This window comes from Mustela nigripes, chromosome 7 (genome assembly GCF_022355385.1).
Source record: "Mustela nigripes isolate SB6536 chromosome 7, MUSNIG.SB6536, whole genome shotgun sequence".
Classification (NCBI taxonomy): Eukaryota; Metazoa; Chordata; class Mammalia; order Carnivora; family Mustelidae; genus Mustela; species Mustela nigripes.
The window spans coordinates 120,240,915-120,312,083 of record NC_081563.1 but is presented as its reverse complement, the minus strand read 5'-3'; the positions used below and the strand labels follow the sequence as shown (position 1 = coordinate 120,312,083).

The window sequence follows — 71,169 nt, the reverse complement described above, 5'->3', positions numbered from 1 at the left end:
ACACAGTGGGAGCCCCATAGAGGTGTGGAGGGAGCCCTGGATGTTTTCAGCTAGCAGGTGAGCTCAGTCCTGCGACACTGGGAGTTTCAGGGTGACTAGAAGAGGGGACAGATGGGTTTTCAAGTTTATATTCAGTTTACAGAGAACCCTCGGAATCCACTGAATGGCGGTCAAGCTGGGCAGAATGTTGGAATCACGGAGGGGGCTTCGGCAAAGGCTGATGCTCAGGCCCTACCCCAGGCCCTTTGAATCAGATTCTGGAGGTGGGGCTCCTACCTTTAGACACATGCATGTCCACACAGATCACAAAAACTCCCCAGCTAAGTTGAAAATGCAATATGCAGCCAGGCTAAGGATGGCTACCTAAGTCCATGTTTGGGAAGCACCGAATTACCCAGGGGAAGGGGAGGAAGAGAGTGTTAAAATGCTGCTTCCCAGACCTGTCCTTTGCACTCCTTCCTCATTCTTAGGTGTGGTAGGGGGCCTCGGGATATGCATTATAACCAATTCTAGGGAATAATGAATGGGTCTTAGTTAATGCCTCCAGTTGCCAGAACACTGACCTCTCCTTCTCCTGTATCCCTCACCTTGACTTAATAAGCGGAGTTTTCCAAATTTCCTGAGTAATCAGGATCACCTGGGTTACTGTGTAGTCACCCATGTCATAACAATCATAACAATTGAAGAGGCAAGGGTCATCAACAGATACCAGAGGCACGGAGTAAAAAGCTGCTGGATAACAGAATATTCACGTGGTTCAAATGATCACTGTCCCAGGGAGGGAAATGTACCTTTACAACAGAGAGATCCAGAAGTCCCCACCCGGGGCCACATGATCAAACCCAACATCGCCAAGAATGGGACAACGCGACATTGTATGCGTGCCCTGATGTGATGTAATGTGATGTACGCGACATCGGCTATGTCATATTCTTGCCAAAAATACTTAACCTCATTTTAAGCATGAGGACAATTTAGACAAATCTAGAATGTGGGGCATTCCACAAGCCTAGACTCTCTTTTGAAAAGTTCATTTTTTTTTTTAAAGATGGGGAGTTATTCTACATTAGAAGAAATTAAAGGGACATAACAAAAACAAATATATATATATATATATAGATATAGATATAGTGTGGATGTTGATTGGATCCTGGATCGGAAAAGTAAAGAGATATAAAAGATATTCTGCAGACCGTTGAAAATTTAACTCTGGTTTTTGTATTAGATGCCATTACTGAATCCACGTTAGTACTCTGAGCTATGATTACGTTATTGTGGTTATGAAGGTTATGTGGTTATGCTCATTCTTAGGGGATGCCTGCCAAGGAGAGGGTGAATGAGGAAGAAAGAAAAGCAGAAATGTGCCAAAATATTCACCGTTGAACGTTGGATAGGCGAAGGCTATCCAAGTGTTCCGTGTAATTTGCTTTCAATTTCTCTGCAAGTTTGATCTTTTTGAAAATCACAAAATCTGGACAGCGGGAAGGAATGCAGGTTCCTGAGCCCCCTCCCTTGGAGAATCCAGATTCAGGGGGCCTGGAGGGAGGCCCAGGATCTGTGTTTTTAAGGGGTGCCCTGGTGACTTTTACCTGATGCCGGGCTTCACTGTCGCTGGGGGCATCCCCCTCCAACAACCGGGCTGCCGTTCAGTTTCTCCAGTGCTCTACAGAGAACTGCCTGGGTCTCTTGACGCATTCTCTTCCCTCTGCTTGACCTGTTGTTCCCTCATTCCCTGGTGAACTCCCACCCTTCTGTCCCGTCTCAGCCCAAATGTCACTTCCTCAGTGAAGGCTTCCTAGAAGCCTCTCAGTCAAACCCCCCGGGGAACAGAGCTATAATTTGACCTATCTTTGTAACCGCTGGATTAATGTCTGCCTCTCCCATGAGAGAGTGTTATGGGCTGAATTGTGTTCTCAGTCCACCTCCATTTATATGTTGCCGTCCTCACTCTCGGGATCTCAGAATGTGACTACCTTTGCAGATAGGACCTTGAAAAAGGCGATGAAGGTAAATGAGGTCATACGGGCGGGCCCTCCTCCCATATGGCAGGTGCCCTTGGACATTAAAGATAGAGAAAACACTGTGAAGACACAGCAAGGGGTGCCAGGTTGGCTCAGTCAGTTAAGCATCTGCCCTTGGCTCAGGTCATGATCCCAGGGTCCTGGGATCGAGCCCAGGTCAGGCTCCCCGCTCAGTCAGGAGCCTGCTTCTCCCTCTCCCTTGGCTCCTGCATTCCCTCTCTCTCTTTCTCAAATAAATAAATAAAGATTTTTAAAAGAAAAAAAAAAAAAAAAGACAAAGGGAGAAGACAGCCAGCTACAAGTCCAAGAGACCTCAGAAGAACCTTGATCTTGAACTTCCATCCCTCAGAACCATGACAAAAAGAGCTTCTGTTGTTTCAGCAGCCCCCCCCCGCCCCCCACATCTTGTCATGGCAGGCCTAACAAGTGATGTAGATGGTGAGTACCGCAGACCAGGGTCCAAGTCTGCTCTGTCTGCCGCCACCAAATTCCCAGGGCCTAACAAAGCCCAGGAGCTTTGTTGGGAGTAGAGGGAGCACAGGAAGGATCTGTGGCATGGAGGAAGTAACCCTGCTTTACAAGATGTTGGAGGGGTTTGCAGAGACCATATCACAGGTCCCACCATGCCCGAGGGTTCAATAAACAGCTCTGGGAAATACAGCAGTATTTTGGAAAGTGAACAGGTTTAGGTTTTCTTCCCCATGATTTTTGTTTTGTTGTTGCTACCATTGGTGCGCTCAGCTCTGTGCCCATCTGGCTGCTGTCACTCTTTGCCTCTGGGGAAGGACAGATACCACGTAGAGCAAACAAAGTGGTTGTCCCCAGTGGTGACACCCACAGCCCGGGTCGCACTTTTCATGTGTTACTGCCTCGGACAAGAGAGGAAAGGGCTTTTGGAATTCTAGAAACCCAGGTTTGGAAGATGAAGAGGCACAGCCTGAGTGAGAAGGCAAAATGCTTATCCCCATATAAGAGATTGGCTGGAGGGATGCCTGGGTGCCTCAGCTGCCTTTGGCTCAGGTCATGATCCCAGCGTCCTGGGATCGAGTCCCCACATCGGGCTCCTTGCTTGGTAGGGAGCCTGCTTCTCCCTCAGCTTCTGCCTGCTACTCTGTCTGTCTGTGCTCACTCTCTCTCTGACAAATAAATAAATAAAATCTTAAAAAAAAAAAGGAGATTGGCTAGAGAGGTGCTCAGCTTCGGAATTCTTGGGGAAATGCAAGTAAAACACCCAGGAGAGAAAAGTTTAACAAAGGCAAAGAAAGTCCCTTCAAATGAAGGACAGGCCAGGGATGTGACAGGAATCCCTTGGAGTGGGCGGAACCAAACACTGTCACAACCACTTCGAAGTTTAGCATCATTTGGAAAAGTTGGATGTGCATGTCCATGTCCTGGGCCCCAGCAACTCCACTTTTAGGAGCACCTGGCCTGCAGACAGACTTCCGTCTGTGTAGGAAAAATAAGTCCAAGGCTATTTATTGTAGTTTTATTTGTAATAGCAAAAGGTGGACAACATTCTAACTCTCCACCGAGAGGGGAATTGATACCAATAAGTGAAAGGCTATTTGAATATGATGGAATGCTAAACAGCAGAGAAAATGAACTAAAATAAAGCTACCTGTATCAATATAGATAAATCTGGAAAACAAAATGGGAGTAAGGAGAAAAAAAAAGCAAGTTGCAAATAGATACTTACAATGTGACACTTCCGTATTTAAAAACACAGTAGCATCCGGTTAGGATACAGACCCATGCGACAGAAATATGAACCGTGGCCCCTATTCTCCATCTTTCGCCCTGCTCTGCATCACTGCAGGTTAAGCTATAGGGATTCCCTTGTCCTCTGGCTTCTTGTAGAGTTTAGCCAAAGGGAGGTACCAGCAGGATTCAGAGTGCTGAAGAAACAAGGCCATGTGGGTTGGCTGTGTCCCTCTATTGGAGGCCACAGCTCCTGTTGGTGGCCCTCTCTATACTTTGGTAGTTGCTCACTCCCCTGGTATCAGTTTTCCCATTCATAAGATGGGGATGGTAAAAATGTCCACTTTCCAAGTTCACTGTGTGGACTTGGTGAACATAGGTACTTGGCACAGTGCCTGGGTAGGTTATAAACACTCAGGAGACGGGACGCCTGGGTGGCTCAGTCGGTTAAGCATCTGCCTTGGGCTCAGGTCATGATCCTGGAGTCCCAGGATTGAGTCCTGCATTGGGTTCCCTGCTCTCCCTCTGCCTGCTGTTCCCTCTGCCTATGCTCTCTCTCTCTCTCTCTCTCTCTCTCTCTGACAAATAAATAAATAAAATGTTTTTTTTAATTTTTTTTTAAAAAACACTGAAGAGAAGTTAGCTTTTATCATTATTACTCACCCTTTCTCAGTGCCTACAAGGAACCTCTGCCCTCTTTCTTTCTTCTTTCATTTAAGATTTTATTTATTTATTTATTTATTTGAGAGAAAGAGAGAGTACGAGCAAGGCAGGGAGGAGCAGAGGGAGAGGAAGAAGCAGACTCCCCACTGAGCAGGGAGACTGACGTGAGGCTCAATCCCAGGACCTGGAGATCATGACCTGAGCTGAGGGCAGACACTCAGCCTTCACCGACTGAGCCACCCAGGTGTCTCCCCACTGCCCTCTTAAACGTAGAAATCTCATGGCTTCCTCTAATGTGACCTCAAATTTCAAAATACGGGTCTGCAAGGAATCTCTTATCTGAAACCATGGGGACCAAATGCGCTTTGGAATTCAGGCTTTTGGGTTTTATAAATGCAGTGTGATGCACAGACTTTAGATCAGTGATTCTCAAACTTAAAGAAGAACCAGAATCACCATTAGGGGTCATTAAAGCACAGATGGTTAGACCCCAACCCACAGTTTTTGTTTCAGTAGGTCTGGGATGGGGCCCAAGAACTTCCATGTTTAACAAGTTCCTGGTGAACACTGATGCTGCTGGTCTGGGGACCACACTTTGAGAACTAGTGCTCTCTATTATATAACACCCCTAGAGGAGTCTAGGGTATCAGTCCATATTCAAACATGAATATATCTGCTGTGAAATGTTAATGAGAGAGGAGACATAGACTCATGTTAGTTCATATTAGGCCTAGCGAATGAGCAAGCTTTTATACCATGAAAACCTTTCAGTTTTCAGAGACTTTGGGATTCTAGAAGAAAGTTTAAGGGACTGAGGACCTGGAATTGAAATCATGCTTTTTATTAAAACTATATTTTATCCAGCACCATCAGGGATTGTGAATGTCTGTGGAATGAGAGAATGTGGGAGAATAAGCTTCTCTTAAAAAGAAAGGGAGCATTATGAACAATAGCCAAATTCTGGAGAGAGCCCAAATATCCATCGACTAATGAATGCATACAGAAGTCGTGTTGCATATACACAATGGAATATTACTCAGCCATCAAAAAGAATGAAATCCTGGGACATGGGTGGCTCAGTGGGTTAGAGCCTCTGCCTTTGGCTCAGGTCATGGTCCTGGGATCGAGCCCCGCATCGGGCTCTCTGCTCAGCGGGAAGCTGCTTCCCTTCCTCTCTCTCTCTCTCTGCCTGCCTCTCTGCCTACTTGTGATTTCTGTCAAATAAATGAAATCTTAAAAAAAAAAAAAAAGAATGAAATCTTGTTCTTTGCAATGACGTGGCTGAGACTAGAGAGTACTATGCTAAGTGAAATAAGTCAGTCAGAGAAAGACAAATACCATATGATCTCACTCATACGTGGAATTTAATCAAGAAAACAGATGAACATATGGGAAGGAAAAAGAAATAAAGGAGAGAGGAAAATAAGCCATAAAAGACTTTTTTTAAAAGTAGGCTCCACACCCAGCATGGAGCCCAATGTGGGGCCTGAACTCACCACCCAAGACTAAGACCTGCATTGAAATCAAGAGTCAGACGCTTAACCAACTGAGCCACCCAGGCGCCCAAGAGACTCTTAATGACAGAGAACAAACTGAGGGTGTTGGAGGGAGCCGGGTGGGAGATGGGCTAGATGGCTGATGGGTATTAAAGAGGACATTTGTTGTGATGAACACTGGGTGCTGTATGTAAGTGATGAATCACTGGATTCTACTCCAGAAACCAATATTGCACTGTACATTAATTAAGTAAAATTTAAAATGCATACATACATACATACATACATACATACATAAAAACAAACAAAAAGGGGAGAACAGTGGGTCTTGCGTTCTTCCCATTGGCCACCAGGTGGCAGTAACAGCTCTGCATCAAGGCTGGGGCGTGCACTGGATAGAGAGAGGGGGGTCCTTGCTTTCATGGGAGAGAGTGAGGCCCCTGGTAGCTGATCTAGAAGAGCCTTTGGGAACTCATGGTGCTGTGTAACAAACTACCTAAAGACTTAATGAGGTAAACAACAATTTTATTATGCTCATATATTCTGTAGGTCCCAAATTTGGAAAGAGCACAGTAGGGACAGCTTGTCTCTGTTCCACCTATCAGCTGGGGCATCAGCTGGGAAGACTCAGGGTTGGGGTGACTCAACAGCTGGGAGCTGGGATCATCCGGAAGCGTCTTCACTCACATGTGTGCTGACTGGTGCTGGCTGTCAGCTGGGACCTCAGTGAGGTCATCAACAGAACATCTACATAGGGTCTCTCCATGTGGTCCCTCCATGTGGGCTTCCTGCCAGCATGGCAGCTTGGCTCAAGTGTGAATGTTCCCACCCAGCTTCAAGGGGAGAGAACATGGACCTCCACTATGGAAGGAATGTCAAGGTCATTATAGTAACTGACTAAGGCTGCCACAATAATATACCACAGACTGAGTGGCTTAAACAATAAAAATGTATTTCCTATAGTTCTGGAGACTAAAAGTCCAAGTTCAAGGTGTCAGAAGGTTTGGTTTCTCCTAGGGCTTCTCCTTTTAGTTTGCAGATGGTGGCCCTTTTGCTCTTTTATCACATGGTCTCCTGTCTGTGTGCCCACCCCTGGTCTCTGTGTGTCCAAATTTCCTCTTATCAGCACACCAGTGGTCCATGGATTAAGGTCCATGCTAACATGCTCATTTTAATTTAATCACTTTTAAAAAAATATTTTATTTATTAATTTGACAGAGAGATCACAAGTAGGCAGAGAGGCAGGCAGAGAGAGGGGGAAGCAGGCTCCCAGCTGAGCAGAGAGCCCGATGTGGGGCTTGATTCCAGGACCCCAAGATCATGACCTAAGCCAAAGGCAGAGGTTTAACCCACTGAGCCACCCAGGAGCCCCTAATCACCTTTTTAAAGACCTTCTCTCCACATTCCAAAGTATTAGGGTTAGGGCTTCTACATATGAACAGGGAGGGGGGTGGGACCTCAATTCAGCCCATAACAGCCACACTGTCAGAAGAGCGTGTGGGATGGGAGAGAGTCCTATGGTCATCTTGGGAAAACAGAGTCTGCATGTCTCCTGCCTCCAGTTGCTCCAACAGCATCCCAGTTTGTTAAGTCCATCAGACTCCCCCTATCCCCATGACTTGGAACAGGCTGTTTCATTTGCCTGGCATGCCCTCACCTGTCCTGCTCTAGTAGGCCACTCTCATTCACCCATCCAGAGCCCACTGTTCAACCAGACCATTCCAGACCATTCCTCTGTCCCCAGTCATCACTGACCACCATTCTATTCACAGCCACTCTTTCCACACTGACCACAAATCACTCCTGTTCATCGACCACTCCTTTGCGCCAAGCTAAGTTCTACTGATCTCATTTAACCCTTATAACAGCCTGTGAGGTCAGTTTTACAGATGAAGAGGCCAAGATGGGGAAGGTCCTAGCCCAGAGCTATGAACGAATAAATGGCAAAGTCAAGACCTGAACTCAGGTCTGCCTGTTCTAGAACCTGTGTTTGTCACCTCTTGCCCTACTGGACCTCTGATGGCCTCCTCTGGGCTGCCCTGCCCCTGGTTCAACCTTCCTATCAAAGCAATTGTCCCCTGCAATAATTCGGACTGCACCAGCGGTGGCCCCATCTGCCGGTCCCACCTGCTTGTGCTCTGGTGGCTCCAGGGAGGGTCTCAGCTGGGCTTGTGAGAAGGGGCTGAGGGCCAAGCATGTTTTGCACATGACGTTGTCCATTCCATTGTAATGTTATCACATTAAGGGTCCCCCATGAACCACACCTCTCGAAATCCATGTTTTTGTGCGGCCCCCTCCCACACAGAATTGTGACTCATCTGAGTGACTTGCCGTGGCCAGTGGGACATCAGCAAACGTGATGCAAGCAGGAGCTCCAAAGGCAGTGTGCACAAGCCTGGCTCTCTTGGAACACTGCCACCTGGTGCACAAAACCGGAGCCGAGCCAAGGATGAGACCAGGGTCAGAGAAGGACCCGGCCACCAGACTTGTCTCAGAGGTCCCATAAGCCAGTGGTCGGTGGTCATAAGCCAGTGCGCACGTTTGTGTCCCACATTTGCCTTCTTCGCTGACCTCTCAATCTCAGGGACTGCCTTTCTTGGCCCAAGTTCACACAGCTTGTGAGTAGAGGACCCAGAATCCCAGCCCAGGCCTGTCCATCTAAAAAGCTACAACAGCAACACCACAATAATAATTAATAAATAAATATAATAATAATAATAAAATAAATTTAAAATATAATTAATAAATATATGATTTTATTTTACTTTTTTGGCTATAATCCTCTACTTAATATCAAGGACTTTATAGATTTTTAACTTTATTTGATGTACATTTATTGCCATAGTCATTATTTTTTCAGGACAGAACACTATTCTTTAATTAGTGATGCTGCTTCTTTGGGGTCCAGTTGTTTATTCTATTATATTAATAGGGTTTTCCTGTTTTCTTTCTTCTTTAGTCCCTTCGCTCCCAGCATGCAGTCTCATGCTTGGTCTGTGCATGGCTGCAGCAGGAACAAGCCAGGATCCCAGGCGTCCAGTTCCATCATGCTGCTGTAGTCATGCAAGCACAGTACGGTCCCCCAAGAACCGTTACACAGAATCCCACTCTTATTTTTCAAACTCCATGAAGGGGATATAGGTACGCAGTTCCCATGAACACCTACTCAAACCCTGGTTTCTCCACCAACTGCTTCCTGTGCAAATCCGTGCGCGCGCACGCACACACATGCACACACACACCCGTCAGGCTTCCTGGTCTGCCCAGCCCTTCAGTCTCTCTCGACCGTCTCTTTCCTGTCCTCCTTCCTCACTCTCCTCCAGCCTCTGCAGGGCTGTCTCCCTCTCCCCACTTCTGGATTCTACATCTGCTTTAATTACCTGTTGACCATATGACCCTAAAAAATGTTTATGATTTTCTGCATTTAAAAATCCAACATATCCTGGTGGGAATGCAAGCTGGTGCAGCCACTCTGGAAAACAGCATGGAGGTTCCTCAAAAAGTTGAAAATAGAGCTACACTATGACCCAGCAATTGCACTACTGGGCATTTACCCTAAAGATACAAACGTAGTGATCCGAAGGGGCAGGTGCACCCGAATGTTTATAGCAGCAATGTCCACAATAGCCAAACCATGGAAAGAACCTGGATGTCCATCAGCAGATGAATGGATAAAGAAGATGTGGTGTGTATATATATATATACAACGAAATATTATGCAACCATCAAAAGAAATGAAATCTTGTCATCTGCAATGGCGTGGATGGAACTAGAGGGTATTAAGCTTAGCGAAATAAGTTAATCGGAGAAAGACAATTATCATATGATCTCCCTGATATAAGGAAGTTGATATGCAATGTGGGGGGTGGTTTGAGGGGTAGGAAAAGAATAAATGAAACAAGATGGGATCAGGAGGGAGACAAACCATAAGAGATTCTTAATCTCACAAAACAAACTGAGGGCTGCTTGGGGGAGGGCGGTCGGGAGAGAGTGGTGGGGTGATGGACTTTGGGGAGGGTATGTGCTATGGTGGGTGCTGTGAAGTGTGTAAACCTGGCAATTCACAGACGTGTACTCTTGGGGATAATAATACATATGTTTATTTAAAAATTTAAAAATTTTTAAAAATCCAACAGATCCTCATTCAGGTCATGAGCATTAATAAGAGAGCTCTTGGGGGCTGTGAGATCTGAGCTCTTTGGGGCAGCATCGCTGAACAAACATCATTGATACAAATCAGTGCTGTCGCTTTATACCAGCAACAAGTAGAAAATATCCTCTTAAAAAAAAAAAAAGATGCCATTTACAACAGCAAAAAAAGCTAAGAGGCTTCTCAGAACAATAAACTTGCATAAGATCTTTATGGAGAAAATTAGAAAACTAGAACACCAGACGCTGAAGAAGAACTAAATGTTTCATACTTTAATAAAGTATAAGGTATGCACATGAAATAAAGAGCATATACAAAACCTACATGAAAAAGATGTATATCCCACATCAAACTAGGTAAAGGATGTGAGTGGAAAAGGCTCAGAAGAAACACAAATGACAAGAAATCAAAGAAGTATTCACTAAAACCACAGGGAGATATAATTTACTGAGCATTAGGAAAAGATTTTGAAGTTGTAAATATGCAGGATCTATCCAAGTGTGGAAAATGGGTGGGTAACTATAGAAAGAGTATAAGTTGGCATCGTTTTGGACTGTTGAAGTCTACTGTGTGATGTGAGACCTGAATAAAGGAAAAGTGCGCTTCTCCATGTGGCGATAGAAGATTCAATAAAGGAAAGATCCCATCTTTCATCGTTTAATCCATAACTTTAATGGGATGCAAACAAATATTCCGACAGGATTACTCTGGAACTTCCCTAACTGATTCCAAGGATCATGCAGGAATATAGAAATAAGCCCTTAAAAAAGAGAGAGACCGAATCCTGGGGAGGCAGACTCTGCTGCATTTTAAAGTGTGCAACAAAGTGAGAGTAATAGTTCATTATGAATTCAGGAATAGACAGAGAGATGAATAGAGCAGATGAGTGAGTCTGGAACCAGGCCAAAAAAATACGGTCATTTAATAAATAATAAAGGTGGCATTTAAATCAGTGGAGAAGAGATGGATTACTTAATAAATACTGCTGGTACAATGGGCTAGTTGTCTGAAAAGTAATTCAGCTGGAGCTCTACCATAAACCTACACCAACATAAATCCCAACTAGATAAACAATCACGGCACACACGGCAGTAAAATACTACGGAGCAACGGGCATGAATACAGATCCACACGTAACAGGGACAGAGCTTAGAGACCATGTTTAGGGATGTAGAATTCTGCAATAAAACTCTAAAGAGCACTGGAAGGAATACTCTAGAAGTCGGTACAGTGGCTTCTTACCAGGGGAAAGGAGCAGATTTCGATCAGGGAATATTATGCGGGGGTTCCCGGGGAGGGGGCTCAGAGTAGCAACGTTCAGTTTCTCAACCACCATGATGACGCAGGTGCTCATTTTATAAAATATTACATTGTGCACTTCTATTTTATGCCATCATTTATATTATTTTTTTAAGATTTTATTTATTTATTTGACAGACAGATCACAAGTAGGCAGAGAGGCAGGCAGAGAGAGAGAAGGAAGCAGGCTCTTGCCGAGCAGAGAGCCCCATGCGGGGCTCGATTCCAGAATCCTGGGATCATGACCTGAGCTAAAGGCAGAGGCTTTAACCCACTGAGCCACCCAGGTGCATATTATTATTATTATTATTATTATTATTATCATATTACATAAAAAGGTTTTAAAGAGGCACCTGGGTGGCTCAGTGGGTTAACCATCCGGCTCTTGGTTTCAGCTCAGGTCATGATCTCACGGTCATGGGATCGAACCCTGAATACAGCCCCATGTCAGGCTCTGCACTCAGTGAAGTCTGCTTCAGATTCTCTCTCCCTCTCCCTCCCACCCACTCTCTTTCTCAAATAACTAAATCTTTTTTTTTTTTTAAGGTTTAAAAGAATTAAGTATGTGGAAAGAAAAACGTAAGATTTCTTTTTCATTATCTCAGAGTAAGGCTTTGCTAAGTAGGAGAGAAAACCCAAAAGCAATTTTTAAAAATTGCTTGATTTGAGATCCTAAGGAATTCTGCACAGAAAAACAACCAACAAAGTCCAATGACAAACACCCATGACAGGAAACCAGTTGCAATTGTTACCACGTTTCTCGGTAGGAAAGAGCAAGGGACTGGAGGGTGGTTTTCAGAATCTTGTGAATGCACCTTCTGTTAAACGTAAGAACAAAGGAAAAAAAGAGAGTGTGGACACCCTCTTTGTATTGGTGCACTGTCACCGCCAAGATATACTGTTGTACAGTGTATCATCTGCTCTACTTGTAGGAAAAGCGTCTATCTATGGCTTGGATATGCAGATCACAGTCTCGTGGCGTTGTTGATCACGTCTGCGGCACATACACACGCACATATGCTTTTCAAAGATGGGAGAGAAGCCGCCCCATATGCAGTGATGCTGTGTCATATCCGATAACTACTGCAGCACGACAAACACAGTCAGGCCAAAGGGGAGCACGAGTACTATACTTCTTTAAATGGGAAACTTCAAACACATGCAAAAGTAGAGACAGAGTGATAACGAGCTGCGGTGTGCCTCTTCCCCCCAACAGATGGCCACTTTCCCTCTGTACCCACCCGCCACGCCCCTCCACCCCACTTGATTACTCTGGAGCAAATCCCAGACACATTATGTCACCTGCAGATATTTCCGTAGGTCTCCCAGTAAGCCTCCCCACCCCTCCCTCAGCACAGCAAGCACATCGGAAAATAAAAACATCACGAGAATTCTTTCATGTCATCGACTATCCAGTGTGCACGTTTCTCACAATTTTTTCCAGAAGTTTAACAGTTTTGTTTCAACAGTTGATTCATTACAGTCAGGATCCCAACAAGGTCCAAACTTTGTATTTGTGTTCAGTTTCACGTGCCTTTTAATTTACAGGCCTTCCTCCTTCCTTTTATCCCCTTTGCAGTTGATTTGTTGGGGGCGGGGGGGAAGGTTAATTTATAGGTTTCCCCACTGGGCCTCTTTTTTCCCCCTTCTTTGCAATTTATTTGTTGGAAGAAAAAAAGAAGAAGAAGAAGAAGGAGAAGAAGATGATGATGCTACTTTGTTCTGGAGAGTTCTCTGCATTCTGAATTTTGCTGATTGCCTCCCCATGGGGTTAGCATGTTTGTGACCGATTTTGTTCACCTGTCCCACTCAGGCCTTCCTTTCACCCTTCTCCATGCTGGTCTTTGCCCCGGAAGGCTGACTTTCACAGACGACATCCACCAGGCTCGCTCCTCCTCTGGCTCCAGGGTTTGGCCAATAGGGAGCCCTGGTGGGAATGGGAGGGAAGGAGAAGAGTGAGGTCGGAGGGTTCATTTCCTTGGGCCCCTCCCTGCAAGGCCACTTTAAGTTGGCTGTGAGTCTTGACTGAAGGTAACTGTTCCTCTCAAGACCTAGCTCCCCCACTTTCTAGGCTCTAGCAATTTTTCTTTCTACTGGTGAAGGCTTCTCTGCCCTGCATCCCACTAATTCTTTCTATGCTGCCTTCCCCTGGATAAATAACCTCTCTTGGAATTTTCCTAATCGGAGTTCACCATCTGCTTCCTGCTGGGACCCTAATTTATACAATGTTCCTCTGCTCCCAGTATTTCCAGGAAACTGGCAGTTAAATCTGGAGGCCTGATCAGATTCAAAGTTTTTTGTAAGAGTATTTCACAAATGGTGTTCAATATGTTACACTGCATCGCATCAGAAGACACATAATATCCGTCCATTATAAAAACACCTTCAGATTTTCACCTGATGGTTTCTAGCAGGGGTTGATGATCATGGCCCATTGCGGCTATCAGGAGTTAGACAGTGGTGGTATTCTATCATTCTTTCTTTCTTTCTTTTTTTTTTTTTAAAGATTTTATTTATTTGACAGGCAGAGATTACAAGTAGGCAGAGAGGCAGGCAGAGAGAGAGAGGAGGAAGCAGGCTCCCTGCTGAGCAGAGAGCCCAATGCCGGGCTCGATCCCAGGACTCTGGGACCATGACCTGAGCCGAAGGCAGAGGCTTTAACCCACTGAGCCACCCGGGCGCCCCTCATTCTTTCTTCATATATTAGCTGGAAATCCTCTAGAAAGAAAAATTTCTTTATCATCTACTTGTTTACTGTAGGATACAGTTGGTACAGAAAAGGCCGGATGGATGCAGGCTTCTTCCACTTTATATCATTTGCAGAATTATGGGCTGGTTCCTCCAAAGGTAACCAATGAAGATTTTGTGGATTTTAATATCTGATGTGTTTGAACCCTTCATTTTTATTCTGTCTGATGCTCTAATGATCTCACTTCTCAGCCAGTGGGATCCACTTCAAGTCGGCTCCAGAGTTCTTTCAGTATGATCCTAGAAGTCTTTGGGAGTCTTTGCTGATTTCCTTGCTTTCTGATGCAACAAGATAATTCAGGTTCATTTTGTCTATTTCCTGCCCCAGAACTGACACAGCCATTTCTCCAAGGAGCCCTGGTTCCTTTGAATGAGAATCTGTTCCTTTTAATGAGCCCTGGTTCCTTTAAATGAGAAGGGGCATCCTTGATACTGGGCTGTTCCTTATTATTTTTTTTTTTTAAGATTTTACTTATTTATTTGACAGACAGAGGTCACAAGTAGGCAGAGCAGCAGGCAGAGAGAGGGGAGAGGAAGCAAACTCCCTGCGGAGCAGAGAGCCGGACGTGGGACTCGATCCCAGGACCTTGGGACCATGACCCGAGCCAAAGGCAGAGGTTTTAACCCACTGAGCCACCCAGGCGCCCCATATGTATATTTTTTACTTAGAGAGAGAGCATATGCACAGTGGAGGAGGGGATCTTAAGAAGAGAGAGGGAATCTTAAGTAGGCTCCACACCCCAGCACAGAGCCTGATGCAGGGCTCGATCTCGCGACCTTGAGATCATGACCTGAGCCAAAATCAAGACTTGGACATGTAACCAACTGAGCCACTCAGGTGCCCTCTGATTTTGTATTTTTAGATCTTGTCTCTTATGCTGGAAATCCTGGTTTCTAACAACAGTAACATAACTGCTTACATATATATATACATATATATTTATATCTTCAGAATAGCCATACCAATGCCATTACTGACAACATAATGGCTGAAAACAGCAGGATTTCTTTACAGTCCTTTTTTGTTCTTAGGCTATATCCCACGAAAGATGTACATTCAACTACTGGTTTCTTTCCTCACTACTATGAAAAAAGTCACTTGAAATAAAATCACCTCATTACAGTCAACTCATTCAAGACATAAAATAAGACCTCCCTGTGCAAGTAAGCTACCAAACTGATAATTAGGTTCACTTGTTTCACTGTGCCTTTGATTTTTAAGGGCTGTGCTCTTATTTTGAATAAAATCTTGTTTTATAATTGCATATAACATATATACAATTCCAAAGCCCAATATACAATATTTGTACATTGTGTTGTATACTGTTCATTTAAAGTCACAGTCATAGGAGAAAGAAGAAGAGGGAAATTGCAAAGCTCCTCTGGCCAATACAGACAACATAAAAAGAGTTAGTTGAACCTTCATTTTTAAAACAGAAATGTCAAAGGAAATATTATTACTTAGGCAATACACAATTAAGCAAAGCTATGGATTAGTATTTTTTATTTTAGAGATGCCATCTTTTTTAAAGATTTTTTTTTTTTTTACAGCATATGATTGCATCTCTCTGAAACCCAGAGGATAAAGAGTCCTTTGTTTCAAGTAACATTTGCAGCCAAAATCAGAGCAGGAGGAGTCCCACATTTTCTCCGAACAGGCTCTTGGAAAGGGCTTTCTGCTATTCTCCGGAGAGTGTCTGCTTTTCCAAACTTTCAGGGCAAGAGGGAACACCTCCTTCTTTTCTGAGGTTCTTTTCACTAGAAATTGTCAGTAAGGAGGCTCTCCATGCTCAAGGCCAAGCCCTGGAATCCCATCAGACAGCAGAAGAGTGAGAACAGCAGGCCTGGGAATGACATGTGCAAAGGAAAAGAGGATTGAGAACTTTTCCCATTCTGTTCCCAGAGCTTACAAGTGGCCAAGGCCAGGGTACTTCACCTTCCCCAGCTGACCGCCCTGCTTGTATCTTCATCACTCAAGCACACTCCTTTGGAAGCACTTTTGATTTTGGTCCTTCTCCAAAATCAGCCCTGAATTCAGAAAAGAAATTGTGGAGTGTTTTGCATTCATGTCTTCTTTGGTGCACCCCCAAAGTGGGGGGCCATGACTTTGAGGCACCAAAGGGTCTGTTCACTCATCCTGTTTCCAGAACTCATGCTTGGCACACACAGAAGGGATGCCAGGATTCACTGGGTGTAGTTGGCAGGTCCCCAAATTTCCCAGTGTACCTCAATAATCCTGTAAGAGCTCCCCTACTGTCAGACCCAGAATGTGGGAAAATCTGTCAAGGAGAAGAGAGCAGATCTTCCTCCTCCTTGGGGGCCTTTGCATATATTCTGGTCAATTTTATTCAGATTCTTATTTGTGTATTTTAGCAATCAGGTATATTTCTTCACAATGGCTAAAGGCAGACAAAGGTAAACAGAATCACTATCAACAAAAGGATTTCCTTAGTTCATACTCTTGGAATGTCCTCTACTATGAATAGTGACCAGGGCATGGATATTGCTGGCCCAATTATAAAGCCTTCTAGATTTAACAATACTTATATGAAACCCAGTCCAAAGTATTGCTGGTGTCCCAAGCTGGAGAATGATTAGCAGGTCAACTCCTCCTCCCACAGCTAAAGTTAAAAAATTTCAAGAAGTTCCTCTAGACTAAGGAATGCCCATCAATTTGACTCCCAGGCAATACCCAGATAGGTTGCCCAGGCTGGGAAAGGGCAGGCAGGATCCAATACTGCCCACTCCCAGCCAGGTGGTCATCAAAATGTGACGCAGGCTGGAAAGAGCCAAGCAGGTGAATTCATCTTCCAGACAATTCTTGTTGTTCAGGTTGAAGAATGGCTGCAGGGAGAATCCCACTGCATTTCCTTTGGAAGGTGTCCAAAAGGCTGTTTAGCTAGGCACCAGCCAGAGGGAAGCCCCTCCCCCATCCTGTTAGCATTCCTGAGAAGAATGTGCAAGCACTAATGCCAAGAAAATGTCCTCCCTCCCCCACCTTCTTGAACGGAAAGAGTCAACGTGTAGGTAAAAGATGATCTTTTTAGATTTCTCCAAAGACTACTGAGTAGTCCATGGGGAGTCTGCGTGTCCCTCTCTCTCTGTCTCTCTCCCCAGCTCATGTTCTCTCTCTCAAATAAATAAAATCTTAAAAAACAATAAAAATTTTATTTATTTATTAGAGAGAGAGAGCACACAAGTGGGAGGAGGCGAAGGAGAAGCAGACCCCCTGCTGATCAGAGAACCCAAAGTGGGGCTTATCCCAGGACCTGATCATGACCTGAGCAGAAGGCAGCCGCCCAACACACTGAGCCACCCAGGCGCCCCTAGTGGGTTCTGTTTGTAAATAATTGACTTGTGTTTACTTTACTGATATTTTTAAGTAAGAGTGGGCTAGCTATAGTTTTGTGTGCCTATGCACAATTGATCAGATTTTTGATAGCAGTTATGCATAAGAATAGAAGATTTCTTTTGTTTTCTGTGCTCTGAAAAAGTTTAAGGGACATTGGAAACATCCGGTCTTTATTTATTTATTTTTTAAGATAGTCATTTATTTATTTATTTATTTGACACAGAGAGAGATCAGAAGTAGGCAGAGAGGCAGGCAGAGAGAGAGGAGGAAGCAGGCTCCCTGCTGAGCAGAGAGCCCGATGCGGGGCTTGATCCCAGGACCCTGGGATCATGACCTGAGGTGAAGGCAGAGGCTTTAACCCACTGAGCCACCCAGGCGCCCCAAGATCTTCATTTATTTATTTGATGGAGAGAGACAAGAGAGGGAATACAAGTGGGGGAGTGGGAGAGGAAGAAGCAGGCTTCCCGTTGAGCAGGGAGATGGATGCAGGGCTCAATCCCATGACCTTGGAATCACGACCTGAGCCCACGGCAGACACTTAATGGCTGAGCCACGCAGGTGTCCATGAAGTATGGTCTTTAAAGGCTAATAGAATTCTGTGCACTTCAAGGGACCTGGAGTTTTTTTGAGGGGCAGCTCTGTGACAATGGTCTTTAGTTTCTGTATGGAAATGGGTCTGTTTAGACTATATGTATCCCTATTGGGGTCAGTTCTGGTAAATTCCATTTTCCTAAAAAAATGATGATTTTTACCTATATTTTCAAATGTATATGCAAAGAGTTGTACAGGGTAGCTATGATTTTTCTCATTTTAATAATTATTTCCTTATTATTTAGTGTATTCTTTCTCTATCCTACTTTCCAGTAGTTTTAAATTGTTGTTGGTCTTTTTCTAGCAGGTTTTCTAGTATTTCTTTCTTAAATTTTTTTTCAAATAAGCTCATTTTATCATTTTTGGGTTTTTATTATTCAGTATCTTTGGTCAACTTTCTGGTAATAAATTACAAAGAGTGTTGTTAGAAAGTCTGATGACATCTAATTTTCTTGATAGTGCAAGCCATTGTGTCTTTTTGCCTTGAGGCCCAGAGGATTTATTTGCCTAGGATTTTCTTAGAGTTGACTCTTCCAAGTCCTTACCAAAGGCACACACAGTTTGTCTTTATGGTACTTGTATTCTAGCACTTTCTCTTTAGGAGAAAATATTATCCAATTACCATTTTAAATATGGATTTTTGCTCCATTGTTTTTCTTCTTTATTTACAATATAAAATTCAGTATGTCCATTTTCTTCAACTACATTCAGCTTGATTAGATTTCCTTTGCCTCTTTTCCTTATCTGTAACTTTCTTTTATTTTCTTTCATTTGGTTTTCCCTTTTTTTCTTTCCAGTGGAATATCTCTCCCCTTTGTGCATCTTGGATTTAGGTTTCTGAGATCATTTTTCTTTTACATTCAGTTTCTTTCCTGGGTCCTGTCAGTGCCCATTTCTCATCCGCTTGGTCCTTTGTACTCAAAGCTTCTCATTTGTTTTGTGGTGTCGTGACAACTGCATTTGCTTGTCTAATTATTTTAATTCCTGTTGGAATGCTGCATTACAATTTTCTTCTGGCTCTTTCTCCCCTGTGTTTTCTCTGCTCACAAGTTTGATTTTGAATTTTCTGGTTTTGGTCTTTTCTCGCAGTATCCCCATTTGGGCTCTGGTTTTATTAATGTTCAGATTTGGGCACGTTAGATTGACCTGAGCAACTGTTGGCAGGAAGGTGAGGAGCAGGGCAGGAAGAGGGTTTCGGTGGGTCTCCAAGTCTCTCTGGGGCTCCCCCTCCTGGTGCTGCAGTGAGGCCGATTCTCCAGTATTTGGCACCCTTGCGCATCAAGCTTCCTCTTCCTCTGTTGCTATAATGAGTCTCCAGGTTCCAGGACCTTCCACACTTCCCCTATACCACCTCAGGCTGCCTGGAGGCCTCCCTCATTGCCGGAAGGGGAGCCTTTACAGGACTGTCAGCTCTGGTCCTGTGCACTTTCCAAACCCCTCCTCCCTGCTCCTTCATTGCCAGAGCCACCTTATCCGGGGATAAGCCTTTGTTATCTGGGTCCTGCTAAGGCTAGGACTCCTTGATCTTGTGGGCAAGTTATCTGCTTCCTAATGGCTTAAAAGCTTCTCACCCATACCCAGATTCCTTCCCAGACTTAACCTGGGCATCGGTGTCTGTAACAAATGACCGCAAACATGGTACCTAATCCAAGAGAAATGTATTCTCTCCAAGTTCTGGATACCAAAATCAAGGTGTCATTGGGCCATCCTCCCTATGACAGCTCTAGGGGAGAATCCTTCCTGGCCCTCTTCCAGCTTCTGTTGGCTCTTGGTGTCCCCTGGCTTGTGCCTGCCTTACTCCAGTCCCTGCCTCTGTCTTCACATGGCCTTCTTCTCTGGGTCATTTCTTTCATAAGGACACCAGTCATTGGACGGAGGGCCCAACCCTAAATCCAGGTTGATCTCCTGTCCAGATCCTTAATTCCATCTGCAAAGAACCTATTTCCAAATAAGGTCACATTCACAGACACTGGGTTACAACATGGGCCTGTCTTCTGGGGGGACACAATTCAACCCACAACTGCATCACCTTGAATTTCCCTATAGACAGAGTCATCTTGCCCTCATGGGGACTTTGGTCAGTGAGAACGTGTGCTTTGGGAAATGTCTCCTGAGCCCCTGGGAGCTCCCTGGGCCTAGGAAAGGAAGAGGAGCCCTGATGGGCGAGGGGCGGAGGGAAGAGTGCTTGGGTGTTGGTGGCTGCTCGCAGACATAAGCGGCACTGGGAGAATAAAGGAGAGGATGTCATGGAAAGAAGAAACAGAAAGGGAAAGCAGGGAGGTCAGTCTACCTGGATTTCCCAGGGCTCATCTCAGTCTGAAAGCTCTGGTTTGCCTCCAGGCCTACTTGTGGGTACCACTCTGGCCTTGATTTTTTTTTTTTTAATTATTCATTTCTGATGTCTATGATTTCCTATGGTAGCTATGATTTTCTCTTTCAGGCTCAGCATTACAACTTTCTGTCTAATTATACTTTTAACTTTTTGCCTAACTCTGTAGCAGGTTGGGGGCATGGGTTCTTCTGAATCAGAGGTCTGCCGTGTTGGCAGAAATCCTTAGGTGATTTCATTTATTATCTCATTTACTCCTCTTACAGGATGAAAGAAATGATCATTCCCATTTCCTAAATGAAGGAGTAACTGTCGCGCTATTCTCATTTCATACTGTTTTTCATTTTTCCTACCAAATCCCTGTTTAATACAAAGTTAATGACATAATTTGTAACCTGAAATTTTCATTGGAAAAATGCCCATTGCTGTTAACAGATGAGGCCTAAGAACTCTGCAGCTTAACACACTGAGAGCCTACTTCCTCACAGGGGATAGAATTTATAGGGCCTCTACTCCAGGAAGTCGTTTAGGGCCCTGGTTCCTTCTACTTCATGGCTCTGCACACATCATGAGACTTAGGTGGCTCCCCATTTAGCCAGTAGTCAGGGAAGGAGGAAAGAGAGGTTTCTAGAAGCCAACCCTGGAAATAACAGGTGTCCTTCTGCCCAAATTCCACCAGCCAGAACTCAGATGGCCACAAGAACGATCGCAAGGGAGGCTGGGGAATGTGCAGCCGTGGGCCCAGGAGGATGGGAGAGACTATACTTCATACACAGCCAGGATCTCCGCTTACACCTCTGAATCCCCTGGCATCCTAGCATTTTCTAATTTCCTTGGAATGATTTAATGGCAAAGTTCTCTAATGAAAGATGTCACTTTATTCACTTAGTCCCTTAGGTAGGCATAAAATGATCTTTGCTTATTCTATTTGTATGAATCTGGTCTCTCCGTTTCTTGGTTTAGCCTCATCTGCACATCTCTGAACACTTACTCTTGTTTCACTTTCTTATCTTTTTCCCTTCTTCGATGGTTCCTTTGGAAAAACTGCTTGTTTCCAGAGATGCCACCAGGAGGCAGAGGCAGCACAAGCAGACAGCCGAGTACTCCTACCATCTTAGCCAAAGAGGGGAGCCCCCCGATCACTCTTTGTGGCAGCCCAACCTTGAGAGCTGCTGTAACACAAATCCAGAGCTGGGTGGTCCTAGAGACCCAGGACAATCCCTTGCCCAGGCTGTTTCCTCCCACCACAAGAGCACAAGAGCCCTAAGCTGGGCTATAGGAGTCTGTTTCTTCACATTCAGCTGTAGTCATGCCCACTTCTCCAGGAACAACCGCAGCGGGGTTGGAGGGGAACATCAGATGCCTCAGTACAGCTGGGAGCAAGTCCTCAGTGTGGACTCTTGACCTGTTCCTCTCAACAAAGTGGACAGGCTACTTTCCAATGTTCTCTGGTCACAGATCTCGTTGTCCTTTAGAAATCCGGTGAGCCCTCAGCACGCTCCAGGTCCAGCACTCCGCTGTGGAATACTCCACACCGAAGGGAACACTTCCGGCTCCTGGAAACACTTTACTTCAGAGGAGACCGTCCTGGGGGAGAGACAAAGCCTAAGGCATGTGGCAAGTGCTCTGCAGGTGGTCTGTGCAAGGCTGAGGGAACACACAGGTAGCACAGGCCTGCCCGGGGTGCTGGGGAGGAAGGAGCAGCGGCGGTGCAGAGACCTGTAACCCCTAAGGCAGCTGTGGAAGGTCAAGGTATGCTTAATGTGAGGGGTGAGAGATGAAACTGGAGAGCCCAAGGCTCAGCCTCTCTGCCTGCCCTTTACTGCAGCCTAACACCTCCTGTGTTCTGGTCTACAGGAACCCTGAGTAGGCCCAGCTACATAACTGTCGGGGCTTCCCCGCCCACACTAGGCCCACCCCAGGCACTCCCTACCCCCCGGCAGGGTTTGGTCTCTGCTGTCGTGCTGACCTCACCACTGTTGCTCAGGCTGTTGAAACTGCTGACTGTGGGAGAGAGACCCCCAGGCCTACTAGCAGTTAGTGTGCTTCCTCTTCCTGGCGACGAGACAGGAAAACCTCCCTCACCTTCCCGGCAACTAACCTTTCCTCACAGCTCATGCCTATCACCGTCTCCTCAGTCTTCGGACTCTGGAGACCCTGGGTTGGCCCGAGTCTTCTTCCATCTCCACCACCACCACTGGGTCTTTAGTTCCTAACCCCCGAGGGCTGCAGATCTAGGAGATCGCCCCTGGAAAGCTGCATGAGCCAGCAGCTTCTGAGACGGCCTCACAAGAGACATGGAGACATGGAGGCTAGAGGCTCCATGGCATATAAGTGGATAGATTCTGTGACAGGTCACTAGCGCCTCAGGGGCCTCCGGGCTCAATGAGCAGAGATGTTCCAGAGTTACAGTTCACCCCGAACAATCTCTACAAGAGAGAGGAGTCATTTGTCCATTTAAGATGAAGCTGCACGGGTACAGGGAATGGAAGGTTATGGCAAAACCGAGGCAGCTACAGGATTCACTTTTTCCAGATTCTTTCTTCTGAGAGGTTGAAGAAGTTAAGTAGCTAACAAACTTGTGGGTATGGAAAAAATCTGCAGGAAGGCCTCACAGGGTACAAGAGTTTTCAGCACAGAAAGTATGAACAAACATTAGGCTAAGGCCTCATTTCTGCCCATTCAGAAATGGACACGAAGCATGTACCTGATGGAGAAACTTTGTGCAGTTTGGTTACCCTCTTTGGGCCCTTTTTACTTATTTTAAGAGGAAATAATAGAAGGAAACATTTCCAGCTCCTGAGATCTCATGGGTGATTGCTTTGTTACACCAACATTACCTTTTCCTTATTCACATGTGAAAGGTCTCCACCTGCTGGACGTTCACACAATTTCTGAATAAAGTCAGATAAAGAGCTACATGGACAATATAAATTTTGAAGGATTTTTTAAATGAAGAAATAAACTTTTTACATCCTGTACAGCCCTGTCCTCCATTCCGTCTTCATTTACTGCTGCGGGAAGCTGAGGCCACAGCTCATCCTTGGTTCAGCAAAGACCAGAAAGTCTCTTCACGGCAGGAGCCCCCAGGTGAATGCAGTTCAGGAGGGTAACTTCCAGGGTCCCTTACTATTCTCCCCAGGAGAAATCCATCTCGCGGCCCAGTGCTGCCAGCAGGCTCAGGGAATACCCAGCTAGTACAGCCACCATCCTCCACACTGGCCACTATGGCCCCAGATCCTGGGGGTGCCAGCTACGCCTGCTCGCCAGCACTGCCCCCACTGGCCGCGGAGCCTTTGCCGGGGGCCTGTGTGTCTGAGAAGCGTGAGGCCTGCTTGGGCAGGCGGATGGGGACATAGATGTTGGACGCACAGTGTTCCTTGAGGTACTCTCCCCCCTTCTCTTCATACTCTTTCCTGGTGATCCAGACTTCGTCATCGTCCAGGTGGTCCAAGGCCCAGTCCCGAGCGCCATACCAGGCGTCTAGCACGGGGTTGGAAGCAAGCCGAACCTGAAACATAAAGAGCACTCAGCAGAGGGCCGTCTCCCCACCCGGGGCTCCAGGAGTGATTGCTCAGCCGGCCCCGCCGCAGCCCCCTGCGTGGTATCCCCAGAAATACACCCACGGGAGGGCCCTGGTGAGTAACCGCACCCTCCAAGTCCCTCTGAGCTGGGATGCCGCAGACTCCACAGGGCAACACGCAGAATGCCGAGCACGCAGGACTCAACTTCACAGCACCAATGGCTGCCAGTCACTTTCCGAACACCAGACCTGCCACTACGGGGCCAACGCTGTGGACCACAAGCAGTCAGCTGGAGAGAGGAAGTGGAGCGGGCGCTCCTCCTAGAGGAAAGGCCTTCCCGCCCCGAAGCCCACTCTGTGAGTAGAGAGAAGCAGGGGCTGACACGAGGTGGGTCTGGCCACGGTGACCAATGAGCCTCAGGAGCAGGGAGCAGAGAGGAGGGCCTGGGGCGTTGTCCAGGATGCTGCCAGGGCTGTTTCCTTTGCTTATTGTCAGAGCAAGGCCATGGTCAGCAGCCCCGTGGGGGCCCCTCACCTCAGCTGACCTGACCGGAGTGGGGAACATCCTCTGTAGCTCAAACCACGCTTCCTGTTTCCCAGAGTCACCACCTGCCTTCTCAGGCCCCTCCCCCCTCCCCTCCCCAACCTCAGGAGCTCCAGGCTAGAGCAGGGGTTTCCTGAAGAAATGGGCAGGTGATGTAAAGTAGAATCAGCAAGCAGAGAGAGAGGCAGATAAAGCAGAGACACCTGCACGGACCTCGGGAGACCGACTGATGGGGCTGACGTGGAAGGGACTTGTAAGAAGGGAACTGTCAATAAATTGGGACAAGAGCCCTTAAGCTCTGGCTCTGGAGCCAGGGAGAATGAGGGTAAGGCAGTGGGATACTCAGACTAAGTATTCAGTGAACGGGAGCTAGCATCATTCACACTGAAAAGGCAGTAAGATGCACGGACTACAATGGGACACCACACACACAGGGAAGGAGGCTGGACATGAACCTCCTCGCACAGAGAAATAGTAATTTGAAAAAAAAAAAGAAGAAAGAAAAGAAAAGCACAGGTCACAAAACAAGCTATCAAAATCTTTTTTTTTTTTCTTGCTAAAATCAAACACAAGAGAAGAAAATGAACCAAATGTATATATTTAACTCACAGTGGCTGAACCACAGTGTTCTGATTTTTTTTCTATCCTCATTTTGGCTTGGTTAAATTGTCTGAGATTTCAGTAATGTTTTTAAATGTTTTGCTGGGATTTTTTGGACTTATATTGAGTTTATTCTTCATTTCACTTTTAAAACACTACTATAATTGAATATTAAAACGCTCTGCTGTTTAAATAAACCAACAGAAACTTAAGGAAAGTATGTACATGTACACATCTCAGGGTCTTAAATCGTTCACGTCTGAACTGCTGAACACATAACCTAAATGCTGAGTATCAGGTTAATTCTGGCCGGACATGCACTTATCACATCTGCAGCTGAAAAGGAGAGGCAACGGCCGAAGGGACGGAGGCTGAGGCTGTACCACGAGGCCAAACCAGCTAAAAGACAGCTGGGAAGAGGAATCTGGCAGCATTCCTACAGCTAATGGTCACAAAATAATTCACAGGATAGGCTTTTGTGATGGTCAAGAAACAGATCTTAAACATCCAATGATACGATGTGTCATCACAAGTCAAGCCCGCCAGCGTGCACCCGCGCACCCCTTCTGTACAGTCACCCACCCCTCCACTCTGCCCAGTCTCGCCCTCCTCCTGCCTCTCCCAACCACCACCTCTTTCTCAGTCTCCTTCATGGGCACACCCCGCCTCCCAAGGCCCTTAAATGCTGATGTTATGTAAGGCATAATCATGGACATCACCTATCCTTTTGGAGGTGCCCACTAACACCACCATTACACTAGAGGATTCGAGTCCCCCCATCTGCCTTTCTCTGGAGCGCTCAGCGGCAGCCTATAAGGCAGCTTTCCAGACATCCCACTGGAAACCCAACTCAACCCGCCCCACAAAGTGGAACTCATTCGGCACCCTCGGCTCTTCCTCTCCCAATTCCTAGTCCAGGGAATGTTGTATTTGTCCCACCAACTGCCCAACCTAGGACCTGGGAATTGTTTTGGGTCCCACACTTTTCTCCCCAATCCAGCCTATTACTCAGTTCTCACAACTTCACTCTCTTAAGCTTTGGCACACGAACTCCCTCCTGCCCTCTCCCAATGTCTTCGGCTTACTTTCTGCATAGTCACCCAGTGACACTGAGCCAAGACCTAGGGCACGACAATTCACACGACAGTCCATCCTTCGCTAATGGAGGTGGGTCTAGTAAGGAATACAGGTAAGGAGAGGGAAGGCTTCTGGCAGATGTGACATCTAAGCCAGCCAAGGGAAACATGTGTATCAAGCTGGAAAGGGTATTCCAGACAAAAAGAACTAGCAGGTGCAAATGCCCTGAGGTGAGAAAACATGGCATATTGGGGAACAAAGTATAGGGTGGAAGGGGAAGTGATGAGAGGTAATGCTGGAGTAATTCAAGGTCAGATCACAGGAGATACTGCACACTGGTAGAGTGAGGACTCAATCCTAAAGCCTGGGAGCTTCCTAACTGGCCTCCTGCTTCCGGTATTTCTCCTGATACGCCATTTTCCATGACAGTCAAACAGCTTCCTAATATTCAAACTGAATGAAATGATTCCCATGATTAGACTCCTTCACGGTCCTGGGGGGCCTAAAAGAACAGCTGTGCAAGAAAGAGTTAACCCACAGGACTGACGGCTTTTAAGGCTGTCCTTGGCTGGCACCTGCCAACCTGGACCTCCGGCAGGCCTCTACCACCGACTGGCAAAAGCAGCTCACTGCTCCTGACGTCTGCATAAATCATGCAGCTTATGCTGAACACCTGCTTCCTTCCGGGAGTCTGGAATTTGGGTCTGTGCCGGGCAGGGGGTGCCTACATGATCAGCTCCCAATAGAAACCCTCAACACTGAGTCTCTAATGAGCTTCCCTGGTTAGTGACATTTCACATGTACTGTCACAGCCCACTGCTGGGAGAATTAAATTTGTCCTGTGTGACTCTGCTGGGTGAGGACTCTGGGTGCTTGTACCTGCTTTCCCCTGGACGTCACACCATGCAATTTTAATCTGTACTCAATTTGCTTTGCTTCCTTTCAAACTGTAGCCATGAGTAAGATTACAAGTGAGTACGATATGTGATTATATTGTATATACATGAGTCCTGTGAAATCATGGAACCCGGGGTGGTCCCAGGGACCCTCCCCCCCATACAACAGCTAATGTGTAAGTGTTCATTCTATGCAGGCCCTATGCTGAGCACTTGACCTACACCAGCACAGTGAGCCAGCACAGTACTGAATACCCCTCTGTACCACTGACAAAACGAAGGCTTGGCAAAATCCTGTAACGGTGGTGGTGGAGTAAGGACCAGAGCCCAGAGACCATGCCGTGGGTGTGAAATACATCATGCAGCACAGGGACCAAGGTCAGCCTCTCAGCAGGATATGTGGGGCCTGCTTATCTCTCCACCACAACCCCCTCCACTCCTCTGTAGCAACCCTATGCTCCAGCCACACTCAACAGCAGCTCACTCCCTCAGCAGGCTTCTGGCCCCTGGGCCTTTGCTCAAGCTAATCCCTCTCTGCAATGCTCCCTCCATCCTACCCCATCCCACCCCACAATGTCTGGATGGCACACACCTCCTTGTTCTAGGAAGACTCAATTCCATGGAGACCTTCCTAAACTCCGAGATGGACAGGTGCCCCTGCCTGGACGCCCATCACATTCTGGGCTATCATGGCCTATTTAATCGGCTGCTGCCCCTTAGGTAGCAAGTTCCTTACAGCTAGAGGCTGGGTCTAGGACATCTCGGCATCTGCGAGGTGCCTGGTTCTCGATGGGGGCTGAGATCACATTTCTTAGAGACCGGGGATTCAGTAGGCACACTATGAGGCACCCATAACATACAGAAGAAAAAAATGTTTTGAAAGACAATGACATGGGAAAACACTCATGGCGGGTTAAGAAATGCAGGTTACAAGGCAGGTTACACTCACATACAGAGAATCTGTGCAAGAGAAACTTCGCCCTTAGAATGAGGGGTGGATGAAGAGAATGACAGTATACTCTCAGCGTGTACTCCTTGTAGTCCCTGAATTTTAGTAGATTTGTGTCTTTTATCAGTTAAAAAAAACCAAACAGAGAAATACATAAAACATGATTCCTATTCTGCTTTAAAAATTCAACATGTATCAAAGACCAGAAGAAAAGCCCCAGAAATGTTTACAGTGGCTATTTCTGGATGTTGGAACAGAAAGTAATTGCCCTCCTCTATGCTGTATTTATGACTTCTATAGTCAGAAAACAAATACTTAATGCTCTTTACACAACAGCTGGTTACGTGAACAAGCAGTACCTTAAAAGCAGACTGGAAGGGCCTCATCTCCAATAGCTCCTTCTCGATTCTACCTTTCATCCCAGGGTACATCATGTTTCCACCAGTGAGGAAAACGTTCTGAACAAGCAGGTCCTGAATGTCCTTTGAGTACCTAGGACAGAAAAGATTCCTTTTGGCATAGTCCTACAAACATAGGATCAGAGGAGAATGCCGATGTAGACACCTAAGGTTTTTTGGGCGCCTGGGTGGCTCAGTTGGTTAAGCGACTGCCTTCAGCTCAGGTCATGATCCTGGAGTCCTGCACCAGGCTCCCAGCTCCACGGGGAGTCTGCTTCTCCTTCTGACCTTCTCCTCACTCATGCTCTCTCTCACTGTCTCTCTCTCAAATAAATAAATAAAATATGAAATAAAAAGAAACCAACCAACCTAAGGTTTTGGCACAAAAGAGAAAACATCTGCACAGAGTGTCTTTAAAAAAACATTTCCAGGGGTACCTGGGTGGCTTAATCAGCCAAGCATCCAACTCTTGATTCCAACTCAGGTCATGACCTCAGGGTCATGAGACCGAGCCCCATGTTGGGCTCCATACTAGGCATGGAGCCTGCTTGAGATTCTTTCTTCCTCTCTCTTCCTCTAAAATAAATAAACTAATCTTAAAAAAAAAAAAAAAAACCAACCTTCCATTTTTCACTTATAACTTCATAGGATTCATTTCCTTAGCAGGATTAGAAGTCTTGTATCTCTTAGCACACTTTGGGAAAAAAAAAAAAAAAAAAAAACTGACTTTATGGAGAACTGATTTCCAAACATTTTGATGAGGTCCAGCACCACAATCGAGAAACAGAACATTTCCATCACCCCAAAAAGTCCTGCCTCCCTTTTGCCGGCCCACTTTTCCAGCTGTGTGCTTTTCTTTTCCTTTTTTTTCTTAAATAACAGCTTTATCTTATACATGTTTGAGCACTTTCCCATTAAAACAAAGCTTAAAGCCACTCAAACACTGGCCGCAATAGCTTTTCTTCCATGCTAGGTGCCAGTTTTCATCCTGTTTCAACCGAGAGCAGCCAGAGCACTACAAATTATGCTCCCCACTTGTCCAGCTTGAATTACGAAAACTCCCACCACAGGAAAAGGCCTGTATAAATGGGATGGGGGAGGAGCAGTTTATGGAAGTGCAAACTCTTAAATAAAATGTCTGCAAGGAGAAAAGAAACTTTTATAAGCTCTGCACACTTTTAGGATATTTAAATATCACCAGACTTCAATAATGTCAAGGTTTATACGAAAGCCACCATGCATATCTTGTTGTGCTGCTTAAACATCAAAGCATTTCTTAAAGAACCTCAAATCAACTGAGCATTTACATTTTTAGAAAAAAATTACAGTGCGCCTAGGTGGCTCAGTCAGTTAAACGTCTGCCTTTGGCTCAGGTCATGATCCTGGAGTCCTCGGACCAAGTCCCGCATCGGGCTCCTTGCTCACTAGGGAGTCTGCTTCTCCCTCTACCCTCCCCCGCCCCCAGCCTGGGTGCACATGCGTGTGCTCTCTCTCTCTCAAATAAATAAAATCTTTTAAAAAAGAAAAGAAAATTACAGAGCCTCCGTGATGTGCCAGGGTTGGGGAGAGCTAAAGATAGCAGCAAGTCAATGAAAAGGAGGGTGTGGGGCAGATTTTCAAATAACCGACCATCTCATCTACCATTCATTGCAAAATCTGAGGAAACGGTTCTGGAAAATCCAAAGGAACAGAAGGCTCAGCCTCACCTGTCCAGGATGTACTGAAGGGTCTCCGCTATCCCAGCCTGCTCCTCCCCTATGAGGGACGGCTGGAAGATAATTTCTGGAGCTCGAATTCTTTCTGTCCCGACAAACAGCTGATGGTAGGCTGCCAAGTTAAACACGGGCTTTAAAAACCCAAGGTTTAGAAGATATTTTTAGGCCACAGTGACAAACATTCCAGTTGCCAGTTCCCTCAAACTGTATTTCTTGTGCCAACAGAGATTCTGTCCTTCATTCCTTCTAGAATAACCTCTCCCCAACTCTCCTGATAGGAGAATCCCATTTCCTGCCTTTCTCCCACCTCTGTATTACAGATACCTTCAACTTTGCATCAGGAAATGGTCCCCGTGTTGCAGGGTAAGACAGCTGGGGAAGAGCAGCAGCGGGAAGGCCCAGCGCGGCCAGACCAAGCCTCCCGCCAGCACCCAGCTCAGCAGCCTGGGCCCCGCACAGCTGGGAAAGCACTCTCCCAAGTGAGCCCCAGACTCAGCACAGTCTGTCTGGCTGCCATTTGCAGTGACAGAAACACAGGCCCAAAGGAGGATTAAGCACAATTACCATGTTTAAATTTAAATGAAACCAGTAAAGCTAGGTTTCAGGTCTAAAGTCCTCAATTACTTGCCTAAATATGTCTACCAAGGCGGACTGTTCCCCACAGGTTCACAATTTTAGTTCTGGAACCCCACTCCATCAATAGAAAAAGCCCTGACTTCAGATGTTTTAGTATTAGTACCCTAGCCCCCCACCTTTCTAGAAAATACAGCTGGAATTTTTTTTTTTTTTTTTGCAAAAGTATTCCTGAAGAAGCAGACTAGGCCAGAGACTGGTCATCTATGCCAACAGTTTCAAAGCAGAAGCTTGGTGTGGGCTCCAGGGGCCTGACCTGGACAGTGGTCACTGGCTTCTCCACTTCTGGGGTTTCCTCTGAAAACAAGGGTTCAAAATCATTGATGCTTTCCACATCTTCCAAAGACGGTTCAAGTTGCTCCAGGTCAGGGGTCTAAGAACAGAAGAAGCAGAACAAAACAGCACCTGTAACTTCAGGAGGCCTTCACTCTAACAGCTTACAGTCATGAATAAGAACTGGTGCTTCAATCCATGTCCTAGAAGTTTATATAAAAACTATAAAAAATTTTCTGAACTATTAAAAAGAAGAAAAAGACATGTGAACACAAGGATTAAAAGCCTAAAAAGCCCGACAAGGGCTTTTTGCTCCGGTCCCCCTTGGCACGTAAACCTCAACTCCCACCTTCTCCCTGGAGCCCTCTGGTGGGCCCAGGGCGGGGGGCAGGGGGCAACAGCCACCTGCTGCCTGTGTTAGGTGTAAGACCACACATGCCAACTCTGGGGGAGACAGAGCAAGAGCTGGAATCCTACAGAGTGGCCCAGCCACCAGCAAAATCAAATAAATCTCTTAACGTTTAATCGATTCAAGTGCCAACACTGATGGGCTTTAATAAGTAGTCCCTTATCGGCCAGTCCACCGTGGGGGAGACATGACTGAGAGCTGCTGAGGTGGCAGAGGGCTTTGGGACTGTGGTGCTTTCCTCTTCAGCCGCAGCCAACTTGGGTGGAGCCTACACATGCTGACATCACTTCCAGTAGAGGGCTTAGGGTATACTGTAATTTTGACCTGGATGAAAGAATTTGGGCAGGGGGTGGTGTGGTTCTAGGTGATACCGCTAGCCATCTATCGTTCTGCCATGTGAAAGGCAGAGTTCTACCTTCTGGACTCAAGGGGGAGAAGTTACAGGAAGAAATTCTATGCAAGAACGCTCTAGCAGTGACAGCTGTCGCAGAAAGGACTGTCTTAGGAGACAGTGTCTTGGGAGGACCCAAGCTGACTCAGGACTATCCACCTGGCATGCCCGAGGGGAGGTCCCTGCGTAGAGTATGTATCCTCTGAGTCTGGCCTTATCCTTGGAGTCTGTGACATATATAAATTACCCATATAATTCAGAGCACTTAAATACAATTCTCTAGAACATAATATATTGCCAATGTAAATTAGCACTCAACCTCCCTTTTTTAAAAGTTTTTTTTTGTTTTTATTTTTAGAGAAAGAGAGTGCACATGAGTGGGGAGAGGCAGAGGGAGAGGAAGACAGAAAGAATCCCGGGCAAGCTCCACATTCATTGTGGAGCCCAACAGGGTTCAATCTCAGGATCCTGAGATCAACCGACTGAGCTACCCAGATGGCCTTCAAACTCATTCTTAAACTCGGCAATGCCCTTCAACACTCCTCCAGCACACACACCACAACAGTCATACGCATATATGGCTTATAGAATGGGGGAAATTGGGGGTGCCTGGGTGGCTTAGTAGTTAAGCATCTGCCTTTGGCTCAGGTCATGATCCCGGGGTCCTGGGACTGGGCCCCACATCAGCCTCCCTGCTCAGTGGGGAAGCCGGCTTCTCCCTCTCCCACTCCCCCTGCTTGTGTTCCCTCTCTCGCTCTCTCTCCCTGTCATATAAATAAATATAAAATTCTTAAAAAAAAAAAAGAATGGGGGACAATGTATCCTAAATTCTGTTCAATAAAGAGGATTCTACTGTATTTAAGGAGAGAGTAAACCCTGGAAATGACGAGGAACACTCCTTCATCTGAGACTAGAGAGCAGGAAGAGAGGGGCTGTTTGGGGCACAGGTAATTTAAGGACAAAAGGAGGTGGGTTGGGAGGCAAGAATCCATGGACCCTGCTCTCAAAGAAAGAGGCGAGAGCCATCTGAATACCGAATCTAATTCAGGAGCAGGCAACACACTACTTCACGATCCTCCCTGCACAGATGACTTCTGTACTTCATGAGAGGAAATGGGCTCATCAGGGGATTGAGACTTGCCCAAGATCATGTCACACTAGTAAGTGGTAGAAACTCAGAACAAGACAGATGGCCTAGCTCTGAAGTCTTTGCACTGTCTCAAGCCGAATTCTATACATCTCTGAGTCTGAGTGCAGCAAGACAACTGGGCTCTGCGGGGATGGAAGAGCTACCCGAGGTCAGGGTGAACAAGAAGAGAACAGAAGATGTGCAAGAGGCAACAAGGCCAACTGAGAGAAATGACAGGCTTCTCTGCCCTGGCAGGGGCCGCAGAGCACTTGGGAAGGAGTGCCTCCCAGGAGGTCTGTGGTCTCTAATCTGGAAGATTCTCATCTCCCAGAAAGAAGCCCCACCCTTCGAAGAGCATGTGCCTGTTCTGGCTTGGCACTGAACTCCAGGGTTCCAAGAGAGGATCAGAAACAGATTATAAAAACTCGGTCTCATTTGGTGGCTTGTCCTCTAGGACAACAAGCAACCAGGAGCGGTGCGGTGTTACAGAAAGAGGCGAGGCTTTAGGGTCACATCAGTCCAGTGCTGAATGGCAACCAGAGGGTCACAGTGGCACAGTGTGAGCCCACTTCCTCCTCTGTGAGTAGGGCGCACCCCTAGGGCAGTGGTGGGGTGAGAACCGAACTTTTCTTCTAACCAGGCATTCATCTTGGTCCCTTAAGTAATTTTTATAATATCAGGCTGGTAGCATAAGAATGTCACCTGTGTATTTAAAATAACTATAGGCAAAACTTGTGGGTCCTTCCCCCAAATAGTAACGAGTAAAGGTAAGCCTTGGGCTCTACGGGGTTCTCGCCTACCTTCTGCTCTACTCCCCAAACCCTCATCTTACTCATCCTCATCCCAACCTCCAGTGCTCTGACCTCTCTGACCTCCCTTGTGCACATAACCTTCCTCTACCCACCCAGAAGCCCAATCACAACTGCCACCCTCCACCTCTACTCTACCCACTCTGCGGCTCCAACAGCCACTCTCAAATCCTAAAGGGCACCACCCAATGCTCTTTCTACTTCTGCTCTGGGGTAGACTGTATTTTTCAAAAACAGTCACAATGATATCTTCCATCCAACGTGCTCTTTCTCAAGGGGACTTTGGCACTCCCCCTGAAAGAGGTAGGGTTTAATTCCTCCCTTGAATCTTAGCAGAGACCTGTGAAACTCCAGCCGATAGAGTACCCGTACATGCAGTGCCATGAGACTTCCAACATGAGGTCATACAAGGCCACACAGCTCCCTTCACCTTGACCTCTTGAAACATTGGCTCTCTGGCTCCTCTCCCTTGGGAGCCCTCTCCTGGAAACCAGTTGCCATGCTGAGAAGCCCATGGCACATGGACAGGCCACATGTGGGTGCTCAGGTCCACCATCTCACTAGGCCTGGCCTTTGAGTCATCCCAGCCCAGGAGCCAGCAAAGTGAAAAGCCCTCCAGGGCTCCCAGTCCTCAGATGTCCAAGTCTTGCCAGCTGAGGCCCCGGGCAGCACAGAGCAGAGATCCCTGCCACGCTCTGTCTGAATTCCTGACCCGTCAAATTCATGAGCACCAATAGAAAGACCATTGTTTTATGCTAAGTTTGGGGTTCTTTTCCACATGGCAATGGGTAAGTGAACTAGGCTTCTCATGGGCATGAGCAAGAGTGGAGAAAGTCCCAGCTGCCGCTGGCGGGCCTGTGGTCCTCTTCTGCTCCCCTGTGAATGCCCTAGAGCAGGTGACCGCAACCCCTCCCAGCACTTCTCAGCCCCCTTCTGGTCACCACTGACAGTTCTCAGCAGCTCGTCTCAGGTGCTTCTATCTCTCCTGCATCCCACCTCTTTACCTATCCTCCTGTCCTTCCATGTTCCTGTGCCATCGCCCATCCGAGGCTAAGCCTGCCACCCCTGCTCTTAGAACACTCCATCAACCCTGCTGCTTTCTCATCTCTCCTCTCCCTTGGCCCCTGGACCCCTAAGCACCAGCCTCCCCAATCATCTTTCTTTTCTCACTCCCCATGTGATTGTAGCTCCTTCCATAGCTGGGTCCTGGTAAATTCCACCTGAAGTCCCACAGAGACTTTGAAGATAAGGTGCTCAAACCAAAGGCACTCCTCCAGCCTCGGCCTTTCAGGAGCACCTCCGTGGGACCTCAGCGGGACCACAGTGAACCTGTAATTGGGTCACTTGGGTCTGATCCTCAGCACTACCTCTAGCTGTGCAACCCAGGGCAAATTTTTTCACTCTCCTAAACCTCAGTTTCCTTATCTGCCCAATGGAAACATCATACTTACAGAACTGTGAAAACTCATCGAGGTGACGCTTGCAGAAATGCTCAGCTCAGGGTCTGGCACATGTCACACGTTCTATTAACAGCCACTGCCACTCCTGTCACCACTGCCCTTAAGTGGCACCCAAATCCTTGGCTGCCCCCTCTGAAGCGTCTCCTCCACCCCATCCCCCTGGCTCCTCTCCCACCCCCTCCATCAGCTCTCCCCCAGATTGCTGCCACACATCTCTACCCCGCCTTGCCACGCCCAGCCTCACCCCTCCCTAAACCCATCATCCTAACTGCCACCAGCTCTTTTCCTAATTTCACGTCTCCTTGGACTCTTTCCTTGCCAGAGAGCCTTTGAAGGTGCTGTCTGTAGGCCAATAGCCAGGCGGACTGACAAAGACCTCCGTAGGCTGGCCCTGCCTCCCTGCCCTGTCCCACCCCCCGTACCGCACACCCAACATACGGCAATCCCTGCACGCGTGCTGCTTTGCATCTAAACATCTCCATCCATAATGTCCGTCCCTGCTTGCTTGCTATCTACTGAAATCATATCACCCTTCAGGGCCCAACTCACATATCCCAATCCTTTCTCAAAACTTCACCTAAATTCCCACACACATCTACCATCCCACCAGACAAGCTTCATTAGCAGCTATGTAGAATTCAATAGCCTTATTTTGTTAAGTACCAAGGAGCGCAGGAAATGTACCTTAATGGCATGCTAGTCCCTAGCATACCACGCCTACCACTGAGTGCTGAGCCCTGGGACACACCCTCCAATTTCCCTGGAACACAGGACTGTAAAATGCTTGAGTTTCAACAGGCTTCTTCAGCTACAGCAAAACCAGCATCACGCACCTTCACCTAGCTGTACTCAGAAGCATGCCCCCTTAAACATAACTTCTAAACGCCACTAAAAATGACAAAAAGAGGGGCGCCTGGGTGGCTCAGTGGGTTAAAGCCTCTGCCTTCGGCTCAGGTCATGATCTCAGGGTTCTGGGATCGAGCCCTGCGTTGGGCTCTCTGCTCAGCAGGGAGCCTGCTTACTCCTCTCTCTCTGCCTGCCTCTCCGCCTACTTGTGATCTCTATCTGTCAAATGAATAAAATCTTAAAAAAAAAAAAAAAAAGACAGAAAGATATTTTACTTATCCTAATTCGTAGGATTCAGAGAAATGAAGCTAAGACCTTCAAAGCCGACAATGGGCTATAGCGATCCTATAGAGAAGAGAGTCCTCTACCAGCTGGCTTCTCTCCCTCTACGGTTTGCCAGAGTCTCCACATGCACTGTGTGGCGTTCAGGAAAACAAACGGGCATTCTTTTGGAACTGAACAGAATGTTAGTTTGCCAAAGCACATCAGAGAAGATGCAGCATGGTTCCCTGGAACAATCTTGACTGAGTGGCCTAAGAACAAGCAGAGGCCAGGGCGCCTGTGGGGCTCAGGCGGTTAAGCATCTGCCTCCGGCTCAGGTCATGATCCCAGGGTCTTGGGATCGAGCTCCATATTGGGCTCCCTGCCTAGTGGGGAGTCTGCTTCTCCTACTTCTCCCTCTACCACTCCCTTGCTCGTTCTGCCAAATAAATAAATAAAACCTTAAAACAACAACAACAACAACAACAAAAAAGAACAAGCAGAGGCCAGCTCTGATCTTGGCTAATCAGGCAAGAGAACTTTCTACGTTAGGCTCATTGTGTTCTCCAACAAGCGATGGTGCTCTAAAACTGTGCCCCCACCCCACCCCCGCCGGCCACTGCTATGCTTACAGTGACGGAAGGCCAACATCCTCTAGTCCATTCCTTAGGAATGCTGACAAAGCCTATTCCTTTACAACATCCTCACCACAATACTTACAGAATAGCAAGGACTGGAACGGCCTAGTCTGTGGGGGGAAAAATGGATTTTTGAAAACACTGTAAGATAAAAATTTTGCCGGATTAATCCAATTTAGCCATTACCACTTGGACGGCATTTCAATATGAACTTTGATCCACATAAATCAATTCTCTCCATTCTAAATGAACTACACTGCTGGAAAACACTATAAATACTTTTGGAAAGGCAGAACTAGCCGGCTAGTGTTGTGGTCACATTTATCCCACGAAAATTACTATAACCCTGATCAATAACAATCACCCTCAGTCAATGCTGACTGACCCTCAACGCTTTGGGGACAGATCAACTCATCCAATTCACTGTATATAGAAAAAATACTGAAAGTCCAACATTTCCAAACCTCCCCAAGCCCAGAGAGAATACATTCCTAGAGCACAGAATGAAGCAGGGATTTAATAATTACCTGCTATATGTATGAAGGAGTAGCTAAATCACAGCCTGTAACAAATGCAGAAAAGCGAACAAAGGGAAAACTAGCTCCTCAGCTGCTCGGAAATCACATTTTACAGTCCTTTGGGCTTTTCTTTTTAAATCTGAAATCCCTCGCCTGCCCGTGGCTTAGCGGCACATATCTGGCATAAAGATGCTAATGTCCGCCCAGTGTGTTAAGCACAACGAGAACTGAACACGGATGAATAGACAATAAAGGAAACATGGGTCTGGATCCCAGAAAACAGCTGAGAGCTGAAGCACAAGCGGGAAACTGGGAGAGGCGAGCGAGGCCAGGCACACGAGCTCTGTGACGCTGACCTGGGGTGGCACACAAGAGTAAGAAAGCAGTCAAGGTCCCTCGCCCCCACGTCAGCCGTCCAGGAAGCCTGACTCGGGTCTGCTCTGACATGTATGCCCTGCCGGCTGCTGGCCTCCGGGAGTCTCAGCAGTGGGAGAGCTGGAGATGGACGATGACAGTGCCAAGGGTGTGAGTGAGGCTCCAGCTGCGAGCCCGGGGCAAGAACACACCTCCTGCTGAGCCTAGGGCTCTTCTGAAGTCAGCGGCAAGCAGCCGCGCCACGCCCAGCACCAAACTGGGTTTTTCCATGGGACTGCCTCTTTCTAAAAGTACAGGTTTTAGAATTTAAAGAAAGTCAATTGAAAAACAACAAGCCACCTAGCCAAACTGGTTAATCCCAGCCCAGAAGTGTCACAAGACAATGAACAAGTCCTTCATCTCAGAACTCCAGAGCGGACAGATTCAGGAACCACGCACACGCTTGTTAACACTTTCTTTCAGTTCTAAAGCCAGGTGACCCAACTCGTGAGTATGGGTATGCAGAGCCCAGTGTGAAGGAGTGCATCGTCTGGGGCCCTAACACGGCCCTGCCACCTGCCTTTACTCCACATCCGCACTTATTAACAGGCCACTGGCAGGGAAGTGAGAAGGAAAGACAGAGAACACCAAACAGCTTATCCAACAGTTACTTTTAGTCCTAAAAGGCTGATCTTAAATCAACGCACAGATATTATATTAAGCTCGTCTCCTAGTTGCTGTAAAAAAATCCATCAACTATCACAAAGCATGATCCTTGTCCTTAGGGGACATCAAGATGGAAAAGAAGTAAGCGAAACATCAACCACAATATATTTAAGAAAATATCAGGAAAAAGTAGAAGGGAGTGTGTGACTGACCCCAAATAACCATCGAAGTCTCGAGAATGTTCAGATTCAAGATGGCAGCACATCGCAGGTGTGGGACTGTTCTTTCTACTTTACATCCCCATCCCAAGGGGGGCCAGAGGTCTACAGGATAAAAGCCCTCGGGTCAGGATGAAGTCGGTGCCATCTCCTCCCTGTCCACGTGCGCATGGACGGCACTCACTGCGCTGCCTTCCCAAGTGTGGTCACGTCTCTGATGTCAGCCTTCTCCAGGCACCCCTCCCACCCTCAGGCTAAATGACCCTGTGGGACCCTCCTCCCAAAGCCCCTTGGCACCTCTGGCTTGCTGTCCACCACATCCACCTCGAGGGTGACTTCTGACTGGAGGATCTTCTGCTTCGCCTGCTCCACCGCCGAGCTAAGCTTCTGGATGTAGGACTGCAGCTCTTCTGGGGAGTCCATGTTCAGTTCCACCAGAGCTTTGTGAAACTGATCCATCTGGCCGTCCTCTAGAAGTTCCTGAAACCCGAGCAGTCGCAATTCATCTTCAAAGACGACAGGGCAATCATCAACGGTAAGGAAAGAGAAGTGGCTTGGAAGCCACACGGAAACACTACAGCAGGAGGCGGCTCCCAGAACTCCCCTAGCCTTCCCCTCCACAAAATCTCACCTCCCACCCCAAATTCACATGCTGCCCTCCTCCCCAGCTGTCTCTAGGCTGCACTATAGCAGCCTCAGCACCACCTGAGTAGGCAAAACTAATCTACGGTGACAGGTGTCAGTCATTACCTTTTGAGGGGAGACATGGGAAAGTTACTGGCTAAGAGGGGACACATGGGAGGTTTCTGGTATGCTGGGAGTGCTCTGGATGGCAGACACACGGGGTGTTCCATGTTGTGAAAATCCCCTGAGCTACACACTTGAGATCGGTGTACTTTATAGCATGTGTGCTACACTTCAATTAAAAAGTTATAAAACAAAGGAGATGATAAGGCCAAAGTAAATCAGTGAAGCCAAAGGCCACAACTCTCTCAGAGACACCTGCTGCTCAGTGCACGGTCTGGGTCCCCTGTGCGGAGGAGCTCCACACTGAGCACCCTCAGCTCCTTCTGGACCCCAAGGGGGAATCAGAGAGTCACCGCATTTCCTGGTGGAGGAAGAAGATCTAGGAAGACACCTTTCTGGGACTGCCTCATGCAAGGACTGGAGCCCCCTGCCGGGACACGCACGTACCTGCACGTAAAGCAGTCTGTCCAGCCGCTCCTGGTCCAGCTGCAGCTTCTCCTCCCGCCGGCGGGCGTTGAGCTCCTGCAAACGCCGCAGCTGCTGCTGCCGCCTTTCCTGCTTCTCCTCCGAGCTCAGAGTGCTGCCGAGGAGCTTGTTGGAAAACGGGAGCTGCATCTTGTGGACGTTGTTTTCATAATAATCAGGGCACCGCCATTTCTGCAGTTCTTCAAAGAAATAATTTTGGAAGTTACGGAATGGAAACACTATTAGCACAGAAATTAGAAAGTCAATACCAGGGTTCCAGACGCAGGTAAGGTGGAGAAAGCCCGAGCCACCCAATCTCTGACTGGGACGTAAAGTTCGCCCAACAGCCACGATAGCAGAAGGAAACTCAGAACATCAGGAAAGATATTAGCAATAGAAAAGATGAAAATCGCGTTCAATGTGATCGACTAACCTCCTCTTCAGTTCCTTAAAATATGTTTGACAATTCAAAGTGAAAAACCATTAAAATGGCTGTTGGGTTTCCAACATTTGTACATGTGATACATAAGACAACCCAGCATAAAGGAGAAAGGAGCCTCTGGGGTGCTAACACTGCCACATGCCACTCGAAGTAATAAACAAGAGATTCTAAAAACAGTGAGAAGGGCCCCTGGGTGGCTCAGTGGGTTAAGCTTCTGTCTTCAGCTCAGGTCATGATCTCAGGGTCCTGGGATCAAGCCCCACATTGGGCTCTCTGCTCAGCAAGGAGCCTGCTTCCCCCCTCTCTCTGCCTAGCTCTCTGCCTACTTGTGATCTCGTTCTCCATTAGATAAATAAATAAATAATATTTTAAAATAAATAAATAAATAAATAAAAATAAAGTCAGTACGAAAAGTCTACTGATTATAATCTCAGGGCAGCAGTGCCTGGGTGGCTCAGTGGGTTAAGTCTCTGCCTTCAGCTCAGGTCATGATCCCAGGGTCCTGGGATGGAGCCCCTCATCAGGCTCTCTGCTCAGCAGGGAGCCTGCTTCTTCCTCTCTCTCTTCCTGCCTCTCTGCCTACTTCTGCGTACTTGTGATTTCCTCTGTCAAATAAAATAATAATAATAATAATGATAAACATCTCAGGGCAACCACTAAAAAATTACACAGAGAGATACAGTAAAAACACAATAGGTAAATTAAAATACCAATACCAAAACAAAATTTTTAAATATTCAAATAACCCCAAAAGAACTAAATCCAACATATGAATAATTAATTTTAAATGGCCTTACCAGACTAGTTAAAAGATAAAATCTGATACGATGGGTTAAAAAAAAAAAACCCAACTATTAAGAAACTCATTCTGAATATAATGATATAAGTAGATTAAAAAGATGGAAAGGCCATTCCATGCAAGCACTCAGCAAAATAAAGATGAAGTGGCTGTATTAATATCCAAGTAGACATCAAAGCCAAGAAAAGTACAAAGGATAAAAAGGGATACTGTATAATGATACTATATAATGATACTGTATAATGATAAAAGGTCAACTCATCAAGATAACCTAAGAATTCTAAATATTAAATTACCTAACAAAAGTGTTTTAGACACTTAAAAGCAAAAACTGACAGATATGAAAGAAGAAATAAAAAATTTACAATTACTCCTTGAGATTTCAAAACTCTTAACTGAGAGCTATAGCATGGAAAAGGAACAGGGACATAGAAGAACTGACCATCACCATCAACCAGTGAACCTAAACATCACAGAATATTCCACTCAACAGCAGAGTCCATGTTCTTTTCAAGGATAAATGGAACATTTGCCAAAGGAGACCACGCCACAGTCATAAAATAAACCTTCACAAGTTCCACTGATACGACATAATGAAATTAAAATAGAAATAAGTCACAGAAATACAACACAAGTATCTCCAAATACTTGGCTAAAAAACAACACCTTTCTAAGGGCAGCTGGGTGGCTCAGTCGGTTGGGCATCTGCCTTTGGCTTAGGTCGTGATTCATGATCCCTAGGTACTGGGATCAAGTCCTACATGGGACCGCCTGCTCAGCTGGGAGTCTGTTTCTCCCTCTCCTTCTGCATCCCCCGTTTGTCTGAACTTGCTGTCTCTCTCAAATAAATGCATGGAATCTTTAAAAAATAAAACACCTTACTTATTTTGCCTTTTAGCTTTCCACATCAACTATTTATTAAAATATCAAGTTGGATTTAACCCTTAAAACTTGAAGGTGATTTTTTTTAAATTAAATTTTTTATTTTAATTCCAGTATAGTTAACATAATAGCATTAGTTTCAGGTGTACAATATAGTGATTCGACAGTTCTATACAACATCCAGTGCTCATGCAAGCGTGCTCCTTAATCCCCATCACCTATTTCACCCATGCCTCCACCTTCCTGCCCTCTGGTAACTATCCATTTGTTCTTGATAATTAAGAGTCTGTTTCTTGGTTTGCCTCCTTTTTTTTTTCCCTTTGTTCATTTAGTTTTGTTTCTTAAATTCTACATATGAATGAAATAACATGATTTATCTTTCTCTTATTTCACTTAGCATAATACTCTAGCTCAATGCATGTCATTGCAGATGACATGATTTCATTCATTTTTATGGCTGATAATATTCTATTGTGTGTGTATCTATGTGTGTGTGTACACACACACACACACACACACACACATCGTCTTTATCCATTCATCTATCAGTGGACACTTGGGCTGCTTCTATAATTTGGCTATTGTAAATAAGGCTGCTAAAAACATAGGGAACACATATCCCTTTGAATTAGTGTTTTTGTGTTCTTGAGATAAATACCTAGTAGTGTGATTCCTGAATCACTGGTGGTTCTATTCACTTTCTGAGGAACCTCCATGCTGTTTTGCAGGGTGGCTGTACCAGTATGCATTCCTTTTAAATGCATCTGCCTTCGGCTTAGGTCGTGATTCCTTTTTCTCCATATCCTAGCCAACACTTGTTTCCTGTGTTTTTTATTTTAGCCATTCTGAGAGACATGAGATGGTATCTCCTTGTGGTTTGTTTTTTTTAATATTTTATTGATTTATTTAACAAAGAGAGACAGATCACATATAAGCAAAGAGGGGGGGAAGCAGGCTCCCCACTGAGCAGAGCCCAATGTGGGGCTTGATCGCAAGACCCTGAGATCATGACCTGAGCTGAAGGCAGAGGTTCAACCCACTGAGCCACCCAGGTGCCCCTCCTTGTGGTTCTGATCTGCATTTCCTTGATGGTGATGGTGAAAAGATGGTGATGCATCTTTTCACGTGTCTCTTGACCATCTGTATGTCTTCTTTGGAGAAATGCTTCCTCATGCCTTCTGCCCATTTTTAATCAGATTATTTGTTTTTTGGGTGTTGATTTGTGTAAGTTCTTTATATATTTTGGATACTAACCCTTCATTGAATGTGTCATTTACAAATACTTTCTCCCATTCCACAGGTTGTCATCTAGTTTTGTTGACTGTTTCCTTCACTGTGCAGATTTTTATTTTGATGTAGCCCCAATAAAACAACACATTTCTAAATAATCAATGGTTCATAAAAAGAAATCTTGAGGGAAATTAGAAAAGAAGTGAATTCAATAAAAATGAAAACATATCAAAATCTATCGAATGTAGAAAAAGCAATGCTGAAGGAGAAATTTGCAGCATTAAATGTTTATATTACAAGGAAGAATGATCTCATGATAATCTGAACTTCTATCTTAAGAATCTAGAAGAGAGCAAACTAAACCTAAAGCAAGTAGAAGGAAATAATAAAAAGACATCAATGAGATTACCTAAATAGTCCTATTGAGATTACCTAAATAGTCCTATATCTATTAAACTGAATCCATAGTTAAGTCTTCAGAAAAAGAAATCCTCAGGCTCAAATAGTTCCACTAGAGAATTCTATCAAACATTTACAGGAAAAAAAAATCAATTACCTACACAATCTTCTTCAGAAAATAGAAAAAGTGGCGGCGTGGGGGAAATGCCTGGGTGGCACAGTCAGTTAAGCATCTAACTCTTGGTTTTGACTCATATCATGATCTCAGGGTCGTGTCAGGCTCGAGAGCTTGAGCATGAAGCCTCCTTAAGATTCTCTCTCCTGCTGCCTTTTCCCCACCAAAATCAATTAAAAAATTTTTAAAAAGAAGAAGAGGGAACACTTTTCAGCTAATTTAACAAGACCAGCATCACCATGATACCAAGATCAGACAAAGATCAGATAAGAAAACTATAGACATAAAACCCCATAAAATATTACCAACTCAAATAAAGCAATATATAAAAAGAACAATATATCTGAGCAACTGGGGTCTATCACCCACCCAATCAAGGCTAGTTCAACACCCAAAATCAACCATTATAATCTTCTCTATGAATAGTCCAAAGCAGAAACACCATAGGATCCTATCAATTGGTGTAGAAAATGCATTTCACAAAATTCTAAATCCATTCATGATAAAAATACTTAGTAAAACTAGGAACAGAAGGGAATTTCCACAGCTTGATAAAGGACATCTGCAAAAAAACTTCTCATTAACATCATATACTTAATAGTGAAAGACTATGTCCTCCACCGCCTCAAAAACAGGCTCTGGGCACAAGACAAGGATGCCCACTATCACCACTCTATTCAACACTGTACTGCAAGTCCCAGCCAGTAAAATAAGGCAAGAAAAAAGGAGAAAAAAAAAAAAAAAGCAAACAGATTGGGAAGGCAGAAATAAAACTGTCCCAATTCACAGATGATACATCTATAAAAAATTCCCAAGGAGGGGCGCCTGGGTGGCTCAGCGGGTTAAAGCCTCTGCCTTCGGCTCAGGTCATGATCCCAGAGTTCTGGGATTGAGCCCCGCATCGGGCTCTCTGCTCAGCGGGGAGCCTGCTTCCTGCTCTCTCTCTCTCTCTCTCTCTCTGCCTGCCTCTCCGCCTACTTGTGATTTCTGTCAAATAAATAAATAAAACCTTAAAAAAAAAATTCCCAAGGAATCTACAAAAAACTAAAATAAATTTAGCAAGGGCAAAGGATATAAGGTCACAACATAAAAATTAACTGCATTTCTATACATGAACAATGAGCGAGTGGAAACTGAAATGAAACAAGCAAAGAAAGGCGGAGGCATAAATTGAACAGAACATGTACAGGATTAATATGTCAAAAACTACAAAATGCTGAAGAAAGAAATCAATAAAGACCTAAGTAAATGGAAAGACCTACTACATTCATGGATTAGAAGATTCCATATAGTACAAAATGTCACTTCTCCCCAGTCTAGATTTAATATTAGATCCTGACTTATATTGTTTTTGGATTTTTAATTAAAATGTTGCTTCATATCCAATCTAATCCACAGGTTTAATATACTTTCAATCAAAATCCCGATAGAACATTTCTGTAGATATGAACAAGCTAATCCTAACATCTATATGGAAAGGCAAAGGAAGTAAAATAGCCAAAGCCCAGGGCACCTGGGTGGCTCAGTGGGTTAAAGCCTCTGCCTTCAGCTCAGGTCATGATCTCACCCTGCATCAGGCTCTCTGCTCAGGGGGGAGCCTGCTTCCTCCTCTCTCTCTGCCTGCCTCTCTGCCTGCTTGTGATCTCTGTCTGTCAAATAAATAAATAAAATCTTAAAAAAAAAATTTTTTTTTTTTTAAATAGCCAAAGCCCTTTTGAAAAAGAACCCACATACATAGTTATCAGTTTACTGAATAGTTTAAGCAAATCCGAAAAGAGGGGATACTATAAGGCAGAAGAGTCACCATGGGAACAATTTAAGCAACACTCTCCATGTACAGTATCTACAAGCCACAGGCAAATGCCCTCTTCGTTACCTTCCACATAATCTTCAGCAACGTAGCTGTGCTCGTGCAGGATCTCCTCCATGCGGCTCAGAGTGATGGCTGCCAGGTGCCCAGGATACTTCAGCTGCAGGAGGCGCTGGAGGTAGCCAGCTGCTTGGCTTCCTCCCAGATTGATGCGTTTGCAGTTTTTAGCATCTAACCTACAATCAAGGAATGGAAAACAGCACTGACATTGTGGCAACGTGGAAGAAAGAACAGGAAACATTTTGTGGGGAGTTCGGGGGAAGGATAACAATCCAGATGAACAAAGAAGAAAAAGACCCACTGAGGGAATAGAAAACTCTACAGATGAAGGGACAATAAAAGGGTCCTCTTAGACAATGCAGGAAATCCTAGTCCACACACAGACACACTGGCACCTAACTTTCGGAAAGAGTCTCAGAAGGAAACAAGGTTCAATGGGAAGATTGTGTACTCCGAATTCAGACTCTTATGTCACCTGTCAGGCGTTTCTCCTGTGGTCCTTGTAGAATTAGCTGGGGGAAATGTTAAACATGCCAAATTCTCAGGACTCATTTCCTTTGGGGTAGTCCTGGGAATACACATTTTAACGAGCTTCCCAGGTAAACGTAGCACAGGCTGGAGTTGGAGAACCCCTCCCCTAGATAGTCCGCCTCTACTGATGTATCCACATTAAGTAAGCAAGCACACACTGGTTTACTGTGATCTCCTAAAAGGACCAGGTTCCTTTCACATGATGTGAAGGGGAAGAGAACCAGAATGATGACATTCTTCTCAGTGTGAGAAATTGAGAGGAGCGGAGCACGAGGATCTTGCTGCACGGACATGCTGCTGTGATACCACAGCTTACCAGCAGATGCCAGTACAGAACAGGCTAGGCTCCACTGTGCTCATTTCTTAGCTTTCAGGTAAAATACTTTTCTCTCGATATGCTATAAAACTAACAATGTTATTTTTAATTTCCACATATTCTGTTTACATAAAATATAAAATTCCATATACCAGGAGTATTCAGTAATGTATAAAAGAAGTATTATCAGGCGCCTGGCTGGCTCAGTGGGTTAAGCCACTGCCTTCGGCTCAGGTCATGGTCTCGGGGTCCCAGGATGGAGTCCCACATTGGGCTCTCTGCTCAGCGGGAAGCCTGCTTCCCCCCCCCCCCCCCCCCCCCTCCGCCCCCTTGTGATCTCTCTCAGTGTCAAATAAATAAATAAAATCTTAAAAAAAAAAAAAGTATTATCTTCATAAATTTCTGTAGAAACTTTAAGAGAAATGACCACCTTCAGTCTCAATGAATTCAACAATTATTTTAACTTAAACATTCAGACTCTTTCATGCCTCACAAAATGCCATCACCAACATTATCTCATTTCATGCTCAGGGTAGCCCCGAAAAATCAGTTCTTCCCCCATTTTACATGTTAAGAAGCTAAGTGAAGAGGGCAAATAACCTCATCCTCAATAGGGTTGCAAACCCAGGCACTGGATTCCAAAACCAAGGCTCCACTCCCTACTTACATGCCCTCTTTATGCAATAAGAAATTATCTCAGGAGAGTACAATACTGGCCAAGTCTCTTCTCAGATAATAAAAGTCCAACTATTAAATGAAAACATGTTTAGAGGCACCTGGATGGCTCAGTCAGTTAAGCGTCTGCCCTCAGCCGGGGTCACAATCCCAGGATCCTGGGACTGAACTCTGCATCAGACTCCCTGCTCAGTGGGGAGCCTGATTCTCTCTCTCCCCTTCCCCCTGCTCTCTCTTTGTCAAATAAATAAAATCTAAAAAAAAAAAAAAAGGTTTAAAAATGACAGAAATTGGTGCACCTGGGTGTCCCAGTGGGTTGAACCTCTCTGCTTTTGGCTCAGGTCATGATCCCAGGGTCCTGGAATCTCTGCTCAGCAGGGAGCCTGCTTCCTCCTCTCTCTCTGCCTGCCTCTCTGCCTACTTGTGATCTCTGTCAAATAAATAAATAAAACCTTAAAAAAAAAAAATGACAGAAACTACTCTAACCTTTTATCCATCTTGGAAATACTTAATAAGTACCTCTATTATGTGCCAGGCACTGTATCTGAAAAAAAAGGTCTAAACAATCATGATTAAAGTGCTTTAAACAAAAAAATAACCTCTTAATAAAAAAGTGACTCCAGAACACAAAGATTATTTAAATTATTCAAATAATTTTTTTTTAAAGAGTTATTTATTTGAGAGAGTGAGCATGAGTGAGTGGGAGATGCAGAGGAAGAAGAGACTCCTTGTTGAGCAGGGAGCCCGGTGCAGGGCTCGATCCCAGGACCCTGAGATCATGACCTGAGCCGACGGCAGACGCTTAACCAACTGAGCCACTCAGGTGCCCCTAAATTATTCAAATAATTTATTCAAAACATTTTATGGAGCACCCACTCTATGTTAGCTATTTTGGCCATAATCCAAAATAGGAAAAATTCTAGAATTATGGATTTGGACCTCAAAGACCATCTACTGCAACTCCCTCCAGGAGGTCACAAAGGATGGAAGGTGAATTGACTCAACTGAACCAAGTCCAGAGGCCAGTTCACAGTTCAATACCTGTTCTTTCCATTTCAGCTTTCAAGCAGGCACCCAATAAATGTTTCCTGAATGCTTCTCAAAACAGCACTCAAATGCTGTCAGTGTTACTTACCTCCCTTCTAAGATGGGCAAAATATGTGTACACTGGTATCCAGAGGAAATGATGAGTCCACTGGACATCAAGTTCTTTGGCTTATTGTGGTAGAAGCTGAAGAGGCTGTCGATTCCATACGCAACCTTAGGAATCCCATAGCACTCAAAAAGAAGCTCAGACATCATTTGTCGAGAATACAGTGGGTTGCACACAGCTTCTGTCAAAACTATGGGATGATCAACACAGCCCTACTTTGAAAGAAAAGGGAGAACAAAGTAACAAAAGAATACTCTTTTTAAAGCATAAAAGAAACCAAAGTCCTACTGTAAAGACTGAATTTACTTTTGGTCTCCAATCAAAAACCTGACCAGAAACAACTATAAAACACTCATCTCATCTTTACTGGAAGCTGTTTTAGGAAATATGAAAGTAGGGTCAATTTAAGGTTATTAAGTCAAGCCCCATCCAAACTGTCAGCAAATCATGTTGGCTCCATCTTCACTTTACCTCCAGAATCTATTTGCTTCTACCAGATCCCCCTCCCCGGTCTCCTTCACCTAAGTCACTACCACCTCTCACTTGGGTTATTACAACAGCCACCTTACTGGTCTTCTGGTTCTACCCTATAACCCATGCCAGTCCAATATTCATAGCAGCTATAGTGATCCTTTTGGAACAGAAGTCATGTCCTTCCTTTGCTAATCGTTCCTCTTTCACAAAATTAAAAGCCAAATGGGATTTGCTCCATCACCTCTCTGACTTCCTCCTCCAATTACTACTCTCCCCTCATTCGGGCTTCTCTTAGGATTAAGGCACACTCCTGCCTCAGGGCCTTTTCACTGGCTGTTCCCTCTGGAATACTATTTACTCACATTCACATGGCTTACTCCCTCAAACACCTCTTTCAATCCTTGCTGGAACCTCTCCCTGAGTCCTGCTCTACCCTGACCATCTGAAAAAATGCAATCCTCTCCTCTTCTACCATGCCTAAGAATCTACTACTAAATTCTACTGCTTATTAGTCTGCCTTTTCATACTAGAATGTCTTTCCTTTCTAGATCTACAGCACAGGAAATTTTGTTACACTCACGGATGTAGTCTAGAAAAGTGCCTGGCAAAAATACAAAAATAAAATAAAAAAAGAAAAAAAAAAAAAAAAAGAAAAGTGCCTGGCACAGAGAAGGTGCTCAATACAGTTTAGTTAATAAATGAATCTGACAACAAACGAGCACCCAAATGTACGCGGCAAGAGAGAAGGAGCATTGTTTATTGTTCACTGCTGTACTCCCAAGAGCCTAGCCCAGAGCTTACACACGTTGGGCGCTTAAGATTTATTCGACTGGCTGGCTGAATGACTAAATGACAATGAGAACTACCATAGTGACGACGTCCTCTCCCAAAGTGGAGTGCGGGGAGCTGCGACCTCACCCCTCCCCTCAAGCCCAACCCACATCCCCCCACCGCTTCACCTGTGAGGAGACACCCAGATGCTGGAAGCTGTAGTCCAGCAGCAGCTCCTGCAGCTCCAGGTTGACCGGTACGTTGCGGTCGAAGGGTGAGCGCAGCATCCAGCGCAGCGGCTCCAGGCTGCCCAGCGCGTTGCCCACCTGCGGGCCCGCCCCGCCCCGAGCCCCGCCCCGCCCGCGGGCGCACACGGAGCGGAACTGCAGGCGCGGCTCGGGGCCCGGGTCCGGTCCGGGGCATGCCCAGCCGGCGCGGGCCTGGAACGACCCGTTGTCCAGCACAAGTGGCACCGGCAGTGGGCCGAGAGCACCCGGGCCGGCCTCCAGCACAGGGTCTGGCGCGGCGCGGGCATCGCGGAACGGGAAGACGTTCGCCACCGGACCGGCCGCACCGGCCGCCGCCATTTTGGAGCGCGCACGCTGTGCCCGCCCCTCGCCGTAGCGCCCGCCCAGACGGCGCGAAGCCCCGCCCCTAGCCGCAGCGCCCGCCCAGAAGGCGCAAAGCCCCGCCCCCTCACCGTAGCTCCCGCAACGACGGCACGAGACCCGGCCCGGTGCGTGCAGAGAACCTCCCAAAGCCTCCTCCCCTCGCTACGCCTGGCGAGCCTTTTTGCGTGATCCCTCCCTCGCAACCCAGACCGTCTTTGAGATCGCTAAGCCCCGCCCGGTCTGGCCTCGAAGTCCCGCCTTCGTTTAACTTCGCCTCACCGTCCGATCTGGCCACGCCCCTTCGCTCTAGCCGGGACGCCGGCTCGTAAGCCCCGCCCCATATGCGTAACACCACCAGGCTCCGCCCCTTCCCGGCCTCCAGAACTGGGCTCTAAACTACGCCAGGCCCCCCTTTTCGCCTAGCCACACCCCGTTTTTCGGGTAACTCACCTTCAACCGCCCTTGGCTCCTCCTCCACAGGGTTTTGACGCTCTCAGCCGGGCTGTCTGAGGTATTGACAGTGTTCAATTTCTTGATCAGCGATATTGCTACGTGCTCTCACTTTGTGAAAAGTCATCGGACCGCCCACTTAGGCTTAGCGCGCTTTCTGTGGGTAGTGTTTTGCAATACAGTAAAGTGTCGTCATAGCTTTATTATTATTAAATAAATTATTTATATCTTTATTAACTCCCACAGACGGTGCTCTCTCACTGAGACCTCAAAGACTGAGAAGAGGATTAAATGATTCTCTATATGGAAAATTCTCTCTTCCGTTTAGTGGTGTAACTCCCAGGCAAGGGAGTATGACTCCCAAAGAATCTAATACGACTCTTTGACTAAATTCTGGCCCATGGGGGTGGGAGCGGCGATAATGTGACACGCCCCTCCCAGTTTTAGCTCTGAAAGTAATGACAAGCTCTCCTCCATCCAGTTTCCCCCAGATAGAGGGATAACAAAGGTTTAGAGCAGCTACCTTGACTCTACGCTTCCAGTTCTAGAACATGTAACTTTGACAGAAAAAAGCAAGTTAATTATAAAAATGGCTCTGGGGGCGCTTGGGTGGCTCAGTGGGTTAAAGCCTCTGCCTTCAGCTCAGGTCATGATCCCAGGGTCCTGGAATCGAGCCCTGCATCAGGCTCTCTGCTGAGTGGGGAGCCTGCTTCCCTTCCTTTCTCTCTGCCTACTTGTGATCTCTGTCAAGTAAATAAATAAAATCTTTCAAAAAAAAAAATGGCTCTGAATAAACACTTTTAGCAAAAGATAAGACCTTAAACCTTTCTCAAAATCTCTGAAACCCCTCTAGGCCAGATTGAGAACCTAGAGCCTAGTGGCAAAATCAGATTAAGGGCATTGCTTTCCAACACAAACCCATTGTCTCAGGTATCTGAAAATACCCATCCTTGATCTGTGAACGCAGGAATAAGCAGAAGACAGAGAACTATAAATGTAAGTGAATGTAAGTTTAAGAGTTATATCTATGTGTGCTAACATGGACACATAGTCAAGATTTCTTTTTAAAAGAAAGAAGTGGGGGCACCTGTGCGGCTCAGTGGGTTAAGCCTCTGCCTTTGGCTCAGGTGGTGATCTCAGGGTCCTACGACCCAGCCCTGCCTCAGGCTCTCTGCTCAGCAGGGAGCTTGTTTCCCCCTCTCCCTCTGCCTGCCTCTCTGTCTATTTGTGATCTCTCTCTGTGTGTCAAATAAATAAATAAAATATATATTTTTTAAAGATTTTATTTATTTATTTGTCAGAGAGAGAGCGAGCAAGAGCGAGCATAGGCAGACAGAGTGGAAGGCAGAGTCAGAGGGAGAAGCAGGCTCCCTGCGGAGCAAGGAGCCCGATGTGGGACTCGATCCCAGGATGCTGGGATCATGACCTGAGCAGAAGGCAGCTGCTTAACCAACTGAGCCACCCAGACGTCCCAATAAATAAAATATTTTTAAAAAATAAAAAAAAGAAATAAGTGAAGGCGGTACAGGGTACAGTGAACTCCCTTTATGAGAGGGGACAAATACATATGGTTTTGCTTGTATTTTCATACAGATAGAGAGGAAACCAATGTGAGTTAACTCATAAAGGGAGGAGCCAAGGTGGGAGGATCAGGTGTGGGAAAGTTTTTCACTGCATACTTTAACACATCTTTAGCCATGTGAATGAATTACTTTTTCAGGGAAAAAAAAAAAAAAACAACACTACGTATAAGTAAGGTAGACTGGATTCTTGATCCCAGTTCTTCACGCCCATATTAAAATAGAATTAGAATCCAAACCATCTGTCATGTAACTTTGTAGGGCCTCACTATGGGTTGGTTCTGGGCTTGGTCATGTGGCTTGTGTTTAGCCAAGGATAATCAAATGTCATCTGAGCAGAGGCTTTAAATGTTCTTTGTGGTTTAGCCTGCCCTCTTGCACTCCTGCTGTCAGTCATGAGAAGAACATACCCTGAGTCTAAAGAGGATGGAAGACCCCTGGAACAGACCAGAAATCAAACTGCAACCTGGAGCCAAGTCCAGCTCTGACCTGAAGCCTAAAGTAGACCTGCTCTGTGGACCCATGAACAGCAACAACACAAATGTCCTTATCATCCTCTGAAATTCTGGGTTACCATGCAGCATTATTGCGGGAGAACACTGACAGCTACACTAGACCCATGCGGTCCAATACTACTTTCTGGCCATGATGGAAATGTCCTACAGTCTCCAGCATCTAATGCATGAGCCACATGTGAGTGGTGCAACTGTGAGGAACTGATTTTTTTCTTTTTTTAAATTTTAACTCTACATTTTTTTTTAAGATTTTATTTATTTATTTGACAGAGAGAGATCACAAGTAGGCAGAGAGGCAGGCAGAGAGAGAGGAAGGGAAGCAGGCTCCCTGCTGAGCAGAGAGCCCCATGTGGGACTCGATCCCAGCATCCTGAGATCATGACCTGAGCCGAAGGCAGTGGCTTAACACACTGAGCCACCCAGGCGCCCCTTAACTCTACATTTAAATTTTAAATAACCATAGGTAGCTAGTGGCTACTCTGTTGCACAACATAGCACTAGTCAAAAATCTATGGCTGTAATGTCTGTGGAGGCTGAGAAAAATTAAGGCCATCCCACCTCAGGTTTAGCCTTAGCGTAAGTACAGCCATCTTAGCTCCAGCAGTCATCTCAGACCCCATGCCCAAGGGCTGAACTTTCCTCTACTTTACTTTAGTTCTAAGGACCTCCACCCTGCTTTGGTTCCAGAGACCCCCACCCTGCTTTAGTAACAGGAATCCCTACCCTGATTTAGTAATAGGAACCCATAAATACCCCTGCCTTAACTAAGCTTGGGGTCCAAGTCCCTACTCCACCGTGTTGGGTATACTTGGGCCCAAGCTTAAGCTTGTCGTATAAACCCTCGTGTGATTGCAACAGTGTTGGATCCTTGGTGGTCTCTCGGACATGAAAAGTTGGGTACAACAATGTCCACTATGGAAAGAACCTAGATGTCTATAAACAGATAAATGGATAAAGAAGATGTGGTATATATGTTCAATGGAACACTATACAGCCACCAAAAGAAATGAAATCTTGCCATTTGCGATGACGTGGATGGAACTAGAGGGTATTATGCTTAGTAAAATAAGTCAATCAGAGAAAGACAATTATCATATGATCTCCCTGATATGAGGAAGTTGAAAGGCAATGTGGGGGGTTTGGGAGGTAGTGAAGGAATAAGTGAAACAAGATGGGATTGGGAGGGAGACAAACCATAAGAGACTTTTAATCTCACAAAACAAACTGAGGGTTACTGGTGGGGGGGGAGAAGGGAGGTGGGGTTTTGGACATTGGGGAGGGTATGCGCTATTGTGAGTGCTGTGAATTGTGTAAACCTGGCGATTCACAGACCTGTACCCCTGGGGATAAAATTATATTATATGTTTATAAAAAATAAAAAGAAAGAAAGAAAGAGAAAAAAAAAGAAGATGAACATTGGGGAAGGTATGTGCTATGGTGAGTGCTATGAAGTGTGTAAACCTGGCAATTCACAGACCTGTACTACTGGGGCTAATAATACATTATATGTTAATTAAAAATTTTTTTAAAAATTTTAAATTAAAAAAAAATAAAACAAGAATGTCTAATGAAAAAAAAAATCTATGGCTATGATTATTTGCCCATGGCAATGACAAGAAGAAAATGATCAGAAGCCTACTGTGTTAGTTTCCTAGGGCTGGTTTAATAACGTACCACTAGCTGGAATGGCTGTAAACAACAGAAATTTGTTCTCTCGTAGTTCTGGATGCCAGAAGTCCCAATTCAAGGTGTTGGCAGAGCCATGCTCTCTCTGAAGACTCCAAGGGAAAATCTGTCTCATGCCTTTATCTTCTATTTTGGTGCTGCTTGTAGTCCTCGGCTTGTGCACACATCACTCCCCTCTTTGCCTCCACTGCCCCATGACATTCTCCCTCTGTGTGTATCTCTTTTCCTGCTCTTACAAGGACACCAGTCATATCGGATTAAGGGCCCATCCCACTTCAGTATGACCTTATCATAACTAAAAACATCTGTATACTCTGTTTTCATCCCACCCACAGAGTTTTGTTGGGAGTTGCTGGAAGTCTAAATCCCCCCTCCACCCGCACCCCCAACTTACCTCGAGCTTGGCCCTCAGCACTGCTGGACCATCCTGCTGGGTGTTTCTGGCTAGAGGCCTCTTCTGTCCTCATCCTTCCTGGCTCTCACTACTGGCAGAGATGGCAACCACAACATCACTGCGGGATCAGTCGCAGCCAGGCCCTTGACCAGACTCAATCCAAACCTCTAGGAAGCAGAGCTCATCTCCCAAGCCCCTACCTCACTGAGATTAGCATTTGCTCAGAGAACAAAATTTAAGAAGGTGCAAAAAATTCAATAAGATAGTTAATAAACCATCTTAACTTTTAAACTCAAAGTTTAAACTAAACTAAAACTAAACTTTTTTAACTTTTAAACTAAACTTTTCAAGATCAAAATTCAAAACTGAACTATAATGTTCAAAATGACATGAACAAAATAATAAAATTTGAACTCAAGACTGGATCATTGCCGATACTGTCTTTTGCTTCAGACTCAGCATGGCCGAGCGTTGTGCTGCTACCGGTCCTGTGCTCTCCGAACATCACTGTTACTGATCCTGCCTGCTTCAGCAATAGGGACACACACTGATGTCTGCAACTTTGAAATGTGTGTGTGTTTTTTTTTTAAATTGCTAGATGGATAAACGGATAGGTATGGGATGGCTATTTCAGCATTATAAAGGTGTTAATCATTCAGTCTAGGTGGTGGGCATGTGGGCTGTCAGTGTAGAGTTCTTTTACCTTTTCTGTATCCTTGAAATTTTTCACAATGTTGAAAAGGAAAAAAATAAAAGCAGTGAGAAGGACACCCAAGGTTGGCTCTCTGGGGTTAAACCAGCTCCTTCTGAATCCCTGGATATCCAGGTCTGGGTTTCCTATCACATCCTCCCTGGCAGTGGGGACAAAGCCCTCTAGCTGGTCTGTCCCCTCTTTGACTGAAGCCTCTCTCTGGCCCTTGCCCTTGAGATCCTTCATTCCCAACAACAAAACATATCAAGGATCCTCTCAAATTCCTGACTGGTCCCTATGAGCCCGGTTGGCTCCCTTCCTCCCAAGTCCCTAAGGCAGGAACAGATCAGTCCCTGGGATAAGACATGTCATTTAATGAAACGTGTTCCATAACAGAGCATCCTTCTATATTTGAGGGGAAAATGATCAAAAGCCCATTTTGAAGTACAGAGGACATGAAAATAAAGCACTAGAGATAAAGAGTGATTATCATCTGAGTGTGTGGGGTGGGGATGGTGGAGAGGGGAGAAGAATTTAGAAAACTGGCCTCTGCAGGCAAGAGCTTACCCAAATTCTAAAAGTGGAGAGCTTTCTTTGAGGGCTGGCAGCTTGCATTCTCACCGCTGGGGGGCGAGGCAGGGCCATCTCTGGACCAGGGGGCAGTGACTCCTGGGTTTCTCTGGGGACAAGGGTCTTGGTTCCAGGCCAGGGGCCCAAGGCCTTCCTTTAGGCAGGTATACCGACGCTTAGAGTCCACGACTGGGCAGGGGTGGGGGGTACCGGGGGGCTGTTCATCAGGATCCATGCTAAGAACTGGTGGGTACTGACGGTGGGGGTACTGGCGGGTACTGGTGGGGGGGGCGGAGTGGGCAGAGGGGGATTCCTCTCACCCCCTTCTCAATTCGACCCCCTACTGAGGATTCATTAGGCCAAGCCTCAGACTCAGACTCAGACTCAGACACTGTCTCCCTCAGCAGACAGTGCCCAACCTGCGGACCGAAGCACAGCTGGAGTCCTTTATTTCAACTTCCACCCACACACATTGCTGTGTTGGGGGCAGGGATGTGGCGATCGGTCCCAACTACTTGCTCCCTATTTCTCCTGGCAACCTGAATGTGAGTCTGGCACCCAGGAGGGTGCACCTAGGAGGCTGGCTCTCCTGCCCTGCCAGCCTCGGGACTCGCGTAGGGTGACCAGGGCGCCTGCAAGCTGAGCACAAAGCTGGGAGCAGAACGCAGGGGCATGGATCTAGGCAAGTCCATGGAGGGGGCAGCCACTGTGTCCAGAACCTTCCTACTGTCTCATTTGTCCTTCTAAAGATGGGAAGGATGGAGCTGGTGCACATGACTCTCCCATTTTGCCTTCCACTGCGGCCGTGGCTTTTTCTAAAGACTACTGACTGCCCTGAGACTCAGCACATCCCAGGGTCTGTGCACTGGCCCACGAGAAGTGGCAAGCAGGGCAGGGAGGAGGGTCAGCTTCCAGGTCTAGGAGACATCAGAAAGCCTAGGGAAGCTGGAAACTGAGGATTCTCTGGCCAGGTCTGGATCCTGGATAACAGACAATAGTAACAATGGGGAATCAGGCATTTGACTGCTGGACATCTCAAATGACCCGATTAAATCGTCAGAACCTCGGACAGCAGACAGGACTGGATCTTACCCCCTCTCCACTTCAAGGCTGCAGAACCAGGTGGAAAAAGGTCACCTTTGTCGCAGGCACGCCAGTGTGGATGCTCTGCACACACACACACACACACACACACACACACATCACACACATTCATCAAGGCTCTCACAAGACACAGATATAGCCTTCCCCCAACCCCACAGGCAGATCTTTATATCTCCTACACATGCGCACACACAGCTGTTGCAGGGAGGTTGGGAAAATGGACATTGTTCTTAGGCATTCTCACAGTTCTTCCTCGTGCACAGATCACATCTAGAGAAATCATTCCAAACTAGTCCTCTGCCTTGGTGGTGGGGACCAAAAACCTCCCACATAGCTTCTCTCACCTTGAGGACTCTAGGAATGGCCCAGCCTTCCTGCATTCCTTAACCCCATCTTTTTTTTGTTTTTTTTTAAGATTTTTATTTATTTATTTATTTGACAGAGATCACAAGTAGGCAGAGAGGCAGGAAGAGAGAGAGGAGGAAGCAGGCTCCCTGCTGAGCAGAGAGCCTGATGTGGGGCTCTATCCCAGGACCCCGAGATCATGACCTGAGCTGAAGGCAGAGGCTTAACCCACTGAGCCACCCAGGCGCCCCTTGACCCCATCTATTAAGTCTAACTATGACCCTCTCCAAAGGGTCTGGGACTGACGCCCTGAAGTCAGGATGCGGACCAAAAAAAGGACTGGATCCTCTAGGTAGTTAAAAAAAATCTCAAACAGGCTGCTCAAGAAGAGGGAAGATTGCAACCCAAACTACTCAGACTGTTGATTCTAAACAGCCAAATTTCTTCACTGTGGCTGTGTAAACCTCAGTTTGGTTGGACTTGAACAGGGCTCCCCCACCCCCGGGGGAGGCCAGGTTGGCCCCTGGCCCTGGGAGCCCAGGGAAATAAAACAATCTGCTGGTGATTTCCCTTATAGTTTTCTTTAAAGTCCACAGCCAAGTGTAGATTTCTGCATGCCCTTGTTAATTGTCTCTCCCCTCACCCTGGGGACTGGAGGTTGAGAGAGTCCCCTGAATTCTCAGACAGATCCAACCCCCAGGAGGGATTCAGAACAAATCTTGTGCTGGTGGCTGCACCGCTGAGACCACACTGAAACGGCTGGGAGCACCTCATGCTCCTTCCCCTGCCTCCCACAAACACCCGGAGAGCTTCCTCTTAGTGAAGACCATCCTCCTCACTCTGCCAGGCTCTCCCAGAACCCTTTAATGACAGGTGCTCCTCCACCCACACCTGCTTCACCCAGCCTGGCCAGAGCCAGCTCCCCCGCGGTCCAGGGCTTTGGGATCTCCCGCAGCGCAAAAATGCAGAACCGACGCAACGCCGGAGCACCTTTGTTTCTTCTTTATTTGCGGATATAATTATGTACCGCACTCTAAATTAGAGATAGATTTTTTTTTTCTGATATACATTTCATCTTATTCACCACGAGCACACCACACGCACAGTAGAACAGTTCCACAACCTGATAAATTGCACAAGATGAGTTTGGATTCCTGAAAACCAGCAGGCAAGCCGGCCCTGCCTCGGCTTCTCGCCTCCCTGCTTCGCCGAAGGAAATTGCCCACCCGAAACGGATTTCCCGGCCAGCCTTTCCCTCCGCAGGGTTGAAATGTCTCTGGAATGGGAAGCGCTCTTGCTGGAAATGGATGGACGCTGCAGATTCCGAGCACTGGATGGCTGTGAAATGTCCCCCCAAGGTCAAGTTTCTGCGCCTGCGAGCTGCGACCCCTCTCCCTCCCTTCCCTACCCGCTTCGGTGTCAGGGACCGAAGAGTCGGGGTCCCCGCGGGAAGGACAGAGAGCCTGGCCCACAAATTCGCCCCGGCCTCCCCCAGAAACTAGGGTGTTGTGGAAAGGAAAGGACAACAGAAACGCAGACGCGATGGATTGTGGATTCCTATCCCCTCCCACCCACCCCCCATCCCCGATAATCAGAAACTAGGAACCAGAGATGTTGTTTAAAGCTCGGCTTCCCAAGCGCGGCGGCAGGGCGCACAGGGCTGGTGGGGGTGGGAGGGGAGGGTGGGAAGAGCGCCGGAGAACCGGAGCCCGGGCGCCCTAGTCCTCCGCGTTGGTTCGGTAGGCCTCGATGAGGCCCTCCAGCGAGTGCACGAAGCCGGACACACTGCAGATGCCACCGATGACAAAGATGGCGACATCGAAGAAGACTTGGTGCCACAGCAGCTTGCGCCAGAGCAGGCGCAGGTGGAAGAGGCTGGGCAGCAGGAAGCAGAGCCCGGCGCCCGTGAGACTGCCGGTGAGACCCATAAGCAGCGCGAAGTGCGGCACGTAGATGGCCATGAGCAGCGTGAAGACCACGAGCGCACAGCGCAGCGTCAGCCCCCACGATTTGAGGCGCCCGTCGCCGCCGTAGCAGGCGGGGAAGAAGGCGCGGCTGCCTTCCTGGAAGAGCGACTTCTCCAGCACCTCGACAGCAGCGAAGAAGGGCAGCGGGTAGGACAACAGCGCTTTGGCCACCAGGAAGATGTTCACCACGGCACGGATGGAGCCAGGCAGGTTATCCGTGATGACTTCCTTGGTCTCGTCGGCCCAGGTGAGGTAGGCGACCAGCGCGAAGAGGCCTTTGAGCACGCAGGCGGCGATGTGTGTCCAGTTCATCATGCAGTGGAACTCGCTGGGCTGCTGCATGTTGCCCTCCAGCGAAGGCAGGAAGATCTGGGACGTGTAGCTGAACACGATGATGCCGATGGAGATAGGAAACTTCTTGACATCGATGTAGAACTTGACCTTCTCCCAGGCCCAGTCGCGTGCCCGCGAGAGGCAGTAGGCGATGACCAGGATGTTGATGACGAAGTGAGCCAAAGTGCACAGCAGGCTGAACTTGGACACCGCCTTGAGGTTCTTAAGGAAGGCGCAGGGCAGCAGCACGGCGGTGGCGATGATGGACCAGGACTTCTGCGACACGGGCAGCCCTGGGAAGCTGTTGTACATGAGGTTGCCGCTGACCACAACGTACAGGATGCAAGTCATCACCAGCTCGATGATCTGCGCTACGTTCACCACGCGGCCTCCCAGCGTGGGGAAGCGCGGGGCGCAGCACGCGTTGGCTATGGCTACGTACGAGTCCCGGACCCGCACCACCTCGCCGTCCTCGTTCTCCTCGTACAGGCAGGCGATGAGGATCTTGCCGGTGTAGCAGCACACCACAGCGGCGAAGATGATGAGGAACAAGCCCAGGTAGCCGCCGTGCAGGATGGCGTAGGGCAGGCCCAGCACGAACATGCCCTGCGGAGCGGAAAGGCGGCGAGACCCGGGTGCTCAGCGACCCCAGCCTTGCCGGAGGGGACCTGGGGGCGTGGCTTAAGGCTGTAGCCGCAAGGGGGCGCTAAGGGGAGAGACATCTGGGCTTAAGCCGCGGGGAGGAGAGGTTAAGAGTAGGCTGGAATGGGGGTGCACCGAGGCCTAATAGGAGAAGCCTGGGAGTCGAGTCAGAGATGGAGAGGGAGGTGTTCAAGGCCGCAGCTGAAAGGGAAAGGTGTGCCTGCGGCTGGGAGGTGCGGAGGAGGCTGAGTGTGGGGTCAAGCCGCAAAGAGGGCCTGGTATATGGAGAAGGGGCTAGAGCGGTAGAGCTGGGCCTGAGCCATTAAGAAGAAGGGGCGCGGGATTTAAGGTGGGGCTGGAATGAGGTACGGGGAAGCTAATGAGGGCCTATGGCCGACTGGAGAAGGGAACACGAAAGCGGCAGTGGGAGGGGAGAGAGCTAGGTTAGGACCGAAGAGGGGCTGGGGGTGCGCGAACCCGAAGCAGAGGGAGGCAAGAACGGCGGGTATGTGAGGATGCTCGCCAAGGCTTCGGGGAAGTGAGGCCAGAGGCGCGCGGAGTGGGAGTCCTAGGGCAAGGCCTCGGTACGGTGGGAGAAGCTGGGGCCTAAGGAAGGGGCTGAGAGTGGTTGAGACAAGCAGGATAAGGGGCCCTGGGGGAGAGGGGGTGGAACACGAGTCGCTTTGAATCTAAATCAAGGAGTCAAGCTGCGGACTCGGCGGGCGGACCGTGGAAGGAGGGTTTAGACTCTACAAAGGGAAGAAAAGCTAACGAAATCCAGGGTTCCCGCGGCCTCCTGGCCTCCAGGTTTCCTCCCTGGCCTCCCTCCGGGCCTACGGAACGGGGGTCTTCAAAGACGCCCCCGGGGAAGGCGCGGGTGGCAAGGAGGTGGCCGCGGTCACTTGCCCGTGGTTCCGCACAGCAGCCTCGCAGGGCCCGGGAGCGGGAGGCGCCTCGGGTCGGACCACTTAGTGCGCAGTGCCCTGCCGCGGCCTGGGTCCCCAAAGCAAACCCTCCTAGGCCTTCCGCTCCCGGGAGATCCCTGTTGTGCGCCCCAACGACGGCGGGCTCCGGGGACACCTGGGGGACCAAGCCACAGGGCCTGGGGGTTCCTTGGGCTGGGTCTTCCTCCTCCCCTCATGCCGCCGCCTGCCCGCCTTCGCGAGCTCCTAGGGTCGTTGTGCAGACTCCAAACCCGCTCCCGGCGGAGTCCGGCGCCGCCTGGTGGGGAGCGGGGCGTTGCGAGTAGGGTGAAGGGGTGGCTGGCCTGGAGACCAGGGGCTGTTTGGAGCAACCGGAGGAGGCTTCTCCAGGGTCACACGCGGAGAAGCCGGTCGCCTCTTTGCGGCGTAGCCGGGATTTCGGGCGAAAAGGGTGAGTCTGTGCACAGGGAGCACGGAGGTACCATAAACTAATTGTGGTTATTGGTACATCACGTATGTGCTTATGTTTGTATACACCTGCATGTCCCTAGTAGGGCTGCACTTGGGAAAGTGGGCTAGATCCTGTTTGCATGAATCTGTGCTTGTGTGCAGGTGTATGTTCAAGGTTCGTGTGTGTCTGGTATGTACAGGTATGCGCTTGTGTGTGTGTGGGTGTGAAGGTACGTTTGAGGATAATCTTGTGGTCTATATATAGATGCACGTCGTGTGCACCTGGACGGACATTTGTTCGTGGGGGAGGGGGATATGAACAAGTGCGTCTGTGCCTGTGTCAAGGGAGAGGACTCCCAGCTCAGCAATTTCCCTCTCTCCTTTCCTCCTGAACATGCAGCTGTAAATCCATTCCGGAGTCCCAGGAGACACTGTTCCCTCCAATCCTGATTTTCTTTCTCCCTCTCCCCTCCCCGCTTCCCTCCTCCCGGTTCCCGTTTGCAAGGTCTTAGGGCTAGTGACCGGGACCAAACCTCAGCCTAACAGTCAGGCGCCTGGAGCCTCGGGAGGGAGTGCCGATCTGGGCGGGAGACACGGCTTGTAGTGTTGTAGACGCACCCCCCCCCCCCAACACACTTCCTCGGGGCTGGGAGGAGTGGGGGAAGGTGAGATCCTGGGTACGGAAGGGCATCTCTCAGCAGAGATTGCGGGCGGGGTTGGGGGGGAGGATCTGGGGAGGACTTGGACGGGGGGGTAGAGCCTGATGCTCCAGTGCGGGAGGAGCGGGAGGGTGGGGGCAGACAGAGCAGGGAATCCCGAGCTCACCTGGATAGCGTTGGTCACGTTCCAGCCCGCCTCCCACGCGGTGATCTTGGGTTTGTCGTGGCCCCCAAATTCTCCACCAGCCCCCAGATTCTGGTCTTTGGAGCCGGAGGGCGGCAGGGGCGCGCCACCGCCGCGCTGGTAATGGATGTCTCCCTCGACGGGTGGTTCGGCGCCCTCGTCCCCACAGGGCTCACCCTCGGTTTTCAGGATGTCCATCTGCAGGCCCTGACGGTGCTCAAAGTCGAGGTCGTCACAGTGAGCAAAACCCACTGCTTCCTCGTCGGTGGCCGCTTGAAAACCCATCCTGGCGAACATGCCGCTCACCTTGGCCTGGGACTTGTTGGACACGGATGTGGCCACGTTGGACAGCTTGCTGCGAAGAAGGGTGGCCATGGCGGCGGCGGGGTCCGTGGAAAAGACAGAAGGGGCTGGGGACGGGGGGTACGCGCGGCAAGGAGGCGAGGGCCGGGGGGGCGCGAGGCCGCTATCTTCGCTTGCTTTCCCCGCGGCGCCCCAGGGCGCTCTGGCTCATGACCCCCTCGGCTGGCGTCTGAGGCTCGCTCGGAGCCCACCCTGCGGGCGGGCAGCGGGGTTGGCGGAGCAGCGGCTGCGAGTGCACTGCGGAGCTGCCGCGGGGCGCGCGCTGGGCTGCGGAGGGCGGCGGCGGCGGCGGCGGCGTCAGAGCTGCTACGCGAGGCTGGTGCGGCGCCCCCACCCGTGCGCAGCCCAAGGCGCTCCCGCCCCTCGAAATCAGGCGGGGGGGTGCGGGCGTTGGGGAAGGGGAAACACCCGGAGGCGGAGGGGGTGGGGAAGAGGGCAGCGAGAAGAGACCGGGGGCGCGAAGGGACTCCGGAGAATTGAGATGGGGGCCGGGGAAAGGCGCCTGCCGGATGGCACCGAGAGGGAGCGCACACGGGAGGGGGCTCGGAGGGCGCAGTGGGGGCTGCAGTGCTGCATTTCTGGGGGAGGCGCTAAGCTCTGATCCTAGCCCTTCCCACCTCGACGCCACTGGGAGGGAGGGGGCCGGAGCCTCCTGATTGTCGCGGTCTGGCGGTCGCGACTACCCCCTCCAGAGGCCGGGAGCTTTCCGGTCCAGGAGCCTCTGGCCAACGACTGGTCTGGACATCCGGAAAGGCAGCAGGACAGTTACCTGTTTCAGGCGGCGCGGGCAGTCTGGGCGTCGATCTGTACCCATTATTCAGACTGAGAACTGGCCGCAAACCCCCCTCGGAGGCAGAAGTGTCCGTCCTGGACCTCTCTCAAGAATGCTCAGCCCGGCCTCCGTCACTGGGCTGTCTCAACTCGTCCAGGGACGCCGCGATGAAAGCGATTCTGCGGCTCGCTCGCCATCGACTGCTCTCCAAACGTGTGCAGAATGGAGACGAAAGGTTGGCCTTTCACTTTCTTTTCGTTTGGGAGTCTGGAAGGAGGCAGGACTTCGTGCGGGCATCTCTCTCGACAGCTTCGTGGAGGGTCTGCGAATGTCCACGCCGCAGAGGGGCGCACCCGGAGTCCCGCCCGGGGGAAAGCCGGGCTCGCCACCGGCCCCGGGCGCGGAGGTGCGCGGTGCGCTCGCCGCGGCTGTGAAAACCTAGACCTTTTCTGTTGAGTGGGGTGCGTGTGTGCGCGCCGAATAAGAGAGCGAGCCCGAGACAAAGACCGATATTGTATCAGATAAGGCTACGGGCCGAATCTGAGCGGACTCCGAGGGTGAGATTTGGTAACCGTGTTTATTCTGTAAATGTGTGGTTTCGTGCGCGTTTGAGCCTATGCGTGCGCCGAGCTTGTGTGTGTTGGATTGTGTGGATAACTGTTCCCCTGTGGGTTGCCTGCATTTTTGCTTGTGTAAGCCCTTTTGTGGTTGTGTCTCTCTGAGGGTCCACCGCTCGGTATGGGTCCCTGACTGTTCCCAGCTGGGCTCCCGCCGGCACTCCTCTTGAACCTGAGCAGTAAACAGCAGCTTTGCGACCTGGCCTAAGTGGAGGAGGACTGGCGACTCTGACTAGAGTGGGGGCAGGGGTAAGGAGAAATTGAAGTAAGCGAAAAGAAAGGGTCCCCTATCTCCCCCTCTCAAGGCTCTGTCTCTATGAGAACCCCAGTCTCCCCCTCCCCTGTAGTATTTTTAGATTAGTTCACGTCAGCGCACAAGTAGGACGGCCTGAGGGCTCTGACCAGCCAGTTGGAGCTGCCAGGACCGGCCCCTATTTCTTGTCCCCCCCACCCCCTCTCAGCGCCTCACAGTCTTGCGCAAGCTCTTCTCTAGATAGGAAACCTCTGCCAGAATGGACTGAGATGCCCTTGATCTCTCCCTAGGTACCCCCTTAAATTCCAAGAGCCTGCTTGCCAGAAACCAAGGCAGAAACCCACCCCTGTAAGTTACCCGAAGAATCCATCCCTTTATACCAGATGCTATGACAAGAAAACCTTTCCATAGAGCCTGACCCCAAACACAGACCCTGCAAGTTGTGACAGGACTCAGAACAAAGAGAACGGAAAACCTTCCTCCCCAACACAGATTGTCTCCTCCAGAGGCTTGAAATAGAACTGATCTCCCATCCCAGAGATTTGCCCTATACAGAGACCCTCCTCCATCCCCATCCCCAGAGGGTTCGGGAGAGACCCCTCTCCCTAGACTCCTACAGACAAAGATCTTTACCTCCTAATCCTCAAGCCACCTTTTCTGTTCCTGGCAAAATTCTTTAGTTCCACACTAGGTGATCTGGGCAGAAACTAGGGGTCCCTATTGCCTCCCTCTAGCCCATACACACCCACACCTGAACACAGCCACTGATGCCTTCTTTGACAAGTGAAACAATGCTGTATATGTATCAGTTGGTCATTGTTGATTTATGTGTGGATTTTATAAGGATCCAAAATGCTTACCCTCTCTTTCCTTTCCCGTTCTGATGTTTGCCGCTGTCTAAGACTCAAGGGGGGGGGTGGCTGTGAGGGTCTTTCATTAGTTAGAAATGGGGTCATTCATTCATTCATTCATTCATTCAGCAAACCTCTTCCCTGACCTACCGTGCACATGACTGTCTTCCCACTATTGTGGAAACCACCAGGACAATGTGAGGATGGTCCTTGTCTAGGTCACCCACCACAATTCTTGGGTCTGTGGGGACATTGGAGAGCATTCAGTCCAATCATCCTTTCTGCAATGCTTAAGCCATCCCTGAAACACCCCTTCTTTCACAGATAAGCACACCCAGTGAGATGTCCTGCTCAAGGTCACCCAGAGTCCAGGGTAGAGCCAGGCTAGGCCCCAGGAATCCTGATGCTCCTCCTGCGCCTTCCCTTCCATGACCTTGTCTGTCCTTCCATCTCCTCTCCCTGGCTGTTCCGGGTTTGGCCACCACGCTGTCAAGAGATGACATTTGAAACAGACACCCATCCCTCTAGCAGTCATCAGATGTCAGCAGTTGGAGGAGAAAAGCGTCTGTATCACTCTTTTCCTGCTAATTGCCACAAATACCTCTTCCCAGGCCAGGGTGGCAAGCTCCCAAGCAGCCTTCCCTTCCTGGAAAATTCTGCTCCCTTGTGTACCAGCTGTGCAACATTGGACTACTTACTTAACTTCTCTTAGCTTCTACTGCCTCATCACTGAAACATGAAAATAACAATAATAATAACAGCCTTGTTTGGTTCTTGGAAGGATCCAGTGAGTCTTGTATATAAAATGCCTACCTGTGAATGCTCAGTGCCTGGTACATGGTAGCAATTATTCTGTCATTGTTGCTGCTGCCATATCGAATGGCCATGTCTCATTGTTCAGGGAAAGCGAGTGTGCAAGAAAAAACCCGTGATGTATGTGAAAGCCAGGGTGAGTTGGTATGTGCACTCTTCTGTCTTTGCCTCGCCTCCCCCTCCTCACCCCTTCCAGGGAAAGGAATGGAGGTCAGGAATTGGGCAGAGGGCAGGGGACCTGGCAGGCAGCCCCTGGAGGCAAACAGGACAACCTGCCTAGCTGGTAATGAGCTGGGCGTGCTCTAGAGGAGCTATCAGCCTCCAGATTCTCCTGATAAGCTCCTCTAGGGGCACCCTCTCGAGAGGAATTTGCAGCAACGTGGCCCCCTGCGCTGAAACACAACGCACACAAACACACATGCACTCACACACAGCGAATGACAAGATAACTGACAGGTGGACAAAGAAGCGAGGGCTGGAGCCCAGATTCAAGGACAACTGGCAGTTTTACACTGGGCAGTGCACACAGGTCAAGGATGGGCCAGCACATGGACATACAGAAGATCTGAACTGAGACTGCCTGGCACACAGAGAAACCAGGATAGACAACCCCTAGGTTGAGCCCCGTGGGTACAGGTACTGTCGCCCAGATGACAGACACACAGCAGCACAGGACAGGCATGGACATGGAGAGTTGTACACGCACCGACAGACACCCCGACACGGACCACACATACACATTCACACCCAGACCCATAGTCAGGCAACCCTGAGTGCAAGAATACCCCTATAGGATTACTGAAGGGGAAAAGAGGGGGAGAACACAGGGAGGAAAAGGGGCAGAGGAGACATAACAAGAAACATGCTAGAAGAGGGAAGAGGGAGACAGAGAAGGACGTGCCAGGCAGAGGCACCAGCCAGCAGGGCACAGAACAGACAGAGTTTCCACGGCCTTCCTCTTGGCCCATGCCAGACAGAACCCCTGCTCCCCACCCTGGGAGTCCGGACGGGGGCTCTCCTCTCAGGACCATACAAGGTCCCACAGTCTTGAGGGGCTTAGGGGTATCCCAGGAATCCCGCCAAGTGAAGGATGGGTTTCTGGATCAATCCTGCAGTCTGGGATCAGCTGGGAGGAGCACCCCTCTCGCAACATGAGATCCCTTTCTGGTTTTGGTGCTTTCAGTACCCAAGGGGTTAAACGCCTGGCAAATGGAGATGGAGGCCACTTTGGGGGAGAATAAATAGGGTTAAATAGAACTGGGCTTATCTCCCAGAGCAGGCAGCAACATGGGGGATGGGGCAGGGAGCCCTTGAATTAATGGCCTGGAAAGGCAACATCATGAGCATCATTTTGGGGCTGAATGATCACAGACAGACCCCCCTCCCCTTCCTTTTCCAGAGCAAGTTCTGTCAGTGAGCCTTTTCCTGCTGAGGGCACAGATGTTGGCTCTACACCTCATCCTCCCTCCGTCAAGCTGGGGCAATGGTGAGGTTTGTTCTGCAGCTGGAAGAAGCCATGCTTACCTTGCCCCAAACCAGAGCTCAATTTCCTGATACCATGTCTGTGGGCACAAGGGAGGAGAGGGGGCAGCAGGGCAGAGGCTTCCAAGTGGGCAGCCCATGCCTGGAACAAAGACCCTGAGTCTTCCCTCCTTTGGTGTGACAAATCTGGGGGGACGGGGAAGGGTGCGTGCTGCCTCCAATAGCTCAGGGTACAACACATTAAAATGTATTAATGACTAAATATGAGTGGTTTTCCTTGCTAAATTAGCCTCCTATCTCTGGAGGTAAGCAGGCAGAGGCTGGATGTCTATCAGGGACAATGTCCAGGGCGGTCCTGTCTCAGGGTACGGAAGGCTGCGTTTCATAATTTCTGGACTTCTAGATTCAAGCCTTCTGTGCAGAGGGCTCCGAGAAAAGGCCAGGGAACAGGGGACTGTTCCAGGCCTAGCCCTCAGTAGCCTTGGAAACCAGAAAAGGCTGCCTACAACTGATGAAGGCATGCTGAAACAGACTTGGTGGGTTAGAGCAATGGTTTCTACCTCTTTCTGAGAACAGTCTCCTGTTATTCTGGGAGGCGGGGGGGGGGGGGGGGGGGGGGGGGGGGGGGGGGGGGGTGTGGTGTGCACAGTGACCTCACTCCCCACTGGGTCTCCAGCACACCGTAGGTAGACTCGAAGAAAAAAAACATTGGTGGGGTTGAATTAAATCGATATCACACGGCGTGCCTGGGTGGCTCAGTTGTTGCGCGTCTGCCTTCGACACAGGTCATGATCCCAGGGTCCTGGGATCCAGCCGAGCATCGGGCTCCCTGCTCCGCGGGAAGCCTGCTTCTTCTCCCACTCGCCCTCATTGTATTCCCTTTCTCACTGTCTTTCGGTCAAATAAATAAACAAAATCTAAAAAAATAAAAAATAAAAAAATCGATATCACAAAACCATTTGACCTCTGAACTTTTAGTATAACTGGCTGAGGAAACACACATACACAATGACCAAAATCCAGCTCTGAATTTTGAGTTCCGTTGCCCCTCCAAACAGATTTGTTTTTTTATACCCACATCACCTGCCGGGTTAAAAGGGAGTCATGCATACACGTGCAAGATGGGATCTTTGTTCAGAATGGGCTTGGGGTATACACTCAGATTCGGGGACTCCAGCACCCCTAGGAATCTGTGGGTCCCTGGTTCTAGCGACTGGGAGAGACAATGGTAGGGGAGGCTCTGACTGGTGAGCCTTGCGTCGAGAACCCTGGGCTCCAGGGGTGCAAAGGGGCTGGGGGGCCATCTGGCCTCCTAGACACTCAAACCTTGCTTGTTCTCTCTGCTGTATGAGGATACAGTGACAAGGTGGCCATCTGCAGGCTAGGAAGAGTGCTCCCCAGAAACCAACCCTGCCAGACCTTGATCTGGGACTTGAGCCCCTGGAACTCCAAGACAGTGACTGTCCCTTGGCTAAGCCACTCAGTCTGTGGGGTTTTGTTAAGGCGCTCCAACTGACTAAGACACTGAGCATCTCTGCCAGCCCCTCCTACCACTAGGATAGTGGGCAAAGATTTTTCTAGGTCACAATGCCTTTGGACATCTGATGAGGCTGAAGGTCCTCTTTCCAGATGCATACACATGTCACACAGAGTTTCAAATCCTCTATAGCCTGCCCAGGATGACTCCGTGATCTCCAAGTTAAGAGCCCAACCTGTAAATTTTCTCTCGCTTCCAGTTGCGCTGAGAGTCAGAGCTGGGTGAAATGTCCAAGTTACTATTAACAAGTGTTTATTCCACGCATGCTCTTTCATGATTGCCTTACAGCGTCCGTGTGAGCTTGGATTGGTTTCATGTCCATTTACAAGATGAGGACAGCAGAGTACAAAGAAGCTAAGTAACTTGCCCCAGGTCTCACAGATAGGTTGTGGTGGATCTGGGATTCAAACCCAGGTTTAGAGCTGTCCTTAAACCCTCAGCACTCTAGGTGAGTCCTCGTGGTAGGGCTTTGACCGTAGGCTCTGGGGATGAGCTACAGTCTAGATCTGGCTCCCACTGGCCGGATTGCTCTCCAGGCATTGACTGGTATATATGTCTACTCTGGCCACCGTCTTCTTCCTCCCGATTATACAGGCAATTCTTCTGGGACAGGGAGATGGGGAGGCACACAGCAGGCACATAGTGGTTGCTCAGAAGAACTTGTGAATTTCATTAACATCTGGGTACAGTCTGGCCTCAGAGGGCTGCACTCTGTGTGTTCTGGGCTTTCCAGCCTCAAGAGAACGTGACTGTTACCCCCACAGGATGCCCTAGCCCAGCACAGTTGATAATGTCTCCTGGGACATCAGTTGTTTCCTAACCTGGGATGTGTGAGCCCTCACCCAGAATTGGTTCGTTTTATATTATTATTTTTTAAAAGACATTACTTTTTTTAAAAATTTTTAAAGATTTTATTTATTTGACAGAGAGAGAGAGAGTACAAGCAGGGAGAGCAGCAGGGAGTGGGAGAAGCAGGTCCCGCTGAGCAGAGCCAGACATGGGGCTCCATCCTAGGACCCTGGGATCATGACTTGAGCCGAAGGCAGATGCCCAATGACTGAGCCAACTAGGCACCCCAAGATTTTACTTTTAAATAATCTCTACACCCAACATGGAGCTCCAGCTCACCACCCTGAGATCAAGAGTCACACGCTCTACCCACTGAGCCAGCCAGCTGCCCCTATATTATATTGTTTTATATCTAAAAAAATCTACCAGCAGATTCTGAGTCTCCTGGATGACCAAACTGCTGTAATTGTCATAAGCCTCATGACAAAAGACCAGAGGGGGGCTAAATGCTGAAGCATACTGAACCATACTATTGTGCAGTGGCAATTTAATTTCAGCATACATCATCCATCACATTAAATTAATTGTGTTATTTTGAGTCTTTTTATTTGGTAGCTTTGTTTGTATCCCATCGGTATATTGTCTTAGCTTTTCTTGTTGTACAGAGCTAAAAGGATAAGGATTTCTACCTACCTTTATGTTTGTATACATTTCAGTAAAATTGTAATAAAGATAACTCATCAATTGTTGGGAAGGGGCTGTGATTTTTTTTCCCCCTTTCAAAGTGGCTCGTGTATGACTCAAATGTGAGCGGCGTGCATTTAATTCATTCTGACCAAGTAGAAAATAAGCTTCGCACATTGGTGCCCCACACACAGCCCCTGCCACCTGGACGGGTCCCCATTCTCCTTTTGGCTCCCCACTGCTGCCTTCAAGGGGAAATATGACAGCGTAATGAACAGTTGTACGACGTGCTATAAAAAGGCAATTAAGGGAACTATTGGA

At 47.9% G+C, this 71,169-nt stretch overlaps 2 protein-coding genes across 2 annotated transcripts; both read right to left on the bottom strand.

Moving 5' to 3' along the window:
* Positions 1 to 23,277: 23,277 nt before the first annotated feature.
* On the bottom strand, positions 23,278 to 50,214 carry ACTR5 (actin related protein 5). Its single transcript, XM_059406995.1, has 9 exons — positions 49,772 to 50,214; positions 48,321 to 48,550; positions 45,670 to 45,839; positions 39,849 to 40,066; positions 38,952 to 39,134; positions 30,939 to 31,055; positions 30,041 to 30,180; positions 28,296 to 28,428; positions 23,278 to 23,858 (listed from the first exon to the last, which is right to left on the bottom strand). Exons 1-9 carry the CDS (start codon positions 50,168 to 50,170, stop codon positions 23,601 to 23,603), a joined length of 1,848 nt encoding a protein of 615 aa, XP_059262978.1. The 5' UTR covers positions 50,171 to 50,214; the 3' UTR covers positions 23,278 to 23,600.
* An 8,293-nt stretch (positions 50,215 to 58,507) lies between these two features.
* Positions 58,508 to 63,313, bottom strand: SLC32A1 (solute carrier family 32 member 1). Its single transcript, XM_059406994.1, has 2 exons — positions 62,670 to 63,313; positions 58,508 to 60,435 (listed from the first exon to the last, which is right to left on the bottom strand). The coding sequence occupies exons 1-2, from the start codon at positions 63,060 to 63,062 to the stop codon at positions 59,248 to 59,250; spliced, it is 1,581 nt and encodes a 526-aa protein (XP_059262977.1). The 5' UTR covers positions 63,063 to 63,313; the 3' UTR covers positions 58,508 to 59,247.
* Between the last annotated feature and the right edge of the window lie 7,856 nt (positions 63,314 to 71,169).

Excerpts from the sequence above, each read along its gene's own strand:
- SLC32A1 (XM_059406994.1), bottom strand. The coding sequence starts at position 63,062 with ATGGCCACCCTTCTTCGCAGCAAGCTGTCCAACGTGGCCACATCCGTG. Across the intron at positions 60,436-62,669 it reads ACGTGACCAACGCTATCCAG|GGCATGTTCGTGCTGGGCCT; the intron begins GTGAGCTCGGGA and ends TCCGCTCCGCAG.
- ACTR5 (XM_059406995.1), bottom strand. The coding sequence starts at position 50,170 with ATGGCGGCGGCCGGTGCGGCCGGTCCGGTGGCGAACGTCTTCCCGTTC. Across the intron at positions 40,067-45,669 it reads TGCTGAAGATTATGTGGAAG|AACTGCAGAAATGGCGGTGC; the intron begins GTAACGAAGAGG and ends ATTTCTTTGAAG. Across the intron at positions 28,429-30,040 it reads CTTCAGTACATCCTGGACAG|GTACTCAAAGGACATTCAGG; the intron begins GTGAGGCTGAGC and ends TTTCTGTCCTAG.